Source organism: Erpetoichthys calabaricus, chromosome 8 (assembly GCF_900747795.2).
Source record: "Erpetoichthys calabaricus chromosome 8, fErpCal1.3, whole genome shotgun sequence".
Lineage (NCBI taxonomy): Eukaryota > Metazoa > Chordata > Cladistia > Polypteriformes > Polypteridae > Erpetoichthys > Erpetoichthys calabaricus.
Window position 1 is genome coordinate 69839260 of NC_041401.2, and position 70928 is coordinate 69910187.

Genomic DNA, 70928 nt, shown 5'->3' on the forward strand with positions numbered 1-70928 from the left:
AATATAATAATATTATTTAAACAGACACAATAATAGTCTAGAACTTACTTTTGTTACTTTCTTGTATACGAAGTACAGGGAAAGTATTGGAATCGTCCAAAAATTCAATTTCGAGATTTTGATGAATCTCAACGTTTTAGACCTCCCTGAGTCAGAAAATACAATTTTTGGAATTATGTCTGTGTTTCTGTGTGTGTGTATGTAAACAATAACTTGAGTACACTTTTACTTACGTCGACCAAAATTTTTATACGAGTATTAGGTACAAAACATAGATTTCTGTCAACTTTTGGGATATTTCCGCTAACTAGAAATGGTACTTTACTTTTTATTCATGCAGCTTTTGAGTCCAGTTTATTCAACTTTTATAATAATTGCTCAATATATTATTCATTGATTTGATTTGTTGTTGATGGTTCTTTAATGTACATAATATAAAAATATAATCATTGTCTTATGGTTTACTCCTCAAATATCCATCCCCATATATGAGTGTACGAGAAAGTCTAGGGAGAATACTCCTGATTTTTAATCTTAGATATAAAGAAGGACCTCAAGTTTATAAATGATGGTGATAACTGATTTAATGTTTTCTTTTTTTAATCTGATGGTCAGACAACACTATAAATTCTGGACAATGTGCTTTTAGGATTTGCCACTAAATCAGGGTGGTTTTTCAGCTGGTTTCATGTTAGTGCTTTAAGTGAGTTCAATTCCTAAATGCCAAATTTCGATTGTCATAACTTGTTAAATATATTACAGTTTGGGGTTATGGGTGGCTGGTCATATCTGGTACGAGGCAAAAGCAAACCCTGCATGGAACACTGATTCAAAAATGGAATGGTGTGGTGTGTCACGGTGGCACATTGTTTGGTGTTAGTCAGCCAGTTTCTGGGACTTAAATTCAAATGCCAGTCACAGCTTGTGTTGAGTTTGCACATTCTTATCATACCGGCTTATTAGTTGCCACACATCTTTGTGAGGTGTAAGGGTACCTGCTGGAAAGCCCACAAACCCTCAGGGACGACGTGCAAAATTCCATACAGACAATACTTTGAAGCTGTGGGTTAGGAGTAGGGAATCCCGGGAAACTGCTGTAATTCCCAGGAAAACGGGAACGGCCAAGCTCGCATATACTGTATAGCATGTAAAAGTGTAAAAATCGATCAAGAAATAACAGTTATAGTTGAAAATAATTAAGGTGGCGCCATTGCTGCAGCTTGCACTTCATCAGACAACAGCTTTGAAGAGCAACTTCAAATTACAATGCGTCAGTCTGTTGCATCCGCATTATCTGTGCCAAGAAACTTGCCATCACAGAATGATGACAAGAAACTGGATGTATCAGTAAAAGCTGAAATGGCGGTGTTTCAGAGCAACGGCAAGCGCGGGTGTTGTTTAGAACAAGTGTATCAGTATCTGATGATTGTGCCACCTACTTCAGTTGAGGCAGAGCGTGCCTTCTTAATGGCTGGCGTACTCTGCACAAAGGTGCGCTCTTGCCTGGATGACCGCACGCTGGACACGTTGTGCTTTCTACGCTTTTATTAACGCAACTAAAGATACATGTACTTCTATGACAGCATGAACTGCTTGTAGATAAGGTTAGTCTTTTATTTGTGTCAACATATTGCAGTGGTTTTATTAAAAATAAGTGTCGGTCATTCTAAAACCATTCACATGTGAGATGCCCGTGCACTGTGTCATCCCCGGGAGCCTGGGATTCCCGGGAATGAAATGCGGGATTCCCAAATTGCCGGGAATGGATAAATCCGTCCGGGAATGGATTCCCTAGTTAGGAGCGCTAACCACTGCAGCATATTTCACTGAGCCCACTCAATACAATCGCAGAGACTTTATCAGTCATTAAAACTTAGTGGTTATTGCATTCCTCTGCAATTACTCCATGGAATATTACATTTTATTTTACTTGTACAATGAACAGAAAATCTGTCTCTTACAGATAATATAATTAGGTAAAACTGAAACATTGGTTAATCCATATCTGTCAAAAACACATATTTTAATTCCTGTAGCATGAATAAATGAAAAATTATAATTACCAAGACAAATACAAAATAAAAATGGAATAATCCTTAACAGAAATGAATATAAATTACAGTTGAATATGGGCAGTTTTGGAAGGCTGTAATGGCAAAAGGCAGAGTCCAAGGGGATGATGTACGCAACGGGCCGATGAGCAGGAAAGACAGGAAAACAATCCCCCTCAAGGGTGGTGCGTATTGGAAACGTAAACCTTTTCTGAGTAAAAGGCTAAAGGATCGTGCTGTTCCACCTGGGCACTTGAGTGTTCTGTGCTTAATTATTATTTTCTGTACATGAAGAAAAGGCCGCGAGCAGCGCTTCACAAACTCGGTCCTCGGGACCCACTGTGGCTGCAGGTTTTTGTTCCAAGCAGTTTCTTTTTTTAATTGGACTCCTGGGCTGATTAAGTGAACTGTTATTTCCCAAGTTCTGTGTTTTGGGAACAACATAGAAATTAGAAAACTAAAGTTGGTTAAGAAATTAACTAAGCAGTTATATGGGAATAATGTATTTTTTTCACTTTAACAATATTTTCATTTTGATTTTCATTCTACTTTTCTAGGTGTTCTAATTGTTTAATTAATCCATTATTTACTAATTAGTGGGACTGACGTTAAAGTAGTTGCAGCCTTTGATTATTCAGTGTTGTTTGCCTGGGTGTCTGCTCTGCTCGTTTTTAATTGTCATTAATAAGATACAACTAAGGGGGAAACCAGCAGAGAGAAAATGCAACATATTATGAAAACAAAAAAGAATTTAAATCTTATGGCAAAAGCAGAAATATTTCTAAATGTCTTAGAAATGTAAAAATTGTACTGCTGTGCTTTTCTGAACGTAGGATAAGAGAAAAAAAAGACCAGCTAATTAAATGAGATCAGTTGTTATCGATTATTATCACCGATTGTGAATCTGGTTGGAACAAAAAAACCTGAAGCCACAGTGGGTCCCCAGGGCCGAGTTTGAGAACCATTGTTCTAGAAGTTTTGATACAGTGAGTATCATCATCATCATCATCATCAGATTGGAGAAAGATACCACTACCCCAGGAGTACAAAACATACTGTATGCAATGAGGCATCATTGTCCTGAGCTAATGGCTTCGAATACCTGCATCCATCAATTATTTAAAAGTGTGGAGTTTCTCAGTGGGCCTGAATTACACTTGGCGCGTTAGATTTCATGGCAGGATTGACATGGCAGGGTTTGTCACTAAACATTTTGCACAGCTTTCTATTGATATGTGAAACCCAATCATTTGTGTAGAGGTGCCATGTCTAATCGGAAGCCTTTGCAAAGAGCGGATGAGGTGACCATTATTCCAGGTTTGGTCTTCTTATTTAATCTAATCCATACCTGGATTTGAGGCCTATCACATCCATTTGCTGAACTGTCTAACTTTTAGGATTCTAAGTGACTGGAACTTATTGGGCAGGATTGGAAATGAAAGAGGATCCATCCCTGAATGAGATGTCATCCTACCGCGTGGTGTTTTCCTGCATGTGGTCACATTTGAAAGGTACCAGTTATCCTAGGACGCAATTCTTTGAGATAAATACGAAGAATGTGCAGACTCCACACAGATAATGATTAGGGTCAGATTCAAACCCAATGGAGCTGCAGCAAAAAAAAAAAAAAAACACATACACACGTTACAGTATTTCCATTTCTCAATCCCAGTAAAAGATAAATGTTAAGTTATAATTGACCTAGCAGTGCCTGTCTTACCAAAATTACATTAAATCTCTCCCAATTTTTGAAAGTGTCTTTTCCATTGCAGGGCTTTGGAGAGCTGATCCGCGACTGGAAGTGACCTTATAGAGCTAATTCTTTATCTTTATGAAATAGGCGTGAATGCGTTTTTGCCACATGGTTAACAGTAATGTCTTGGGACCAGAATGTCATCGTTAGAGTGTGATATGTCCTGTGCCTTCAACTTTAACCTCCTCTGCCCAATAACAGCTTTGCTTTCTTCATTGAAGTGTATGCCCAGATTTGTTTTAGAGTGTTTCTTATTGAAGACTCTGGCTTGCTGTTTTATTTTGGGCTGATTCGTGTCTAGCAGTTTTCACTATTGAACGCCATTCTACTAAAATTTCACTATTGAATGCCATTCTACTAAACCTCTTTTGCTCTCTTTCTTATACTAAACAACTTTTCATTAGAAAGATAACATTCTCAAACTCGCTAAGTCAGAGTCAGTGCTGTGGAGGGGCTGAAGCTTATTCTAGCAGTAAGAACCAACTGTGGTCAGGGCACCAGTCCATTTCAGTGCCCACTCACACCGGACCAATTTAGGAGAGACACCGGTTAACATCACCAGCACGTCTTTAGTTATGTGGAATTAAAAATAGAGTACCCAGAGAAAAATCGACACGGACACAGGATAAAAATGCAGACTCTCCATGGGCAATGACTGGGCGTCAGATTCAAACCCATGATGGGATCTGTGCAGCAGTTGTGCTACCTTGGTTAGAAATATAACACAGTAATGGTAAATCATCTTCTTCTCCATTCGGCTACTCCCGTTAGGGGTTGCCATAGCAGATTGAATTGTTGTCCACATATTGATTTGGCAAAATTTTACACCGGATGCCCTTCCTGACATAACCCTAATTGGGCCGAAATGTATAGTTGATAGGCCACATGGCTGCTCATCCCTTGGTCCATAATATTAATCTAATATAAAAAAGAAAAGGCCATAATTATAAAAACAAGCTTTTATTTTATTTAGCACCTTTCTAAAGCACACATTTATTATAGTATTTTACATTTATACATTCTTTAGAAATTTGAAACATCTAGTTAAATTACTTGGTTAGAATTATACAACAAGGAATTGAATCAGCAACTTTGTGCCTAAAGCCTTAGCCACCGGGCCACACTCACTAGTGCAAATGAGTCTACACCACAACTCTCGGCCCGATTCTTTTCTTGTGAGCCAGACAATCCATACTAGGCCAAAGCATACAAACAAAATGTCAGGAGGCTCCACTGCTCATGCAGATACATTCAACATACTGTACATACTACTTGTACAAGGAAGGAGAGATTCACATGTATCTTGAGACTAGCTGTCTTCAGATGGCTGATTTAACAATGTCCCACTTTGGTGATGCCTTCTTTGTTTTGCAGCTTTCTTTGGTTTGCTTCTACTTGTGTGTTCTCCTAGTTAGTAAGGCCAGGTCAAGAATCCAAGAGCAACAGTGACACTTAGAGTTGTAAAATCCGTGAACAAAGTGCGACTGTTTGATTGGTACACTGTTCGCCCATACAACTTCTGGACAGGCCGGAAGTTCCCCTGCATTACTTTTCCTGACTCAGACAACAGGTTCCCAGTGAATGCCGTAAGCTGCCCAAAAACAAAGGGTTAACGTGAATTAGTTTGATGCGTATGTAAATGTTAATAAAAGAGCAGTAGATCTGTGCCACGTTTGTGGTGGATATTCCCAGTAGCATGTGAGATGAGACAAGAACCTCCCAGTCCATCTTAGGCCATACTAACAATCCCTCACTTGCTCATACTGGGCCATGTCAGAGCCACCAATCAACCTACTTTATACATTTTTGTGATCATCCATGGTGGGGTGGGGGGGACAGGAAACTTAACACAGACAGCAACCAGATTGGGATTTGAACCCTGTCTGCTGGAGCTGTGAGGGAGACCATAGATAAACACTGCTGAACAGCAGACATTCTAACTGCATTTCAATTAGTGAAAATGTCTGCAAACAGGAGCAGACTTTGAAATTCATTCTTATCATCCCAGCACAGTTTCAGCAACGCTTTTCTTTATTTTACATTTAAAAGGAAAAGCTCATGAGAATTTAAGATTTACAGTTGAAGTGACATCCATACTTGTGTGCTGCTGAGACCAATTGGTTTGGTGAAGACAGTCCAGGTGACAGCCTCACTGCAGTCCGGGGTGGTCAGAGACCCATTGTAGCGGTAGTATGAAAGCATCTCGTCCGGGTTCAAAAGGAGGTGACTCAGTTGTACATTTCTAACTGTAGTATTTTGGCCTGAAATAAATAACACAAAGAAGAACCACTTAAGGAATAAAACATTCAGTGCAGCTGTGGAACAACTTGGTCACTTTTAGTGCCAAATGGCAGTAAGACTGAAAATAAAAAGGAAATTCAAGTACCGTATATACTCACGTATAAGTCTGGTCTTGAAAGCCAAAAAATCGATCATAAAATTAGACCCGACTTATATGCCCGTTGAAAAATACAACACTTAATTTTATTTATTTTTTTAAACATCTTCTTGCTTCCTCCAATCTCACACCAGTTTCTCAGACACATCAAATTTTGTTGCAGCAGCTCAGTTACCAATTTCTTTCGCCACTTCAACAACTTTTAATTTAAAACCAGCTTCATATTTTCTTCTGATCGAACGCTCCATCGTAGATAAGAGATGCTCTTACGGTAAAGGTGTATGATGGTGTGAGACACACAAAACGGTGCAAACGTTTCTTCAGAATAATTCAGGTATTACTGTGTGGTCATAAAGGCACAATACATAGAAAAAGAAGTCAGTGTGCTCTGTGGTTACTCTCTCAGGTGGGCGTTAGCATATCATAGTCCCTTACACCAATAGCGTGACTTTTCCGCATTCGACTTTTACAACCGACATTATAAAATACCAGAAATTATATGGTTAAATCAAGCCTCGACTTATCCGCCGGAGAACTTAAACGCGAGTATATATGGTATGTTGCTTGTTGCATTATTAAGGTATTGAGATAACTACTGTATCATTTCTTGTAAAAAAAAAAATCGTGAGTGGTCTCCCCTCGACTTTCTTTTATACTCAGATATGGGGATAGATATTTGAAGGAGTAAACTGCAAGACGATTATATTTTTATATTATCTACATTAAACCATCAACAACAAATCAAATCAAATTAATAATATATTGAACAATTATTATAAAAGTAAAGTTGAATAACTGGTTAATTGAAATAGCCCAACAGTTGACAGAAATCTACGTTTTGTACCTAATACTTGTATACAAAATTTGGTTGATCCAAGTGAAAGTGTACTCAGGTTATCGTGTTAACACACACACACACACACACAATTCCAAAAACGGTATTTTCGGACTCGGGGAGGTCTAAAACGTCGAGATTATTAAAATCTTGACATCGAATCATTGGACGATTACAATACTTTTCCTATACTTCGTACACAAGAAAGTAAAAAGCAAGGTCTCCTATTCAGTTATGTAACTGAGAAATGCGTTCGATCCTGTGATTTGAAATTGTCTTCATCCAAGACTCTTATTCCACCCCCCTTTGACCTTCATATTCAGCAGTGATTGCTCTCTACTCACCATACTTCTGGATGATGCCCAACGCTTTGACAAAGTCTTTATAGTTGGCATTCTCAATTTGTGATTCCTGAAATGAAAAGAAACGAAAGCTGACAGAGGAGTCACTTGTATCGTCTGTTGAGTTTATGTCCTCTTACTCACTGGCCTCTTATCTATGAAGACTGACTGAAAAGCCATAGAGCAATGGTGTCTTTGTGGTGGTGAGAAGTCATGGCCAAGGCCTTGTGACTGTGCATCACTGGTAGGACTAATTTTGGTTTATTCCTTGGGACATCTTTAGTTGATAGCATCAATGGTCTCCACTCTTGTTTAATACAGTATCTTTGGTACATGTAGTTCCTGCAGAAAATGGCTTAACCCCTATACTGAAATGGTGGCTGTAAGTAATGTTTCTTCCACTGTATAATAAAGGTGTACGATTAATTTTGGAATACATTTCAGAAAAAGTAATAGAGACTTTTGAAACATAGAAATAAGACAATAAGCAGGACAGTGGCATTCATCTGGTGGAAGCATTTCAAAAGTACAGTAGAAAAGAAGCAGATTTTCATTGTATGAAAAAACATGCAGGAACTCCAAGATGTGTTCAGAGTGAAAGTAAGCACTCTGAAGAAAAAGGTCCCTAACTCTGAGAAAGCTTCAGAGGCAGAATAACAGGTTTAGTCTCAAAATGTTTCAGTTAGTCCCCCTATCATCTAATGACTGTGATGGTAGAGAGTGCCCCAGAACCCAGTCCCCAAAACCCGGGAGAGGTCATAGCCGCCCAACGTCAGCCTCCACTTGGCACTACAGTGCTCTTTGTGAAGAGGGTTGAGACTGAATAGCTTTTTCTTTTCAATTTTGTTGACTTTTTGAACTGTATTATTGACTTTAAAGGTTTCATTGCAGTACATAAATTACAGATCAGCAATACAGACTTGTGTAAGTCACTTTGGATAAAAGCGTCTGCTAAGCAAATAAATGTAAATGTATAGACAGAATCACATCTTATTTGGCACCCTTGTTATTCTGAGGCTCTTACTAAGCAACGGCCCTGATCATTTAGTGCAGGTACGGCTCAGGCAGAATGGATGTCTATGGGATATCACAAGGCCAATTCCACAGGATTTTTATACCTACCTTGCACCAACATTTCTGTTACCTCATATAAAAATCCAAGCACAGCAAGGCCAGCCGAATCATTTTTTGCTTCATCTATGCTTTTGTATTTTTCCTTCATGTGGACAATATGGAGCTATGGAGGCAAGAAAAATGAAGATTTGCCATCAGGATATATTTCTTGCTTCTCTGAAAACCTAACTTTTTTTCCCCGTCCTTGGTGCGGATTGAAGCAAGCCGAGTAAGATCATTTTGCAAGATCAGACTCTGGGGGTATCTGATTTCACTGCATCAGGACAAATGTTACTTTATTGGTCAAACTTTAAACCCTGATCTCTGTAAACAGAAGGTTTTGGCCAGGTAAGCACAGCATGCTTTGCTACTTTTTAATGCTGCCAACTTAAAATAAAAACAAACAGCTCAATGTGTTTAATTTTTAATCCTTGCAACTATGTTTAGTTGAGTGAGCACATGCAGTACTCATGAGCAGAGGCAGCGCAGGGGCAAAGTACAATTTAAAAAAACAGGATGAGCTTACAAAAATGGGATCGTTACAAATGAGAAGAGCCCATTCACTCCAAGCTGGTTTGATAAACCAGTTAACTGGGATCTCATTCATTAAATTTTGCATGGATTCGAGTGTGAAAGTAGGCATGTGTCAAGAAATAGGAAAATGCATATTGAAGTATAACATCTGCCATTTGCACATTTCTACACAATTAACCTTTATAACTCACACTCGCCTTGTAAATGTTTGTATGGGAACACTGCCTCGTTGCCACCCTGAAACAACCATATATGGGCTATGCTAATCAACCTCATACATATGCAATCACAATGCTGTGGGACTTCATTGGCTGGTAGAGCAGCCGCCCACCTGATGCATTGAGGCAGGACCACCATATGCTGTGCTCCACGACTGAGAGTTCAAGATCATGGGTGGCATTCTAACACCTCTCTGTGTTCTGGGGGTCAGGGAAAGTTTTAAGGTGCCAACGTCTGAGCGGGTAGCTGCCATCACCTGGCACATGTATTGGCATGATTGCAGTTACCATGAATAATGCAGGCCACATAAAATGCTGAGAGCTCAGCCAATTGCCTTACCAACAAGCCAGCCATCACATACAAAGTTGTCTGCCAAAGCTACTTTGCCTCAAATTAAATGAATGAGGGGATGACCTATGCCAATAAGTCGAGACATTTGTCAGTCTCAGCTTGGCATTCCAGATGGCTTCTACATTAGTGGAACGGCACTGCTTACAGTTCACAAAAGCAACTTCATTATCACTTGGTTCCTTTATTGCAATATGAGGGTAGTCAATTGTGGTGAATGTGCAAATTGCATTTTTATGTTGGCCTGTACACCCATGTCATTTGAGAACTGTGCCTTATGGTTGGTTAATGGCTTCCAGCACAGCAGGCATGATGGAGCTGAAACTTGGCGGAGATATTACTGACCTGTTGACCAGTTCCCTGAGAAATCCCTCTTAAAAGGGACCTAAAATAGCGTTTGTACATCATATTCGTCCACTTTTGAGGTTTCATTTATTTGTCATGCCAACCCACATTATAATAACAGCTCGGTGACATACAGTTTATGAGAACACGATCAGTTCATTATCCACACACTTCAGTTCTCAAGAGTGCAAGAATTGTCCCTACATTTTCTGAACCTGTTTTTCCAATTCTAAGCTTACTTTGGGCTCAACGAAGGAATGAGCAATTAAAAAGGAAACCCGTTCATTACAGGGTAGTCTGGGCCAATTTGTATTCACAAAACTGTTCCATAAGAAAATTAAATAATGTAAATAATTTACATCCATCCATTATCCAACCCGCTATATCCTAACTACAGGGTCAGGGGGGTCTGCTGGAGCCAAACGCAGCCAACACAGGGCACAACAAACACACACTAGGGACAATTCAGAATTGCCAGTGCACCTAACCTGCATGTCTTTGGACTGTGGGAGGAAACCGGAGCACCCGGAGGAAACTCACGCAGACACGGGGAGAACATGCAAACTCCACGCAGGAAGGACCCAGGAAGCGAACCCAGGTCTCCCAACTGTGAGGCAACAGCGCTACCACTGTGCCATCGTGCCACCCTTAAATAATTTCCCTCAGGGTTAATACAGTTTTTTGATTCTGATTCTGAAAATTCAGTTGGTTTTTGTATAGTTCCCTTAACTGTGTACAGGCGCTGAGTGTTCACCGATGACAAAAATATTTAAACCATACATCACTTTCATCTGTGAAGACATAGACAGTGAAATCAATCAAATGTCAACCTGATTAGCCTGAAATTATGATGTAATGTGATTCCAATAACAACATAATTGAGGTGTTTCAGTTGGCAACATATAGGAAGAAAGGCCTGAAGCAGACTAAGGGAAAACATACAATTTCCACCCAGATCAATTCTTGGAATTGTGTGCCATCAGTACTAACCACTTCCCTGCCATGCTGTGCCACATTACAAAATGCTGTATATAAAAGAATAGTTTTATGACAGCTGGGATAGGCTGCTGATCCAGTGATAAATTACTCAGGCGTGATGATGGAGAGCTGAATGTGTAACAGTTATGATTTTTTTTTCAGTTGTACACCGCATTGGACGTTACATTTTCCTTTCATTTTTATTTCATATAAACCTAACTTAAATTAGGTGGAATGGTGGCGCAGAGGCTAGGGATCTACGCTGGCAATCGGAAGGTTGCTGGTTCAAATCCTGCAAGTGATTCCACTCCTTGAGCGAGGCCCTTAACCTGCTATTGATCCATCCTGGGTATGGCGTTAACCTGCACCCAGCCCTGCCAGCAGGTCCTCCAACTTACTGGGAAAACTTGGGAGTTGGTGGCAGGACTGGCACTGCAGCCACCGTAAAAAAACCTGACACTGTTCCACTCCATTCAAACTAGTGTGGCGCTGAGGTGTCACCCATTGCACGGCTCCCCTCGAGCCCTAATTTGGGATCCTGAGGTGGTTCGTCATGTGGTGGGTGCAGCAACACACAGTATCAGTGCATGCTCCCCACCTCTTTGTCTCTCTCTTACTTAAATACACAATCCTGGTAAATGCTTTAAAATGTCAGAAAGCAGACAACAAAAAAAAGCTTTTCCTAAATTGGATTTTTAATTCATTCTGAAAATACGTTTTTGCTTGCCAAATGCAAATCCTTTTGTCTTCATAAATTACAGAATGGTGAGTGGATGAAGAAACAGATTGTATTTTTTAACTGGAGTCTCGGCCCAATCAAAATTATCAAACGACTGCAAAACCAGCATTTTCAGTGGATAACAATTAAATCCAAAGGCTTTGTGAGACCAGACACCATAGGAGTTTAACAGTTAACCCCTGTTTTGCTTTACAAGCTCATCTCTTGTGATGCAGCCTCCTATGAATTTATGGCTTTTAAAAGTTTGAGCTAGACACACAGCTATAGTTTGTCCATCATTAGGTGTCATGTTTAAGATGATTGCTTCACAGTTTCTTGCACGAAGGTTTTGATTCTGCCCCAGTCACCATCTGTTTGGTGCTTACATGTCTTCTTGAATTTTTAGTGGAGGAGTGGCTGTGGTTGTGTGTGTCCGAGTTTGTCTTTAATCTCAGTAGCACCTGCCCAGGACTCTTTTTAACCAATGTAGGCCGCAACTCCCAATCCTACAGATCAAGCATAGTGTAGTTAATGAATGGATACAAGAAGAACTCAAGCAAAATGACACCTTGTATCAGCTAACTGAACAGATTACAATATGGAAACTTTCGAGGCAACTCAGGCCCCTTCTTCAGGCAAGACAGAAAGCCTTCTGAGACACAGTAACTGAATGTTATGTAGATATTTGGATCTGTTGCTCCTTACCTCAGGAACACTCAAGACTGAGTCTCATCTCACCGAGACATTGGCAAGATTTAAGCTCCAAACTTGGGGTGAGGTGAGAATGGACTTTCATTTGTGAATGGGCGAAAGGCACCCAGACATTTTTAGAACAAATGAGCGTGCACAAAAGAAGAATTGTTTTACAGTTTTATAAATGTGTGCACACAGGCTAAGTGGGAGACTGGTGGGCTCTGTGACAGACTGGTACCCTGTCCAGGCCTGGTTCTGGTCTTGTGCCCACTGGCATAGGCTCTGACCCTGCATGACCCTGAACTGCATTACGCGAGACTGAGAATGTTATGTTTGGTTATAAATAAATATTTCAATTGGCTAGTGACATCGTACACTTGCAACATCAGTAAAAAGAAAATCTATTTGAAAAGATGTGAGACACTGATATGCCCACACATACCAGTTAGCTTGCGAATAATAAAACTAATTGACGTGGCTGTCAACTGAAGTTGCACAAAGTGAGATACTCCATACAGATACGTTTATAGAAAGTGAACCTGTGATTTTAAATGTGGAAGTGAACGGGATCACAGCCTTGCATTTAAGCATTGCTTGTGGTGTCCACCATCAACTGCCTACTGTTGATATGTTTAGTGGATATGAGCAACTAACTAGCTGCACCTAATTTTCAGTTTTATTACTGGAAGGCAAACATACAAGCTATAAAAACCTGGACACTGACACAAATACATGAAAACAAATCTGCTTGTTCTGTAATAGAAATTAACTCCTGCAGTACCTCTTTGTATTCCTTGCTTTGTACCCTGATAAATACAAGTATCGTCAATATACTAACAGCCGAATTGTCTTTGAATTGCATTTGGTTTTGTTACATTTGACTTGATTGTATGGAATGTTACATGCTTTAAATAAATTCAATAAAAATTTTAAAGAGAGCAACTAACTAACAGACAGTGAAAGTGTAAAAACAAATTACATAAAAACCAAAAGGCCAACAGCTTCAGTGCATGGCACCTTCTCAGAGAGTCTGAGGTCTGTGGACTGAAAGGCAACTTCCGATGTGAACAGCAAACATTTTTTTTTTTCAAACAACCTATAATTACGTACACTTATTATAACGTACGACAGAAACTGCGAATGATGTGGACTGATATAAAAATAGGCGGTAGAGAAGAAAAAAAGGAGTGTTATAGAAATTTACAAGCAAGTAGGCTATGCAGTTAAAGATGGGAAAATTAAAAATAATCAGAAAATATGTTATATAAAGGTAAACAGCACATTTAAATGAATGTATAGAATACAAATTCAAGAAGACTGCCATTTAAAAAATTACATTTGTTTTGTCTTGTGTTAACTAAGAACTGTCTTTAATTTACAGTATCTTTTTATTTGGTGTTTCTGATATTAGCTTCTACTCACAGTTTTGACTGGACTTCTTTTTCTGTGTTTGTGTTATGAGTGTAAAATTCAAATTCTTTAATTTTAATATTAATAGTAAATTTCCCTTAGTTTTGAATTTGAATATAATGTAGCATAACACAGATAATGGAAGATTCAGTTTAATCCCGGTGTGATGGACGGCCTGCATTATTACCCAGTTGGGATGCCCTCGGGATAAAAGGACAGGGGGCACAGCTTACACAGGGCTTTGTATGGCAGTGAGCCCAGGCTCAGATCCATGCATAGTGCCCACAAGGCATGATGGATATTGTAGTCCTGGGGGGCAGCCTTATTAGGTCCTGTGGGAGCCACCAGGTGGAGATTGCAGGATTTGGGAGTCCTTACTCCAGAGGGCTCCAGCCTTACCTGGAAGTTCTTCGGAACTGCAGTGTCATGTCACTGGAAGCACACCCAGGGAGCTGCCTGCCTCACATGGACAAGTCAGAGTCGGGTGGAAGGTGAAGGAAGATTGTAAAGAGGAGAGGAGGAGGCAGAGGAAGAGTGACTGAGAGACAGAAAGCAAGACAAAGATTGGCTTTATTGTGCTTATTGCTTATACTTATGGCTGTGTTGGTGGTGGGAAACGCTTGATTCAAATAGTTTCCCGCAATGAAAGACTCTTTGTGCCTTTTAACTTGTGTCTGTGTCTGTTTGTGTTGGGTGTTTGGGGAGCTGGATGTCCCCTGGTGTCTACACTGTATAAGTTAAAGATAATGGAATCTTCATAATGTTAGCGCTGCGTGACAATAGAATTGGCCTTACACTGAAGTTAGACACCTGTTAGGCAGACACTGTAGGTATTAAGAACATTTAGTTTTCTGAATTAAAAGGAGGCAGCATTTTGAATTATCTGGAAATCCTTAACAAATGCAGCTACAATGAGGTTACAGTTTAATCATTTTTTTTCTTTTCTATTTATATGGAATTATGTTAATTGAAGCTTCTTTTAAGGAATTTTGGGTCAGAGATCTGTTTTATCAGTGTCTCCCTACAGCGTATAGTAATTTAGTAATTGTATTTTGAACGGTTTTGCCGCCATCTTTTTTTACTAGGGACATTGCCATTTCATGCTCTCTTTGTTCTGGACACTATCACGGTCGATGGTGATGGAGTTACTGAGGTCAAGACCCTTTCGCCGAACAGTTTAAAAGGTTACCCTTTGCCACATTCACATATCCAAATTTGCAGATAAATCCTGCCTGTACATGCATTTTTGCTTTTTTGAACTCCCATTTATGATTTTACCATTGATATTTTTGACGCTGATTTTTGCTTAATGTTTTGTTTTTTTGTTGTCTGAGCTCCCCGTCCCCTACTTTCTGACCCATCAATATGCCGTCACCCCATTTTATCTCCTGCTCCGTCTCCTTAAAACTTCCTCTAATTTGCAACAAGCAGAATATCTTTCATTTAATACGTGATTTTAAAATTCAGGGATCAGTAACACTAGCTCCTGTTCTGCTTATTAGTAATGAACAAGTTAACGCACACTTTATAGTGCATATTAGTTCAAATAGTTTAATGTATTATATCACAAAAATAGGTTTAAAAAATAAGAGGACAAAATATTTGCAGCTAAGTGGCAGTACAGTATATCAGGAGATTGGTCCTTTTTATTTTAATGGAAAATATTACATTCTGTTAGGTAACACTTGAGGCTGGCGCCAGGACACATTGAATGCAAAATTCCAGATAATTTGAATCGCATGTTACCTCAACTGGTTCACTGAGGATGACGCATTGCTTTTAGTTCACACCATCCTAGCACAGCTAGATAAAATAAAATTTAAAAAACCTGCTATACCAGAGTACAGTTTCTAGATTACAGGTTGGGATTTACTGTAACACTTTTTGCCATCAGTGCTGATCAAAAAGCTATTAGACATGGCACTTAATGCCAATCTTTTCAACTGCATTTTAAGTTTAGGTTTTATTTATTTATATAACACATTTAAAACAACCAGAAGTTAACCAATGTGCTTTAAATAGAATAAAAGGTAACAGTATGAAATAAAAGCCAGATAAGGAATTATTAACAAGAAAAACAAAAGCAAACATTATACATACATGAGCACACATGTACCACTTTTTTACACTTCCTAACTGGCACACCTTAGCATGTACAGATAATAATAATAATTCTTTCCATTTATATAGCACTTTTCTCACTACTCAAAGTGCTTCAGTGAGTGAGGTGCCACTTAAACCACCACATGATTTCCTCCTTGCTGATCCTCAAGACAAGCACCTTACTCCTGTTCAGCTACGATTCAAAGTCACTCAGATCACCTTTCATCGCCATTCTGATGCTGAGTTTGAACTTCAGCAGGTCATCTTGACAATGTCTACATACTTAAATGCATTGAGTTGCTGCCATGTGATTGGCTGATTAGATATTTGCGTTAACAAGCAGTTGAACAGGTGTACCTAATAAAGTGGCCGGTGAGTGTATATACACTGCATATACTGTGTGATGTTGTATTCATTGTGTTGTTGGTGTAGCATTACTGTCACTTGTTTGAGGAAAGCATGCAAATAATTTAACTGTGCTGTGTATACATGGCAATAAACGGGAACCTGAAGATGAGAAGTTCAAAAAACTGGTGGCATATTAGTAGAATCACTATGTATATTAAAATGAAGTACCATTAGTACAAAACAGAAAGAACAGATAAGTGCTCATAGTTCAGATAGAGATGTTGGGACTGTGCATTGATTTTACAGGGCATTGCCGTGCCCTTCACACAACAAACCCACTGGATTGTAACCCGTGTGCAGTGGGTGACACCTCAGCACCACCCTGGAACAGTGTGAGTTTTTTTATAGTGGCTGGAGTGCCAATCCTGCCACTAACCCCCAAGTTTTCCCTGTAAGTTTTAGGACCTGCTGGCAGGGCTAGATGCACAATAACGTCATACCCAGGACTGAGCAATTACAGGTGAAGGGCCCAACAGTGTGGATTCTCTTCTGGCGTTTATGGGATTTGAGCTGGCAACCTTCTGATCACTAGCCTTAGACCCACCACTCCACCCCCATAGTTCAGATAACCCATAATATTTTAGTTATTAAGACAACCCCCTAATGATTTCCACGAGAAAACAAAATTCTCAGTAATCTAAAATATATGCTTAATGGTTTTCACAAAATGGATACTCACTTTACTGAAAGTTATATTTTGTCTTCTAAAGGTCTTCTGCTGGTTAAAATTTGTTAAGAATTTTAAACTTGAAATGAGAACAAATTGATTAGTTATTCCTATTTTAATCAAATTTACACATTTCTCTCAAAGCAGCTACATTGGCACAGTAAATACACTTGGCAGGGAGGATATAATATTCTATAGGTGTGGGACCACTGTAGTTAGATCAGATCCAAATAACAATACATGTTCTGTTTTTAATCATTCACTTATTTATCACTTTCTTTTACCTCTTAAATCTATAAAAAAATGTAATTTAAGGTCGGAATCAAAAACTCCTTCTGGTAATTGTGACTTGTACAGAAAATTAGTTAAAACTCTTTTTTTCTGGACATTATAGTATACGTGAGTACAACTTTCCCTAAATGTTATCAATCTACAAATGTGCTGAACTGTATGAAAACAAAATATTAAATTACAGGCCAGAGTGACATTTCTCTTGTCTTTTAGCATATGAGACTTCAGTTGCAGCACCAGACCTGAGCTGCAAAATGTCCACCCCATCATTTATAATCCTCTAGGGTCATTTTTGAAGCTCTTGGATCTCTCTGCATAAGTTTAACCAGAGCTCATTTTCCTCTCCTCATAACAGACTCTGTATCATGGAGTGTGGTCCAGAACAAGTGGCTTGAGTGACCCTTATTCATCCAGTACAGAAATCTAGTGCTTGACCTCGGAGCTGAATGTCACCTTTAACGTGGTGCCACACACATGTGCTTGGGAGGCAGTCAATTTTGCAAGTCGGATTGAGGGTTGCCAGTGAGTACTGATGCCTCTTATTCTCTTCCCACAGACCCTCCAAGGAGAAAACCACCTGAACACATCACATCTGCCTCTGATCCTGACCTCACTTCTGGCACTCACTGATGACGTCACTCCACTTCCTGTTTTGCAAATGCACCCTTCCTGCCCTCCCACTATAAATTCAGGTAATAAACCCAGTCCTTCAGTCAATATACATGGTACTCGGGCTTTACATTACAATATACAGCGTTGATCCCCAACTATTTTTGACTTGTTTTGTGTCTTTCTGCAACAGCAGAGGGTACCCTTACTCCCATGCAGCTAGTTTAATGTCACCGATTAACCTAATACACACGTATCTGGGATATGGGAGAATGACAACTGGTTTACAGGAGCCCATTCCAACAGAATTATCCAAAAAATCAAGAAAAACCCATGGAAAGATAAAAATACTTTACAGAGGACATACACGCTCATGTAGGGTCAATTTAGATTTATCAAATAACCTAACATGCACATCTATGGTATGTGGAAGGAAAACTGGAGTAGCTGAAGGAGAAAACTCACAAAACGAGACTGCAAACTGCTCACAGACAGAAACCTGATCATTACTGAATCTCTGGAGCTGTAAGACAGCAACACTAGCAATGGTGACATCGTGACACTGGGATGCACTTCAGCTCACTCTAACCCTGTAGAGGTGCACAGGGGACTCAGGAATAGACAAGGAGTTTGTGTTCCTAATGTTTGAGTTACACAGCAATAGATTTGCATACATCAGCATTCACTTCATTTAAATTCCTCTAGCACAAAATTTAATATGAATCAAAGGATTATGAGCATCTACATTAGGCCCCACATAGCTTTAAAAAGGTTTAGTTCCTTAAGACCTTCACAGAAATATACTGTATAAAGATTCGTCAAATAAGATTTTTTTCATGAAAATGTAATTGAGTATTAAATTAGACAAAACATTATAATCTGAGCTTCCATGCACATTAAGTTCTATCTCAGCCTTAAGAGATTATGCACTCAGACTGAGAGAGGAACTGAAATAATGAATTACAAAGGGTATTAATTGGTGTTCTGATTTAGTGGCAGATATAAAATACAAAAGAGTCTTGGCACTTCTAATTCGATAGTTATTTCCCAGCAGGGTTGGAGTCAAGTTAGGAATGAACTCCACAATTCCAATTCAAATAAGGAAATTGAATTGGAATTAGAATTCAACAACAACTACAGGAAACTAAATTGGAATTGAATTGGAGTTTCAGGAAGTGGAATTTAATTCAGTGGAATTCCGCCAAATTCCATTTATTGCATTAATTCCATATTACATGTAGGGACACACATGTGAACTTTATTTATGGTGCTTTACAAATACCAAATAATGTATGAAAAACAGTTGATGAAATGTAAACTGATAAAATAGAACTGTACATCAACAGCTGATAACTGATGAGCGATACTGGCCATAAGTATCTGAATATACTGTTAATGCCAATATGATTACCAGTTCAAAGTGATAAATGCTGAAGATGTCGTTTAAAGTTTGGTTGGATCCATAAACAGTTGAACCACAATGTTTTGTGCTTAGCTGAAGTTGTAGGAGATGGTTCACCAAAATGATCCTTCATTAAGGTCCTTTCCAGAAATTTTAGATTTCTTAGCTATTATTAATAAGGATTCTAAATTTGTGTGTTAATATAACAATCCAGAGTTCACACACAAATCAGATCCTCAAAACAATCCAAGGTCGTCCATGAAAAGCAATCCAATGCCAATCAAACTCACAGGAAATCTCCAATCTCACACCTTCTACATGAGGCCTAATTGGCTTTCCTTTATACTTATCAGTCACGAGTCTTCATCTTGCATGGAATTCTGGGAAACATCATTTTAGTTTAATTTAAGAAAAGTTTGCATTTATGTGCAGAGTGACACAAACAAATGAGACAAATTTCATATTTTTTGATTTGTGAAATTAACAGCATAATGTATACCACATGCATTGCTCTTATATTTCTTTTATATGTTTGTGATTTCTGTGATTCATATTTAATGTACTATTGACTATTTAGCAAATCAAGTCAGATTATCTTATCTTATTTAAGGGAATTCAATTCTGTTTCCTGACATTCCAATTCAATTACAATTCCATTTCCCTTCAGCTACATGTAATTCCAAGTGAATAGACATTCCAGTGAATTTACCACGCATTCTCAATTCAGTTCATGAATGGCCCCAACTGTTTCCCAGTGCCTTTATTGTTTAAATTCCACCTTCCACTTGTAACCTGGTTTATGGTTATGATTTTCCAGAAAGATGTGATCCAAAAAAAGCAAACCAATCTATAAAGAATCTGTACTAACCTCCATGGAGTACTGCTCGCCATCCAGCAGATGTTCTGATCCGGGCTCTTTCTCTGACCCCCAGTGCAGGTGGAGTTGTACAGCTTTGTAGGTGGTTGAGAAGTCCGAGCCTTTAATCTTCAGGGTAGAGGGCAAGTTGACTTGAACTAAAAGGTTTGGAGAGTACATGTAAAGAGGCTGTGGGTGGTGAGGATGTCACCACTTCACCTGCAGTTGCCGAAAAGGCTCAAATACTTCCGTTTTTGCATAGCTCATATGTATTGATTTCATTTTTAAATGATGAAAGTACTGGAAACCAGGGCTGGCACGTTAAAAAATAGTGCCACCCAAGGGCAGGTACATTTTTACCTCTTGTACCCACCCCTCCAGCACCACCCCACCATTTATCCTTACTAGGCATGAGACAATACACCTGATTGACATACAATATGTATTGCTATATAGGCTTAAAAGCCTTTAAAGAGACATTGTGGCTAAAAATTTAAAGAGATTCCAGAAATCAGTATACTGTAAATGTACACATAATGCGACCTGCTTCAGTGCTGACCTGTCAAACACAGGGGCCAGGGGGCAAAAAATTAGACTACAACACAGATAATAATAATCCAGCAACAACGACAATGACATCAATAATAATAAACGAATACTACTCAAACTGGTGAAGAATAGGAAACACAGAGGAAAATAAAACAAAATATTAAACACAACAGCAGGGCTGCAGAATTAATTTGAATGCATTGCTAAAGATTGATTTAATTCACATTATAAACTTATGTTAAAACTCTGCAAACACTGTCACAGTTCATGACTTGATGATTATACACTTCATGTTTGCCTCTGGTGTGATAAAAAAAGTTCTCCATAGCTGCAGTCAAGATAAGAAAACTAAACTATGACTACTGCAATTTGGGCACAGGAGCGCACTTGCTCTTAATGTTACATCACATCAGTGACCTAACAAATACCTAAAAAGATGCTAGCCATACTTCAGCCACACCATGCAAATGGCCTTAAAACACAAACAAGAACAATTAATAATTTATGGGTTTTAACTATAAGGGGCTGTGAATGAATACTTGTGTTTTGTTTGAAAGCCTGTTTATTACAACCCATGATTCCGTACTGAAGTCTGATGAACACAAGCCTTTCATTAGAAATTTTAAATGGCATGTTTTCCAACTACTGTGTCTGAGGAAGATCTACTACATGCAGTACTGTTACAGTGGATTTGATGGTTTCATACTGTAATGGGCCAGCCACACAAGGATATTTATGCAGTGCCCATGGTTGATGTCTGTGAATGAATAAAACTGACAGTTGGACGAGCAAAATGTTTAGCTCTGCAGGAGGAGTGACAGGAGAGTGAAAAGACACAGAAACTAACTGAGAAAGAAAGAAAGAAAGAAAGAAAGAAAGAAAGAAAGAAAGAAAGAAAGAAAGAAAGAAAGAAAGAAAGAAAGAAAGAAAGAACGAAAGAAAGAAAGAACAGTAGGAGAAGGCAAAGATAGCCAATGAGGCTACGATTTTCCTGCAGGCTTCTTGTTTTGGTAATGTCTTCTGTTGCCCTAATAACAGGAGCAGGATAGATCTCAATAAGATCTTCAAGCGAAGAAAATTCCAGTATGTCATGTCCTTCATTTCAGCATTTGTCATAATATGTTTTATTTAGAGGTGTAAAATTGAGAAAGGAATTGAAATTAGCCGCTAATGATGGTAAACCTGATATGAAAGCAATTCTAGAGTGTGGAGGCAGTTAGCAAAGTCAAACTTCTTAGTCCTATTGCCACAATTTATAAACCACCAAACCTAATGAATGGGGTGCTGCCTCAAAGTGTGAGTATTCTTCTGTGAAAAAAAGCAAATATTTAATACATGATTTAGTATTTTGTAATAATCAAGATAGAACTGAGGGTGTAGAGATGATTGAACCACTAGGGTTAAGTGACCATAATGTAATACAATTCTCAGTATTTTGTAAGAGTGCGGATGCAAAGACTAAAATTGTTAAGTTGAACTTTGGTAGGGTTAATTTTGAGCAGATGCGACAAAGTCTAAGTAGGATACACTGGGATAAGCTTTTAAGTGTGGTACAGTCGAGGAGCAGTGGAACAGGTTTAAAAATGTTTTACATGTAATGCAGGACAGATACATACGTAAATTTGGAATTAATAGGAAATTTAAAAAACTCCACAGTGGATTAATAAAGATTTAAAAAAGAAATTGCAAAGGAAAAAAACTGCTTTATAAGGCATATAAGACCAATGACTGCAAAGTGAATCATAGAGTGTATGAGAACATGAGGGCAACCATTAAGAAGGATATCAGGGAGGCTAAAAGACAGTTGGAGAGGAATATAGCAGATAAGGTGAAAGACGACCCAAAGAGATTCTTTCAGTATTTTAGTAGTAAAAGAATAGTCAAGGAGGAGGTCAAGTGCATCAGAAATAGTAAAGGGGAATTAAAAGATACAGACAGTGAAATAGCGGATGCCCTAAACTTACATTTTTCTGAGGTGTTTACAAGTGAGCAAGTGGATAACCTCCCAGAGGTAACAGGGACTACTAAGGAGGTACTAAGGGATTTGGAAATTGTAGAGGGAGAAGTGCTGCTCAGATTAAATAAGCTGAAATCAAACAAATCACCAGGACCAAATAATATTTACCCTCAAGTTCTTAAGGAGGCTAGTGAGTACATATATAAACCCTTGACACATATTTTAGGATGTCACTGCGCACTGGAAAGATTCCGAAGGACTGGAAAATGGCAAATATCATCCCATTATATAAAAAGGGTGACAGGGCAGATCCAAGAAACTATAGGTCAGTAAGCTTAACGTGCATCACAGGACAATTAATGGAAGGAATTATTAAGGATAAGATTGAGTAACACCTGGCAAGGACAGGAGTTTTACTGAACAGTCAGCATGGGTTCAGAAGAGGAAGGTCGTGTTTTACTAACATGCTGGAATTCTATGAGGAGGCAACAAAAGGATACGATCAAAGTGGAGCATATGATATTATTTATCTGGACTTTCAGAAAGCATTTGATAAGGTGCCACATGAGAGATTGGACATCAAATTAAAAGAAGTGGGAGTTCAGGGTGATGTTTTTAGATGGGTGCAGAATTGGCTCAGACACAGGAAGCAGAGGGTGATGGTGCGAGGAACCTCATCAGAACTGGGTGATGTTAAGAGTGGTGTTCCACATGGGTCAGTGCTAGGGCCGCTGCTATTTTTAATATCTATAAATGATTTAGACAGGAATATAAGTAACAAACTGGTTAAGTTTGCAGATGATACCAAGATAGGTGGATTAGCAGATAATTTTGGAATCTGTTATATCATTACAGAAGGACTTGGATAGCATACAGGCTTGGGCAGATTTGTGACAGATGAAATTTAATGTCAGTAAATGTAAAGTATTACACATAGGAAGTAAAAATGTGAGGTTTGAATACACACTGGGCGGTCGGAAAATCGAGAATACACCTTATGAGACAGTTGGAAACTTGTTAAGGGTAAATTTCGCACAAACATTAGGAAGTTTTTCTTTACACAAAGAACGATAGACACTTGGAATAAGCTACCAAGTAGTGTGGTAGACAGTAAGACGTTAGGGACTTTCAAAACTCGACTTGATGTTTTTTCTGAAGAAATAAGTGGATAGGACTGGCAAACTTTGTTGGGCTGAATGGCTTGTTCTTGTCTAGAGTGTTCTAATGTTCTAATGTTTAATATGCCAAAGTTATGGCAAATGTTCATTATAAATGGCAAATGTCAGGCAATATAAATATGCATCTGAAATGGCAAACATCCGTCTTAAATAGCAAATACTTCACTTCTGTAACAGAGGGTGAGGGACATCAGAAGTGTGTTTGTGACAAGCCATAACAAGAGATTTCGTCTAACATAAATCATCCATGATTAGTTTTAAGAAATATTTGTAAATTTATTTCAATTATGGTTTTGTGTTGTTGACTAAATTAAGGTAAAGTAACAATAAAAATCTATCCGCTGCAAACTAAATGAAATTTAAAGTCAAGCATCCTAATATCTTCAAATAAACCACATAAAAGGACATTTTCCAGTGCTGCTCCTGATACTCATGTCCAAGTACAAACCTATATTTAAGTTCCTTTGGCTCAAAGTGGGAGTGCGTAGCACTGTTTCTAATACTCGTTATTTAAATAGATGTATACTAAACTCTGCATGGTTTTCTACTTTACTGTCATTTTTGCAAGCGTGTTCAGCATGTTCTTCAGTAAGGCGTACTGCACAAGAATTACATTAATTGTCATTTTACACCGCACACGTCTCGTATACATACACAAGAGCTAAATTTGGCATTCTAAATTGGGTTGCTGTGCTTGAAATGCACTGGCACAACATTCATGAGTGGCTCCCATTTTGTACTTATTGTTGCTGGAGACAGAAAGAGTGGTCTTGGGAATGGATAGACGTAGCTAACTGAACCAAAAATGAACACACTACAACATTAAACATGAAGTACAAGTTTGTTTTTACAAAAGGATCATATTAATTTATTTAACCATAGATTGAATAAAAAGATAGCATTTACAGTTATGACCCACCTGAATAGCCAGTGTTTTGCAGAAGAAGATCCAAAGTGTGATCATAACCTTCGAATATAAAAGGCTTTAGGCCGGGGCTGTACACTGTTTTATGAGTAACTATATTCACCGGAGACTGCTTCTTTCCGGCACACCCTGAATTCACCAGGCTCCATTTTCCAGGCCCTGTTTCAATGGAGAAAATTCATTTTCAAAAAAGTAAAACCTGAAAACAGAGAGAACTAAGCAAAGATTGGGGACTCACCATAGCACGTATCATTGCAGCTATACTGAGACTGGTAACACCAATTTCCTGCTGGAGAAAGCACAAATGTTCGAATGATGCTAGTCTTCATCTGTTCCATTAGTGATTTAGTAATTATCACCTAACACCTGACTGCTGTTTTGAACACAAGATGATATTGCATGGGTGCTCTCAAATCCTTAGAAATACAGCAGATGTCACCTGCAGTGCCATGTGCGACTCAACTCTCGGATTATGTTAATGTATGAAAATGAGAAGAGGGGGCGGCTCAAAGCCAAAACTTTTATCAAATGTTATTCAATTGCACAAGAAGCAAGTGGTGCCCTGACATCATTTTCTTAATGTTGAATGACTACACTACATGGCAATGTCAACCAATCAATTTTTATTTTATATACAGTAGCACATTTTGGAGAACATTACAAAACATACACGGTGATTTCAGTAAAGCATAAGGATTTTGAATGTTGGAAAATCCACAAAAAATAAACAGGAATAGATTGAAAACAAGAGCTGATACACAGCATGGCATAGCAGGCATATGTGCCAATTTGAAAAGCGAAAACAGAGATTTTTTTTTAAGTGTATTTTAGCCTCAACACCGAGAATACGTCACTGACAAATGTAAGGAGGGAGTTCAACAAAGTAGGAGCCATAAAACGACCTGCATGATGGGATCTGAAATGCCTGGCAGTTAGGAAGAGTAAGGAAAGGTCACCTTTGAAAATAAAGCTTCCAAGAGCTACGTCATAGTACAGGGGTGGGCAGCGTCGGTCCTGGAGGGCCGCAGAGGCTGCAGGTTTTCATTAGAAGCCAATCTTTGCCAATCTCAGACTTAATTCCATTTTGTGGCTTGTTAGTCTGCAATGTTAAGTTCTTACATCGTAGATTTTTTTTTCCTTTCCAAAGATATCATCAAAATGATATCATTAAATGATTTCAGTTTGTCACATTCTTCTCTTAAGTGCTTTATTAAACCAAATAGTGCATGATGAATCCACACAGCACTAAATGGGAACAAGTCAGATGGAGAACTGCTGGTTCCTTTGTCATCCGCATCTTATTGCAAATAAGGAGCCATTAAAAATAGTGAATGCAGCCGTTTAAAACTAAAATAAGCAATTAAGGTTGGGGAACCTTAACAAGCAAGGCCACTAAAATGAAGCATAAAAATGTCACTTGGACAATAAGTGTTTCATCAGCAATAATTGATTTCTCACTAAGAAACTGGGCTGGACCAGAAACCTGCAGCCACTGCGGCCCTCCATTGCCCACCCCTGTCGTAGAAGGGGTTCCCAAAACAGCAATCCCCATGAAGGATCCAGAAAGAAAGATCATTAGATCTGTGTCACATTCCATAAACAACCATGAACAGATGATAGCAAATTTGTGAAATACCAATGAGTTTCTGATTTTAAATTTCTCTTACGGCATATGATAGCACAGACTAAGGCCAGGTTTTCAGTATCCTCTCAGGTAGCCTGCTATACGTTAAAGCTTTCTGTTTTGTCCACATATTAGGAACTGTTTCAAAGCCCAAAGAACTCTTTCCAGGATCAAATGGTTCTGTGTCAAGCAATGGTTCTACGAGGAACCACACAGCCCAGGACAGTGCCATTACATTTTTAAGAGGGCATGACAGAGTATTGGAGCAAGAATTGCATTTGTTTTGACTGAAGTTGAGTTGTGACTTACAGCGAAGCGTTTTTGGCGGTGGTCCCAAGGTTGATGATCAAGGACAACAGGCTGACTTGGCAGGATGAAGAATCTGTGCTTTGTGAGCTGCCTTGCTAGTAGCCTCTGCCTCTTCTTTGAGTTTTCTATAAATCTATATTTCAATCTTCCTAAGTGTCCTATACATATTTCTCTGAGACTGCCATGTCATTTTTAATCCCCTTAGCTGTTACTCTCATCCATTACATTGTTCCCCTGCTAATATATAATCAGAGCATCACAATCACCAAGGCTGTAACGGTTTATCGAAAAGTTGCCCCTCACATTTCACCCCCAGCACATTTCACCTTCCACAATTTCCCCCCTGTAGATAATGAGTAGGTTACAGAAATGTAAATAATGCACCTAATTTTTGATCTCTTTTTGGTTTAATAAATGCATGTTAAAATTGCCAAAAAATTGAACACGCCCTTTGCAGGTGGAACGTTTTTTACAAACCCAGATTCCATGTTGTTCTTCTACCATTCTCTTTAAAAACACGTTAATGTGGTTGTCATCATCTACGAATTTCCTTTTGCCTCTTATTGACGAAACTCTCTTTGTCATTGTTAATTTTTATAATATTATACGTCGTGGGGCGTGGTGTTGGCAGCGTATATATTGATATTGCACTGTTTGGCACACCATGGATAGTTAGGCGGCAAAAACAGCAAACGCACGCTGCGTAACGGTTGTGGTGGGTTCGGACGCATTAAATGGAGTAACAGTGCTGACGAAAAAAACTTGGCGAAATCCAGTAACTAGTTCTATGGAATGCTATTTCGATATTTAAAATAAAATCAAAATAAAAAAAATAAAATACAGATAATAATAATAAAAAAAAATTTAAGTGATCCAGGTAGGTAATAAGAATAATACAGTATCTGGAGTGAAATGTGGGGGGGCAACTTTTCCAGAGCCCAGCTGTAACATCATCATCCATCCATCCATCCTCTTCCGCTTATCCGAGGTCGGTTCGCGGGGGCAGCAGCTTGAGCAGAGATGCCCAGACTTCCCTCTCCCCGGCCACTTCTTCTAGCTCTTCTGGGGGAATCCCAAGGCGTTCCCAGGCCAGCCGGGAGATATAGTCCCTCCAGCGTGTCCTGGGTCTTCCCCGGGGCCTCCTCCCGGTTGGACATGCCCGGAACACCTCACCAGGGAGGCGTCCAGGAGACATCCTGATCAGATGCCCGAGCCACCTCATCTGACTCCTCTCGATGCGGAGGAGCAGCGGCTCTACTCTGAGCCCCTCCCGGATGACTGAGCTTCTCACCCTATCTTTAAGGGAGAGCCCAGACACCCTGAGGAGAAAACTCATTTCAGCCGCTTGTAATCGCGATCTTGTTCTTTCGGTCACTACCCATAGCTCATGACCATAGGTGAGGGTAGGAACATAGATCGACTGGAAAATTGAGAGCTTTGCCTTACGGCTCAGCTCCTTTTTCACCACGACAGACCGATACAGAGCCCGCATCACTGCGGACGCCGCACCGATCTGCCTGTCGATCTCACGCTCCATTCTTCCCTCACTCGTGAACAAGACCCCGAGATACTTGAACTCCTCCACTTGGGGCAGGATCTCGCTCCCAACCCTGAGAGGGCACTCCACCCTTTTCCGGCTGAGGACCATGGTCTCAGATTTGGAGGTGCTGATTCCCATCCCAGTCGCTTCACACTCAGCTGCGAACCGATCCAGAGAGAGCTGAAGATCACGGCCTGATGAAGCAAACAGGACAACATCATCAGCAAAAAGCAGTGACCCAATCCTGAGTCCACCAAGCCGGACCCCCTCAACGCCCTGGCTGCGCCTAGAAATTCTGTTTCATAAAAGTTATGAACAGAATCGGTGACAAAGGGCAGCCCTGGCAGAGTCCAACTCTCACTGGAAACGGGTTCGACTTACTGCTGGCAATGCGAACCAAGCATACAGTATGCGTTTATTCTCCAGCACTGCCCCAAGTCTACCATTCTTTTTTTTTTTTAATTCACTAAGCCTATAAACTTATAAAACTTTTCGTGTTCTTCTTCTTCACGCCTATGACATCACCAAGCCTGCCTCCATACATTTTACCTGTCATTATAATATCTTCAGGTCATCTCTTGCCCTTGTTACTCAACACTATGACCTCCCCAAACCCGCTACCTGTTCTCACTCCCAAATGCTGTGCTTTATTTGCTAAACGTTATGACCTTCCCAAAGCTGTGCCTTCATCATCAGTTTTTAAGTTTGCTTCTTCTGTTACACAGGGCATGACCTAATCTTGGACAAGGCTTCGGCTCCTTCGGCACTCACTCACACTCATCCATATTGGACCAACTTAGACACATCAGTTATCCTAACTTGCTGGATAAAGGAGGAAAGTAAGGGTGGGAAAGGGGCCTGCAGTAAATACTCAAAGGCAAAGGGAGAACATTCAGACTCCATCTGAGCAGCACCCAGACTCCTCGAGTTATGTGACAGCGGTATTAACTACTGTATCACCATGCCACCCAGACGTGATCTTTTTCAGAGCGTTATTAAAAATTAACAGTATGGATGTCCTCTGTAGGTTTGCAGGCAGTCTTGAGGGTATGAATGTGATGGCAGCCTGTATGTACAGAGACGTAGACTTAAAAGCCAGTGATAGTTTTCCATGCTTCTCAGTGATGCTCAGCTAATGTATCTGGCTGGTAAAGTATGTGTCAGGTCTGTCGAGGCTTCTTTGAGCACACTGAATGGCAAGACACAACTTGGTTCAGCTCTCGTCTTAGTTGCTTTCTTTGTGGGCATTTCACACTCACTGTGTGTCTGCATAGGTTTTCCTCCCACGTACGAAAGATTAATTTATTTATCAGGCGTTTTTTAAATTCCAACTTAGCTCTGAGTAAACATATGTATTTTTAAGCTCTGCGATGGCACTTAGTCTAGGATTGCTTGTGTCCAGTATTGTTGCCTTGATTAAGCAGGATGGAGAATGTTATCTTGTTTATGTTTTGCTGGATTTAAACCATTTAGTGCTACTGTTTCCAGGCAGCATCTTTTAAACTGAAAGCTTGCATACAGTATCTGTTGTTGGCTAGCAGCATTAGGAAAAAGGACAAATATCGAAAGCTGCAAGGGTTTTGTACACTTCGTGATATGATAAAGTTTTCACATCACAATTGTGCCAGTTAATCAGTTCCTTAATCAATGAGAACACACAAAGACAATCCCTCTGTTTCTCAGAAATCCTTACCTAACACGTTCCTTCAGGTCCAACACAGAAGAATCCAGTTGAAATGTAAACTGATTCTACTCCATATCCGAATGCTTTTAACTGACTCTTGCTTAGATTGAATTTTAACTTTTCAGTTCAGATTAGTTTATATTTAATTTTTATGTCTTTTGACCCCACATATGACAGCGGGCTCTTTTTGACTTGTGCTTCTCTGAGTGAATGGCTAAGATTATTAAGCAAGAGAATGTCTGCCTTACTTGTGAAAGATTAACCACCGGGATGTGCCTCTGTCAGATTACAAAGACTGGATCATTTGACACGAGACGCACGCCGTGCGGTTCTGCTGAGCTGGGATGTTTTGCATAAGCAGAATGAGCTGGCAGAATGGAACTTTTGCAAAAGATGGTCTGAGGAAGGGCAAGCTTATGTCAAAGGTAATACTAAAAACGGAGGCACTTGTTACTCTTTAGCTTCTACGAACAATGCACATCTCCGTCAGAGTTAGGACATCTACAGCAATGTCAGACAGCCACCCGCTTGCTCAACTTGCATCACATTTGCAATGCAGCCCTGCTGAGACAAAAATTATGAGTGGTCTTTATTTAAAGCTGAGACACTCCACATAATATAATACTGAGAGCGATTATATTTTGGGACACAGCATTTTGCAATTGTAAGATATTAGGGGCTGGAGCATATACTAGCAGCATGGGACACAAGGCAGGGCAGGAAACAAGTTCATCACAGAATGAATATAAAAAAAATAATACACGATGATTCTGATCATATTTGTTTCTTTGATCATCATTAAACTTGTAATGATATACACACGTAGGGCCAATTTAGCATCACCAACAAATCTACCACACACATCTTTGCATCGTGGCAGAAAACAACTTCCAGTAGTCAATGGCAGTGCCTCACCAACGGCACAATGAGACTCTGCCTGACTTAGACTGCAGTAACAAATGGCTGTCCAAGAGGCCCACATGAAAATATTCAATAAAGCTACAGAAAATGATACACTTGCCATCCATTTATTAATTTATTATCAGTGCTTGCTCTGAATTAGGAACCAACCATGTACAGGGTGGTGATCTCGTGCCATACGCATTTACACACACAGGGGCGGTGCCACCATTAAGGTCAATTAGGCATTCGTCACGGGTGCGGATCATCTGGGGGTGCCCAGCCACACAGGTTAGCTACCGAACAGTCGGTTGGCGCACTAATAAGCTTGGCCTAGGGTGAAAAATAACCTAGCACTGGCACTGCATACCCACAAGCACGCCGACTCATAAAACAACAGCCTGGAGTCGCTAAGTAATCAAGGCCATCTTTAGTAATATGGGAGGAAACTGGAGTGCTTACCGAAAATTCACACAGACACAGTATGGAGAGTATGTGCCCGCAGTGACAGGGTGGCATTCTAATCTATCCTGCTGATGCTTCTTCAAAAGCTGCTATTAACATCCATCCATTCATGTTCCAACCCACTGAATCCGAACAGAGGGTCACGGGGATCTGCTGGAGCCAATCCCAGCCAACACAGGGCGCAAGGCAGGAAACAATCCCGGGCAGGGCACCAACCCACCGCAGGACACACACACCACACACCAAGTACACACAAAGGGGCAATTTAGAATCGCCAATCGAACTAACCTGCATGTCTTTGGACTGTGGGAGGAAACCAGAGCACCGGAGGAAACCCACACAGACACGGGGAGAACATGCAAACTCCACGCAGGGAGGACCTGGGAAGTGAACCCAGGTCTCCTTACTGCGAGGCAGCAGCGCTACCCACTGCGCCACTGTGCCGCCCACTGCTATTAACAAATTATAATATTAATTTATTATTTTGAATTATGATTGTTTTAGGGCCGCCTACTGCTATAAACAAATTATAATACTAATTTATTATTTTGAATTATGATTGTTTTAGGGCGGCAAGTGGCACAGTGGGTAGCGCTGCTGCCTCGCAGTAAGGAGACCTGGGTTCACTTCCCAGGTCCCAGTAGCGTAGCGTGGGTGTCAGCCGCCCGGGGCGGAGGAAAATTCCGCCACCCCCTTATTTAGGTATGGTTCAAATTTTTACAAGATATTATTATTATTTATTGTGAAATTTTGCTGCCCCCTAAAAGTGCCACCCGGGGCGGGCCGCCCCTGCCGCCCCCACTACGCTACGCCACTGCCAGGTCCTCCCTGCGTGGAGTTTGCATGATCTCCCCGTGTCTGCGTGGGTTTCCTCCGGGTGCTCCGGTTTCCTTCCACAGTCCAAAGACATGCAGGTTAGGTCGATTGGCGATTCTAAATTGCCCCTTGTGTGTACTTGGTGTGTGGTGTGTGTGTCCCTGCGGTGGGTTGGCGCCCTCCCGGGGTTTGTTTCCTGTCTTGCGCCCTGTGTTGGCTGGAATTGCTCCAGCAGACCCCGTGACCCTGCGTTAGGATATAGCGGTTGGAATAATGGATGGATGGATTGTTTTATTGGATATTATGAAAAACAAAATCAACTTTCTTAAAAAAAAATAAATCTTTGGAATAGCAATTTATGTTTAAAAGATTAGTGTTTACGCTGAAAACCTTCAGGTAAAATACATTTTTTAATATTAACAAACTATTATTAAGTTATTTTTCTAAAAAGAATCCAAAAGGCAACAGTGGTCAGGTAGTACATTACATACTGTACATATGAACTCATTTCAGGCCAGGAATTTAATAAATGATTAAGTAAGAAGATGAAACTGCGTGAACTCACAGGAGTCTGTCGATTTGTTTCTCTTTCCATTACAGAGCACCTTATTTTATTATTCCGCAGGTCGGTGATGTGGCTTTCTATCCATCCATACATCCTCTGAACCACTTTTTTGCATTACGTGGTCAAGGGAGCAAAAGCAACACTCGCAGCACTGGCCGTAATGCACCATGAAGCTACTGGTGAAGGACGCCGACATGTTGGCCAATACAGAGTCAGAGATTAACACAATGTTTAGGGAGAAATCGGAGGATTTGGAATAAAAACACACGCAGTGACAACATGCAAGTTGAACACAGAATGGAACCCAGGTCCCTGGAAGTGTCGGAGAGCAGCGCTAACCACTAGACCTCGGTGCTGTCCTTCACTGACGTTCACTGTCTACTTTTTATTTCATGTTTTTTTTTGTTTTATTTTGATATACTTTGTTAATCCCTGAGGGGAAATCATCTTTTCGCCTGACCTTTGAGGGGGGTCAGAGTGCAGGGTCAGCCATTGTACAGCACCCCGGAGCAAGTTTAAGGTTGAGGGTCATGTTCAAGAGCCCAACAGAGTAGGATCCCTTCTGGCAGTAATGGGATTTGAACCCTCAACCTTCCAGAGATCCTTAGCCTCCAAGCAGTGGAGGATTGGGGCTGAAGCCCCAAGGGTGGGTGGGGGTGGCAGCGGTGGGGATTAATTGGTTACTCAAAATATTTTTAATGTCTATATTACCAGTTTTTGTTTTTTTTTTGTTAATAACAATTTTAATGTTTACACCAAAACCATTCATTCAATTTTACTTTTCAAATCAGAATTCCAGTTTTACTACTTATTATTGATAAATGTAAATGTTTATGTGTCCTATCCTGTGATCACATCCTCCCTGAAGAAGGGGCCTGAGTTGCCTCGAAAGTTTTCATATTGTAATCTTACTAGTTAGCCAATAAAAGGTGTCATTTTGCTTGACTTCTCACTACATTCATAATGGCTGACACGGTACAACACCCTAGTACTATGTATCCTATTGAAATTCTTGCAATTTAATTTTTCTTTTTTGTATTGATTTGAACTATTCTAAGTGAATGCTGATTTTTATAGATTGTTACGTTACACGTCAGTATCTATTTTAAGTAGTTTGAAAGCATCTGATATTCACTTACAGAAAGGTGTACATTTCAAGCTACATTAATGACACAGCTTTTCACTTATTTTAAAATGAAATTTTGCAGTGAATTATGTTCTGAACATGTTTTAATAGCAAAAAAAAACATTTTTGAGTGGATTAACTCTTTTTTTTCTTGTTTATTTACTAGGTTAATCATAGATATCAAATTTATTTTAATTAGAAAATACTTTTACCCCACATATTAGGAACAAATTGCGAGTACAGTGACAACATGAATTCATTAACTCATTTGTATGTTTCTTATACTTATTACTAAAATCTATATTAAAAACTACAACACAGAGTTTTAATGTTCAGGACTTATTTTTATCAAACATACACAATGGCAGTTAATAAAATGTATCGTAGTTACCTGCAAATCAGCAAATGTTCAGGTAGCTCCGGATTCGGATGAAAATGTTCTTTAAAGGAAGCTGAAGAATCTTGAGTGGCCCTGCGACTGATGTCATTTTTGAGCATAATGAAAAGAAAATATAACCCTTACCTCCTGCAGATGGCTTGCAACATGACAAGAACACAAGGACAAGAGCAACGGCGAGCCAAGTCATTGTGCTTCTTCAGGGAGGCTTGCTTGAAATAAGACCAGACGGATTGATTTCAGAGACATACCTTCTACTTTTTTTTTCTTACTATCTGTGACGAATGCAAGCCTCACTTTCTAGCTGAAGCTCCTCCTCTGGGTGAGTGTGAAAATGAAAGGCTGCTTTTAGTTTCTGTATCACAGCTTTGGAAGTGCTGCTGTACAGGCTGATCCTTCTATACAGTAACTAATGCTGTAGCCTGAATTATTTCCGATAATCACAGCTTTAGCTATAATTTGATGTTGTCGGTCTAGGGTTGTGGCTGGTGGGCCCTTTGGATTTTTATGGTCCACAACAAGCTCAGGGCAGACTTTCTGACCACATTCTCAGTTTGTGCATCCATCCCATCCTGAGATAAATCATAACAATGCATGAGGCCCATTTTCAATCCCTCAAGTGGCTGGTGTGAATATCCAGGAAATCTTTATTCTAACCAAGGCAGAAATAAAGAGTGTCTGACATCTGATGAAGGTGCTCTTTAATCTTTGAAAACAGTTTTTGGTGATTCACACATTTTGCTTTCCTGAGAGGGCACCTTCTCCATACATTTATTTTCTAATCTCCTTATTCAGTTCAGGCCTGTGCAGCTCCAGTACCCTTTGCAGAAGTGCTGAGTTCAAGGCACACCCTACATTTACATTGTGAAATAATGGAGGAAGCAGAAGACCCGTCCATCTCAGGGCACATCTTTGCCTGCTGTGTATGTGCATTGTTATGCCTTACCTAAGGCGACTGTCTTGGTCAAATAGCTTCTCAAACAGGTACGTTGTCACCTGCTCCTGAGATCGTACTTGTCTAGATTGGCACCACTGCCAATGGTTTGAATATTGTGGGCTCAAAAGGCTTATTGTTGCTGTGCACAATAAATAAGATCAATAAACAGAAAAATAAAACTGAACAGGAAAGGTTTATTATCCAGCTTATAGTGCCAATGATCTTACAATAGACCTGGTGCTTGTATAATAAGACTTTTTTTTTTCATTGTCTGAAGTCTTTACTGTGTGGAGCATTAAACATTTTCATAGCAGTTGTAGGAGATGTTTACCGTATACGTTAGTTGAAAGACCTGACAAACAGTTTGCTAAGCCCTGCACTGTTTTGAATTTTCTTTTATTGTTGGTGGCTCACTGCTTCCAGATGTCTTTGCACGAATAGCAAGAATAAGTATAAATAACTTTAGTGGCATTGGTGGTGGTCCGTTTTGAAGTTCTTTTTTAAAACGATATGTGGCCTATCATGCTTGTGCTTGGTCTTTCCTCGCACCACAACGTCATCGAGTTTACCTTAGTGTGGTCTTGACATTACGTCAATGAAATGAATGTGTTCAGTTACTCAGTGAACTTGATTCCTCGTCATGATTTGGGATGCCATCAGGGCCGGATTTTCCTATAGGCTAACTAGGCTTCAGCCTAGGGCCTCAAGATCAAGAGGGGCCTACATTCAAATTGTTAGCAAAATTTTATTATCTCTCATGTAATTTACAAACTTAAAAATGGAAGGTGAAAGGGCCTCATAAGTGGAATAGACTAGGGCCTCTTTTCATATAAATCCGGCCCTGGATACATGGCATGACAGTAGTGTGCTCTACCTACTATAACTAAGGTGGGATGTCCTCAAGTAGTGGTAAAGTGTAACGCAGGCCCCTGAGAGCGTAGTGTAAGTGTGCCAGGTAAACACACGCTACGAGTCTACAGATGTGGCTTCTCCACTGTGGCCAATACGTTAGACTTGGTCATCTCTGTGACTCCTGGTAATGGTGCTTCACTAATCTCTCCACTATGGTTCAATGAGATTTTGCAGCTTGAAAGCTATAAACCAATGAACAGGTCGCCGTCTTTATTTTGTGGTCAGTGGTGCATTTATCAAGAACGAGTCGGCTTCCTGGATTTCTTTCGGTTGTTTGGGCTCACACAGTTGAGGCGTCTGACTAAACCGTTTTTCAGCTTTGTAGCTGTAGAAATATCTAGTGTAACCCTGTTTCCTTGTTTATTTGCAATTACTTTTATTATCTGTATGAACTGCATTTACCAACCGTAATTCACTCTGTGTGCTTCTCTGTTTTGACTGGGGACACACACACAATATATTCAGTATATATGAACATGTCATTTTTCTGACTGTGTTATGCCTCAGCAGACGTTGCATTTTGCGAGCTGCTCTCTACTTTTTAAATTGTTATTGTAATTAATTACAGCTGTTATTTCCATTGCTTAGTTTGACCCTGACTAGTTTCCACCTAAATCTCTCTATTATATTAAAAAAGTTTCCCTTTGTGTCTGCGTTGATCAGCTTTGACCACGCCCCTCCACACGGCTCGCCCAATCACTACTCGTACTGCGCACATTCTCTCTCCGTACCACCCCGTGACTCTCTCAGTGCTGCTAACCTGCCCTTCAACGCAGTCGGTTATAATGGTAACGCAGAAAAGCAAATGATCTATTCATGAACGTCGAATTTTAAAACGCGATAGAAAAACAAGAGCTGATAATTAACGTCGAAAAAAACAAAATGAACAAAAAAAGGCTGCATATAATAAAAATCAAGAACAGACATAATCATTCAATAAACAAGAAAGAGAAAAAACATCCCGAACAATATGCGAAAATAAATACTAAAAACCAACGTTTATAGAATGTAAGTGAGATGATAAAGTAATTCATAATATTGTTTTTGATGAGGCGTTAATGTAATTTAATTAATTTATTTTTTATTACGTCTTATTATGTTTTACTTGTACTTTTTACTATGCTTTATTATTCATTGGTATTTAAAATAGACAGTTATAGTGAAATACTCAGGTAACTGATTTTCTGTCTATAATAACTAAGGACCAAACTGTCTTCCTCCCGTACCCCACATACTCTTCTATATACCAACTGTTTAAATACAATCGCTTTCTCTAACGGAGGTTCGCCCCAACGTCCTTCGAGCGGCTCAGTCGTGAGATAGCGGGCGCACACTCCCGGGGGCTGGCGAGTGAAGCGAGCAGGTGGAGAAGCCCCCTATATTTATTTTTTACCAGTGACAATATCTAGCAGCATTTGAACACTGTGGGCGGCACAGCGGTAGCGCTGCAGCCTCGCAGTTCGGAGACCCAGGTTCGCTTCCCGGGTCCTCCATGCGTGGAGTTTGCATGTTCTCCCCTTGTCGTCGTGGGTGTCCTCCGGGCGCTCCGGTTTCCGTCCAAAGACATGCAGGTTAGGTTGATTGGCGATTCTAAATTGGCCCTAGTGTGTGCTTGGTGTGTGGGTGTGTGTCCTGCGGTGGGGTTGGCACCCTGCCCAGGGTTTGTTTCCTCCTTGTGCCCTGTGTTGGCTGGGATTGGCTCCAGCAGGACCCCCGTGACCCTGTGTTCGGATTCAGCGGGTTTGGAAAATGGATGGATTTGAACACTGTTTCAAGATGTTTTCAATACTTGTGTGCTTTCATGATTTTTTTTTTAACACGAAGAAGCACTTTTGGTGTGAGATAATTATAACACTATTTGCACACACTTTGAGATGATGTCACTAGGACTACTAGACTTTGATGTTATGCTACAAGCATTCTTACTTTGCATGTGTGTGCAGCACATTCTCCTTGGTTGTGATGTGATGGCCATTTTAAAAAAATGTTAATAGCATTGGGCCGAAGTAGCAGTTGTACTTTGTTAATGTGCATAGAAGATAGAAGGGAAAAAACGACAACAACACATGCAAACAAAGGGATACCTTCATTGGTCCACCTAATAAAACTGACAGCACACATTTTACCTACAGTCCCCAAATATTTAAACAATCCGTCTATGGAAGGTCCTTTCAGTATCTACAGTGTTGTAATGTGTCTTGTGACAGTCGATAGTTTGACTGATCCTGTATGTACTCTGATGTGAAGTTCACTTCCTTACAGCCTTTTTAACATCGTACTTTCAGGGCCTGCTCCCACATTCTTGGTTATGTCAGTTGCACTTGCTTTTCATTTTTTATGTCCAATGTTTGTATTTTTTAGGCTTGCCCTACTGAAGCTTCTTTTTTTTTTCAGCTGCTCCTGTTAAGGGTCACCACAGCGGATCATTTTTTTCCATATCTTCCTGTCCTCTGCCTTTTGCTCCGTTACACCCACCACCTGCATGTCCTCTCTCACTACATTCATAAACCTTCTCTTAGGCCTTCCACTTTTTCTCTTACCTGGCATTCAAAGTTCCTACCCTCAGTTCCACTCTCTTTACCTTCCTCCTCTCCACCTGCCTCCGGACATGTCCCCCCCCCCCCCCCCCCCCCCCCCCTTCTTCTTAAGCCAATTTCCGCCAGCACCCTGTTGGCTAACAGTACTGGTGGAGGTCGTTGTTAACTGATCCAATATGGAAATCTGCATTGTTGTCTGCATATTGATCTGTCAAAACTTTACACTGGATGCCCTTTCTGACATAACACTCCCCATTCTTCCAGGTTTGGGACTGGTATGAAGAAACACCGTGGTTTCTACATCCCCTGTGGTTGGGTTAGGCATACCCAACTGTACCCATGAAAGTGAGCAGTCCTCAGGATGTACAGTATTATCTTATACATAAACTGAGTAGGCTCACTGGGCCTTGTGGTAGACGGCCAGGCCCTTACCTGACTGGGATGCCTCTACAGTGGAAGGAACGGGACTGAGAGTGTGCTCAGGGCATTAATTCTCCTGGAGCACTAGATGGCAGCCCCCCCTGGGTTGCAGTGGTGCCTCGGATTTCCACAGGGCTCCATGGGAGTTGGAGTTCGGTGCAGCCCTGTTGAGTTCTGTAGGTGCCACCAGGGGGTGCTGCAGGACCCTCCTATGTCGGGCTTCTGCCTCACATGGAAGTATTTCCAGATCAGGCGAATGGGTCTCTGGAAGTGCAGCACAAAAGGAGCCCACTGACACAGCTTCAGGAGCCAGAGTCAGGAGGGAGCGCACAAAGCTTACTGGAGGTGGAAAACAGAGACCCTCCGAGAGAGAGAAAGAAGAAAGGAAAAGTGCTGCTTATTGTATTCTGAACTGTGCTGAGCAGGTGGGAACGATTTGGAAAGCATTTACCACAGAAAAAAAAAAGATAAAACTTATGTCCACGTCTGTGTGTGTCGGGTTGGGCCCCCTGGTGGCCACAGCCTGATGTTTGGGGCTGATTTTTATTCTATGTTAATTAGTGTTGTCTAATTCTAATTCTTACTTTGTTTTTTAGTTCTCTTTTCTTCATTATGTAAAGCACTTTGAGCTACATTATTTGTATGAAAATGTGCTATATAAATAAATGTTGTTGTTGTTGATGTCTCTGTAGATGGAAAAACTTGTAGCTATGAATGCATGTTTTTATATTTTATTTTTCCTAGATACATCCATCCATCCATTGTCCAACCCGCTGATTCTGAACACAGGGTCATGGGGGTCTGCTGGAGCCAATCCCAGCCAACACAGGGCGCAAGGCAGGAAACAAACCCCAGGCAGGACGCCAACCCACCACAGGACACCCACCCACCCACACACACACCAGGGACAATTTAGAATTACCAATCCATCTAACCTGCAGGTCTTTGGACTGTAGGAAGAAACTGGAGCACCCGGAGGAAACCCATGCAGACATGGGGAGAACATGCAAACTCCATGCAGGGAGGACCTGGGAAGCGAGCCACCGTGCCGCACTTCCTAGAGACAATCACTCTGAAATACTCCACCAATCTAATAATGAAAGAGTAAGTGAAGGGAAAGATTGTTTAGAAGGTGCTAAGTATAAGCTCTCATATTTGACTGGACATGCACAGTAACACCTCCTAATAATCTCTTCACTGGCATGTGCCCTTGGCTGCTTTCTTCTTTTTCATTGTCAGCTGTTACTACAGCTTGATATGAAAATATAATCCTTGAAATTCCAGACAGTCTGCCATCACAAAAAAACAGAGAAGTGACGCAGTCCCCTTGCCTCTGTCCTTCTTCAGCTCTTGCAGAGATTCAGGGCTGAGCTGTCAGGCTGATTTTGTCTAACACATAAGCCTCTCCAGGTTAACTCTATCCAAAATCAAACTTCAATTAAAATGGTGACTCTGGACTACTTGACAGAGAATGGACAGATACAACTGAAATGGCAAACATTATTTATTTCTATTCGTCTTTAAAATACACACAGGTGTTAGTCTTAACATTCTCTCTTTGAGAAGAGTCTGCGTTAAATGATTTCTCACTATTTGCAGCAGTGTGCAGTGAGCTCTGTAATGTGGCTTTTCCATTAACACCAAGAACCAAGACACTGCTGATGCGCAGCTTTCGGACGCATTTCCAGCAGAAATGTAAAGATGCACTCTTGCCTCTGAGTGAAAAAGTTGTAAGCAGTAGGACTATTCAGGCAAAATGAATGCTGTTTTTTAGCTTAAGAAAAAATAATTGGTGAGATTGGACAGATTGGCGAAACAATCAAAACATTCTAAAGATGGCATTAATTGTTCTTTGTTGTTGTGATCTACTGGACTGTGTGAAACAAAAAAAAAAAAAAAAAAAAAAACCGAGGCCTAACTGACACAACCTGGCCTCCAGACTCCAGTGACCCCCAACTCGAGAAGTAGGCTTGTAACATCAATAAAAGGGTCAGGGCTGTTACACTTAAAACTCTGAAAGAACCACAAAGTGTGAGTAGGAAACTGTGTAAAAGCCATGGCCCAAAAATAATAAACAATGTTTCCTAATAGCTAACGATGCTGTAGTGTCATGGATTTTAAATTTAATATTTTATTTTATCACACAAAGATGATCTTAATTTTACAAAGACAGTTAACATCAAAAGCATTCCTGTTTTCCTAAATTGTATCACCTTAAAACATCTCTTTCCACGGTTTTTAGTTTTATCACTTGGAAAGAGAACTTTGACAGCCAGCCAATCAAAGATGTCAAATCATGAAGAAGCACCATACCACATGTCACGAAGACGTGGAACTTTATTATAAATATAACTTGTCCAATGGACAGAGCGAGAGAGAAAAGAAGGGGAGAAGGACAGAAGGAGTGACATCAGGACAGGGTGAGAGGCATATGACCATTTCATCTACTCGTTGGCACTTTTTTATAAGCTTTTTCTATATGCTCTGTGGCGGACGGCGGGGGCTCATGCCCAGCTGGAACGCCCAGAGAGTGGAAGGACCGGGAGAGGAGCAGTATCTCCCCTGGAACATGAGGGCAGCCGACATTTGCTAAGCCCTAGATGGCTTAGAAAGGAAGGTCATCAGGGAGCACCTGGAACACATCCGGGTGAACTATAAAAGGGGCTGCCTCACTCCATTCGAGGAGCTGGAGTCGGGAGACAGAGGACAGAGCTTGCAAGTGGAGGAGTGAGGGCGGCAGAGAAGAAGAAGAAGAAGAAGAAGAAAGAAAGAAAGAAAGAAAGACTGAGCTGTATTGTGGCTGTTGGGGCACTGTGTCAGGTGCTGTAAAGAAGAAGACAAATGAAAAGCGTGTGTTTGGACTTCTGTGTGTCCTGGTGTCTGTCTGTAGTCGGGCTGAACTTCCACAACTCATAGATCCAGACTTTTCTTTTATGCTGTATTACAGTATTATTCTTTAATAAATACCAAGTTGCTTTTAACTTTCTACACTTTGTCTTTATATCTAGAGTGATTGAAATAATAAGGTAATATTAAGAGCACCTAGAGCAGTAAGGAAGTGCCATATGATCTGAACTGCGAGGTTATTTGGCTAAAGACGAAGCGCTCTGGCCAATAGTGAGCAGTGCATTAAAGTAAGACATCAGTAGTTGATAAATGGCCTATAACCAAGGATGTGGAGTCTTTGTGTGTTTAAATATACTCTTGGAGGCCAAAAATAATATCTAGGTCTGACATATATTTAAGACATTGTATGTTGTTTAAGACAAAGATATGGAAGTTTCTGGCAGTACCAGGGAATAGATGGACTGTACTTGTGTCATTCATACGGCACTTTAGTGGTTAGGGTCTGTGTGTGTTAATCTTAAGGTGCGAGAGCAGACCAACACACGTGCACATGTGGAGGCAGCTAAAGGGTCTAAACGATAGTAATTCCATGCTAGACCAGGGGGTGGTGGAGTGCACTGACCTTTTTTGTCACTTTACTGCAGACAGCCACAGGAAATTCCGCCTGGCCCTAATGACATCACTTCTGGTTCTGGACCCTTGGATGACGTCACTTCTGGTGAAGAACCTATGATTGAAGAGACTTCCTGTTCTGGCCCTTCTGATGACGTCATGTCCGGGTCTGAACCTATGGAAGAAGACCCTTCCGCCCTCGATGACTTCACTTCCTTTTCTTGCCCGTAAAGCTGCCATATTTGACTAACCTAATCAGTTCTGTTTTGGATTCCGTTCTGAGCACATCAGTGCTAGCAATTTACCCATTTGCAGCCAGGGAATATTATACGGGCGGCTGCCCCAAGCCTTTTTATGATTCTTGTGTCTGCTTTTTGTGACACCCTCAATAAAATAAGTAAAGGGTAAGTAGTGGGGAATACGACAATAATACAGATGTATTTAAAAAATATTAAAAAACACAAACAGGAACAAAAGTACATATAAAGGCAAAAGTCAAGAAATCAGAAGCCAAAAGCGAAAACAAAAGGTTCAAAACCAGGAACTCAAAAGGGAAGTTACAAAAGACGAGATCCAATTGTCAAGAACTTGGAGTTCCTAAGCACAGAAAATCCCAAAAATGACTCAAAATGCCCACTAGAGAGGGACAACTATCAAACCCCAGCTGATAATAAAAAGGCAAACATAGGATCTTTATAAATAACAAACTTATTTAACGCAAAAAGCGCAAGAGCACAAGAGGCAACGTAGTAGTTGCCTGAAATAATGAGGTAATCCAAGGCAAACAAGACCCAAAAACATAAATCCAGGAGAGGTTGAAAAAACAGAGCAAGGGTTCAAAATTCTGTTAATCCACAAAAAAAAATAAGCACAATAACAATAATCACTAGAACTCACCACACCACCAAGTGTATTTAATGTACAGCAAAGGACTGTGGGTTTTCCTGAGCCTATATAGGGCTGAGGCCAGTCCATTCACAGTGATGGGCAGGCAGTCCATCCAAAAAACACATGGAACTTAAGTAAAAAAACACAGAATCTCATAGAAACTAAATGATCAACACGATTAACATAAACAAAGGAATCAAAAAATGAACAAAACAGACATAAAACAGGAATTTGAACAGGGGACACTGCCAGAAGCATAACACCAGTAATTCAAGAAAGAGTTAAACAACAGAAGTGTACACTAAAGTTGCAGTGCGGGCCTTAATCCTCCGAGCTCAGGGTGGGTGGTCCTTCAGCAGGTGGCCCCCTCCTTTGGTTCCAATATACTATTAGAAGAGAGAGAGGGGGGTTGGGACCATGCGCTGATAACGCGTTGCTGCACCCACCACACGACAAACCACCTGGATTGGGACCCGAGTGCAGCGGGTGACACCTCAGCACCACACTTTTGAGTTTTTTGTTTTTACAGGGGCTGGAGTGCCAATCCTGCCACCAACCCCCAGGTTTTCTCTGTAAGTTGGGGGACCTGCTGGATGCACATTAACGTCATACCAGGATGAAGCAATTGTAGGTTAAGGGCCTTCGGAGTAGAGTCACTTCTGGTGTTTACGGGATTCGTACCGGCAACCTTCCGATTGACAGTGCAGATTCCTAGCCTCACAGCCATTATTGCTATTAGAATAAATAAAATAAGATTAATACAAAAATAATACTGACTAAGAAATGTAAAAAAGAAGAACATATTCAATAACAAAACTAACTAACAATATATTTAAGAGTAAACACACAATTAAATAAACAGATCCTACATCTTAGCCTGGGATGAAACCCTGGCTATTCCATAATAGTCGTTTTCTTTAAACACAAGCCATGGATATTTCTGTACACACCTACATACTGTAGTACATTATAGAATAGAGAACTGCGGTGCGATTTTTTTCTCTTTGATACTTACCTAGGTTTAGCACTTTGTTACAGATTGGGGTTACAACATACATTGAACACTGTCAAGCTTTTCATGCAAATTCATCTTCTGTTCACAAAGATTATTTCCCCTTTTTTCTATAAAAGGCAAATTCACTGGGTGGATAAAATAAAGAAAATGACACATAAAAAAGGAGTTTAGCTCTGAGTAATTAAATTTACAATTACATATGCAGCTGCAAAGTGAGTCATATTAGGTTGATTGTCACTTAGCAGTTTAGTGTCAGCTATAAATGGGTCTGACATTTAGCACTCTGATGTAAGTTTTCAATGCATCATGAGGCAACTAACAGAGCTACAAAAGGCCAAATAGTTGTTGCCAGAATTGCAGGAGCACCTGCCTCCGCTGGGACTTCAAGTCTGCAGTTAGAAGTATTTTATATTGAAGAGGGGGTAGAGTTTTCTCCCAGTACACAACCACATACAGCATGTTCTCCACCGCCGATGAAGAAAAATGCCGTTATGGCTTATGCCGCACCCACGTCAAGCCCCATATACGCACCTGCTCAGTATACACACGTGAATTATCAGTCCAGCAGCAGCAGCAGGCACTATATTTACGAAGTCAAGAGAAAAGCTTTGGTATTGTTGAGGATCATAAGCGATCGTATGACTTTGTTATTATTGTCTAGTCGTTCACAGAACTGAGATAGCAATTCACACCTGGGTATCAACATTCAATGTCAATAACTGTGCCTGGCAGAATGCCCCTGGGGCTGGAGGCTGCCACGTGGAAGACAAACTTGACAAAGTGAGGTGCGCAGCGAGTCTCCATTTAAATAGCTGAGCCTAACAACGATGGTTTGTCTTTTTTTTTTTTTTTTCCTTCGTAAATGACATGGATATGCTGTTTTGAAATATGTATTTAAACTCAAGATGAGGTTCAATACTGCAACAATGTAGGTCGGCTCCACACTACCGGGTCCTTCCGGAGAGCCCCTTGAACCCGCTACCACCATAACATACCTGAGGGATGAGCCTAGCAAATGAGGACACTCGCACATAGCATGGGGTACGTGCAAAGTCAGCAGTGCTTTTATTAAAACAAAGTCAATCAAAATAAACAAGTTTTCAAAAGTGCAGTACAAAACAATCCATAAAAACAGTGACGGTCCATGAGTTTAAAATCCAGATTAAAAACAGATTAGAACCAACAGCCATTGGGTCCTTCATATTGTGTCAGACGAGCTCAGCACCTCTCCAGTTCTGCCTCCTCAGCCAGCGGAGACTCAAGCAGCCATGGCCCTCACTACCCAACCTCACTTTTAGCTGCCTCCAAATGGCACCAATCAGACTGCTCGGGGTCGCTTGTCCTCCTGTCTTCCTTCTTGCACCCCTGGCATACTACGGATCCCTGTGGTAGGACGCCACCTCGATCATTCCCACTCCCAAACAATTAATCAATGGGGACAATCAGACACTAGCGCCAATCCTTCACTCCCTTGTGGGCCTACGACTGCTCTGCCTGGTTCTATGGCAAGCCGTTTTAACATCTAAATCCTTTAATTTGATACCTGCTTTCAAAACATTGATATCAGCACTTTGATATTAGGCTTATAAAATATATCTCGCTTTTAAAATTTGATATATATTTTTTGAAAATTGATTATCCACTTTTTAAAAATAGATATCAGCATTGTAATGTTTGATATAAAGCTTTTAAATTTGATAGAGCTTTTCAAACTTTTTATCAATATCCATCCATCCATCCATTTTCCAACCCGCTGAATCCGAACACAGGGACATATCAAATTTCAAAAACTTGATACCAAATTTCAAAAGTTCGATATCAATATTTAAAAACTTGACATAAAATTTCAAAAGCTTGATATCAAATGTTAAAAACTAGATATTAAATTTCAAAACCTCAATATCAAATTTAAAACCGACGATATTAACATGGCAACTACTGATATCAAGGAAAATGGATTAAATGTTAAAACGGCCTGCCATATGGCTTGTCCCGCTCCCCACGATGCTGTTCTCGTGGCTGTTTCTCTTTCTCTTATTTTTCCTTCCTCTCGCATGTCAGGCAGACATCGCCCATCCATCCCTGGAGTGAAAGCGTGTTCATGCATCCATCCGCGCCTGATTAGAACCTGCACTTTGCAGGGAGTGATTACTTATTTAAAATTAGCACAGCCCTACAGACCACTTATCACAAATAGTAGATAACATTTTTGGTTTAGAAATTTATTCGGTAAGTTTTAAGGTTTTTCCTTGCATTAGGACTCAGGTACGCTTTCACAGAGTCAATGGAGGCTCTGACTGGGGTGCTCAAGAGACTGAGCAAGGAGTCTGAGTGTCTGGGCTTGTGAGTGTCCAGGATAAAAAACCAAGATCCAGGCCTTTAAAGACCTGATGGGCAGAGCCATCAGCAGTGTGTCTGTTTGCGGAGAGAATGTCGACCTTGTTGAGAGGTTTACTTACCTTGGCAGTGACATTCACTCTGGTGACTCTTCCTATGAAGTCAGTAGACAAATTGGGAGAGCATGGGGGGTCATGAGGTCCCTGGAAAGGGGTGAGTGGCGCTCCCGATATATATGCAAAAGGACGAAGGTCCAAGTCTTTACAGTCCTGGTGCTTCCCATTTTGCTATATGGTTTGTGAGACATGGACGCTATCTAGTGACCTGAGACAAAGACTGGACTCCTTTAGTACTGTGTCTCTTTGGAGAAACCTTGGGTACTGTTGGTTTGACTTTGTGTCGAATGAGTGGTTGCTCATGGAGTCCTGAACGAGGCACATTACCTGCACTGTGAGGGAGCATCAGTTATGGCACTACGGCCATGTGGAGCGATTCTCCAAGGGTGATCCAGCTTGCAGGATCCTTATTGTTGGGTATCTGAGTGGCTGGACCAGGCCAAGGGGACTCCCATGTAACACCTGGCTGCGGCACATAGAGGGTCATTTCTGGAGGGTGGGACTGGACCGCATGTCTTCCTGGGGGGTTGCCAACCGGGGTCCCAAGTTGTTTCGTTGTATGGTGGGTGCAGCAACATGCTGTACCAGTGCATGACCCTAACCTGACCTTACCCTTTAGCTCTAAAAGTGGGCTAGTTATTTTTAAAAATGTATCAAATATGCTTCACTTTAGAGTGCAATTACATGTAGCAGGGTAATATACTCCATGATTGTGAAGAAATTACTTTTAACTTAAAAAATACCAATCCTTTAACCATAATGGTATGTGTAGCCATGTAATGGGAGTCAATAGGTCTGACAGAAGTCTGACATTGCTTTATAATGGCCAAAGAATAGGTTTCTTCATGCATCTTCCCTTATTCTAGGATCATACACAACCTACTACAAAAATCTTAAGAGCGGTTTCAGGAACTCAAACTCCTTCCATGGCTTTCCCAATCACCAGATCTAAAAATCATCTTTCTGGAGTGCAGAGTGTGCAGTTAATTTCAACCTGCTTTGTCCCACAAGGAGTTGGAGGCATTTCTTTTTAAGGAGTGGTGCACACAACACACTCAGGGCTTGTACTGTAATATTTCAAGAAAGACTGAAGCTTTTTTATGGGCAAATAGTGGCATTACTCCCTTTACTTGGTCCTTAATATTAACATTTTGATATGCATTTCCATTTTGTTCACCATCACTATTTCAGAAAAACAGTGCACAGATCATTACTTACTGCCATCTGCATGAGTGTACATAGGTCTTGTTTATAAAACTTTGTGTGGATTCAAGCGTGAAAACATGCCAACTCCAAAAAACAGAAAAATTCGCACATCAAAACAAAATTAAATTCATAAAACCGAGAGCACACATATTTCTACGCAATTTACCTTTATAAATCACACAAAGAGAACGACCAAACTTCAAGTGCACAAAGACTGAATGTGTGAGTCAAACACTGGACATCAGCCCTATCCCTGTGTGAAAATCACTCACAAATTGTTCTAGGATTTTTGGAAGGAGAAGTGGTTTAAATAAAGAAAAGCATTTCAAATTATTATTAAAAGGTATTATTAAGAAGGAATTAAAACACTCAACTGTAGGTTTCATTAAAGATCTTTCTGAATAAGCAAAAATCACTTGTCTAGGGAAACAGGAAAACATTTATTGATAATCATGTGAGGCTGGCTTAAGAGTAAAGATGATGTTAAAAAGGTAAAACTCTACAGTGTGTATGAACATACAAAGTATTTGAAATCATAGCTAAAACTTTAGAGATACAAAAATAAATCTGGCAGATATTAAGGTTGGAAAAAAAGAAGAAGGGTATGAAATATGCAATTAATACATTCATCTATTTGTGGATGATGGGAGGTGAAAGTTAAAACATCAGGAATATTACATGAGAAGACTACGTGAACCTTCAGCCATACTAGAAAATCTGATTAAGTAAATACAATCCGTGATGAAGAGTGTTTTTTTATGTCAGCCGCCGTCTTTTTCTTGGCTTCGGACATTGAAGAAAAAAAAAAGTCTCGTCTTAGCACTGCCCAGAACTGCAGGTCGATGGTTTTCCAATTCTGCTACACATCTGTGCTTTGCCATTCTGAAAGAAAATCTTAGCCACACTGGCATACAAGACATTAATGGGAATCTCAAAGATATGTTTGTTTCACATGGTGGTGTATGGAAAACTGCCTCTTTTTCATATTGTATTAAGCAATTTAAACATTAATATATTTGACCTAAATATAACAGTTACAGAGGAGTACAAAACAGAGAGCCAAAAGGCAAAACAGCTTTGTGATGCTGGAGCAGGACATGCCGCCATGACAGATGCTGAGAGTCCTCCTCCGGCTGTGGTCATTGGGACACTGTTACTTGTTAGCTTATTTAGAAAACCTATTCTATATCAGCGTCATGTTTAATATGATACGAGTCACTGATTCACCCCTAGATTAATTTTTCCTCAGACAGTTACCCATCTTTAGTAAATAACTTACACTGCCCTGCTTAATAGAATAGTTACACCACTGGGTATTACCTTGTGCAGAGTGCACACAGGGATATACAGTTAGGTCCATAAGTATTTGGACAGTGACACAATTTTCATAATTTTGGCTCTTTACACCTCTACAATGGACTTGAAATAAAGCAATCATTATGTGACTGAAGTGAAGACTTTCAGCCATAATTTAAGGGGTTTACCAAAAATATCGCATGCGCCATTTAGGAATGACACCCATTTTTTCCAAAGAGCTGTCCAAGCAAGTAAAACCAGTCCATCATTAGGCTGAGAAAACAAAACAGACCCTTTAGAGAGAGAGAGCAGAAACACGAGAAGTGGCCAAATCAACCATTTGGTACGTTCTTAAAAAGAAGGAATGCACTGATAAGCTCAGCAACTCCAAAAGGTCTAGAAAACCACCTGCTTGAAGTAAAGCTGAAGAAAGTCTACACTTTATTCACACAATTGCTTTGTTTCAAATCCATTGAAAATTGTGTCACTGTGCAAATACTTATGGACCTGACTGTACACTCAAAGGCCACTATGTTAGGTTAACACAAAGAGACTACTCCTCAAAACCCCAATTATGTGACTGCAACTCAATATACATCTTGTCTAGAAGTGGCCGTAAGATTTGTTGTTTGGCAGAACTTCACAATGGGCAGGGCATGTACTCAACAGTAAGTGACGATGACCATGGTATAAAATTGTTTGTGCCAAATGTAGTGGTCCAGCAACTCAGAAACAGCTACCCTCCTAGGATTTTCACACATTACGGCATTAGAGCCTCTACAGTTTACAGAAGAAAGTGCAATAAGCAAAAAAATTTAGTGAGCAGCAGTTCTTTAGGTGAAAACACTTATTTTATTAGGAAAGTGTAAAAATACTCAAAAGCTTTTTATAATAGTGGTGTGCAGAAGGACAACTCTAGTGCAGAACACATTGGACCTTGAAGCACCAAGAAGAAACAAATTAGCACAGAGCTAGATAACATGGTAGTAACATGGCTTCAAAACATTTCTCTCTATATAAACAAAGACATATCACTAATAGGAATGTAATGATTACAATACTACATGAGTACTATTGTAACATAAAACAAAATAAAGTTAAATCACAAATATCAACACACATGTAGAACACACACACACACAAATAACAGGCAACCAGTTAACAATCTAAAGGAACAGCAGCAGAAAGTCATACTGCTAGCGGAGAAGAGACATGAGATCATCAAAATCTGATGATCGGAAGACTGAAACAATGTCACTTGGTCTGAATGACGTGGTGTGCATTGTGCAGGTTAACATAATCAAAGATGAAGATTTAAAGAGAATGCGGAGTTCATCAGCAGTTACTAGTTGCTGCTGCTTTTTGAGGAATGCTGTTATTGACAGACAGACATAAATTAAAAGCTGTGTCATTCTTAATGAAATCTACAGTTTCAACTTAAATTATCTAAAGTTTGTATTCAGTTTTACTTCTGCACCACAAACACTGCTCTACTCGCAGGATTTTCTACTTCTCTTTATGTGAACTCATGTCTCTGATTGCTGAGGCATGAAGGTAACACTGGCTGACAGAATGAATTTTAGTGTGCAGGTCAATGTGTGACTTGTGTGTCCAGCATACAATTGTGAACTGCAGTCTGACACTCCTATATTTTTATGTGTATTTCAGTTCTTACCCTGGCCACTGATTGGCTACTGAATGTATTCCCATAGTAACACCTCTCAGCCCATAAGCCATCTTCTACTTTAAACAGACGAGAGTTTGCACAGGGTGCTGAAGCGATTGGTCTGATGCCCCACAGCCTCAGTGCTTCAGTTTCAAAAGGCACAGTCAGTATGGAGTGTGGCTCATTCTCTCGGTAATATTTTGTTTTGTTTGGAAACTGCGGTTTCCTCAAACATCCCACAGACTTGCATTTAAAGTTAATTGTCAACTCTCAACTGTCCAGAAGGATTCTTGTGCCTTGCACAGGACTTGTGCCCCCTGCAAGATTAGCTCCCACCTTACACTCAGACTGAGTCAACAATGACACTGAGTGGATGAATTATTGATTATTAATCACTTGTTAGTTAAATTGATCCACTCCTTTAGGTGTTGTCCATAGAAGTGTTCGCCAATATTGACCAGGCAGAGGTGTAGACCTGGGACTCAAGTAATATAACTAGAGAAGAGCAGAAACCGCAGTGAGGGATTTAGAAGAAACATCCAGTATATTAATGCAATGAAGTGGATTACGAATTACAAATTAAATGCACTTAATAATTAAGCTTTTTGACTTTTAATGTAAAAGAGCAGCCCTTTATATTCATGACAATTATGACAATTATCAAAATCCTGGTTTTAGCAGAGACTTAAAAATGCAGAAGAGTGGGCAACCCACGCCAAATCACAAATGTATATTCCATTGTTTACATGATACAAATGCTGTTTAAAAAACACAAGTCTTACTTTGCGCAGTTTCAACACTAAGTCGTTATGTAAGAATGATCTCACACCGTGACGCATGTTTACTCTGCACATCATCCTTGAAATTCTGAAATGTTCAAATCATTCAATGGTGTCTCAAATTTGAAAGCTCTTGTTTTTAAAAACATCTTTGCAAAACCCTTTGTTTTTATTTAAACAGTTCTAATGTGTATATATTTGAGAAAAATTACCAAATGCTTTTCCTCTTACTTCTTCAAAAGAATTGCATTGTTCATACATGGTGGCTTGTTTGGCGACTTCACCTGTCCACGTACTCAGTGACAAACTGGATGATCATTACTGACAGAAAATTGTTCCTGTGGAACGACTGGGGGCAACAAGGAAAATAATTGTAAAGTAAGTAAATACTTCCAATCTAAGAAGATGCCAAACAAGAATTTAAAAATTCAGAGGAAGCAATTTAAAAACATAATAAAACAGATGACGTTGAGTGGAACACGAAGCAGACTACATTTCAGAGATGAGTAGTAGGGTTCACAGACATGAAACACTGATAACGTCTGTCAATTTAATTTGAAGTACATATTTATATTTGGTGCTAAAACTAAATAAATGTATTCCTGTAATGTTACTTAATACTTGTACTCTTATGAACCTCACCAGCACAGCTATACATTGATAGCCTGACATGGTAACTTCACCTTTCATCGAGGGGGAGAGCTGCTAACTGCTGGCCATAGTAGCAAATGTCCTGAGACAGGCTCCATTGTATCCTACTTTTATTTTAGCAGGGTCATTTTTACCACAGATTTTTGTTTTGTTTAAACTATTTAAACATTTTGTGAAAATGTTTTATGTATTTAAAAAAGAAGCATTAGGCTGGGTTTATACTTCACGCGACACGACGGGTGTGCCTGTAGATGCTACTGCTACTCAAGCGGTGTACTGTTTATGCTTGCACATGTACTTTATGTAAATCTGGAGGATTCTACCAGGTGGCAGTGCGAGATATCATCATGGTGAGAAAACAACATTAAGGCTTCGCTGTGTTGTGAATTGCCATTAAATTCCCAGGACACCTTGCCACAATATTTCTGAATAGGATGGATGTTTAATGATTACATCCATCAATCCAGGGACGTGCCCATTCCAGCTAGCATTGGGCACGAGGCAGAAACAATTCCTAGATGGGGCATATGCTCAATACATTAAACACTCATTGTTTTAAATGAAGAAAATGCACTACAAGTGTTAACTGCACAGCATCATTAACATCAAAGTTGGCCAGCAACGCTAAAAAGTACGACAGAGAAGCAGAACTGCAGGGTTAAAAATAAAAGGTGTTGACATCACTTTGCTACCAGATTCACTTTTCTGGGTCTACTGTGGCACCATGACGTCTACTGGCACTTCTCAGGCCCTCTTGAGATTATCCCTTGTTAATTACTATTACTCATAAACAACCCAAATGTAAGAATCATTCCATCATAAATCATTGGTTTTAATAAAACCTTTGAAAAGAAACAGAAACAAAAATAAACAAAGAAAGGAGAATTAGTAATCTATTCTGATCCACAAAAAATGCATTAAAAGAATGGCCTGATGTGGGAGAAACTGAAGCCACTAACAAACCATCAAATTAAGAAAGTTCTGTTATCAAAAGTGATTGGCTTCTAATTAAGCAATTAGTTTGGAGTAATATGGATATACAAATGAATGGAGTGATCTCACAAAAAAGGCTCTAAATTTAACCTAGTAATGTGAACAGCAAAATGAAGGCTGAGCTCTCGGAGCAACAATTAAAAAAAGTAAAATCTGTCAAACCTTTGTCGTCTTTTGATTATATGTTTTCATCCAAGAAGTTGAAGTTGATATTCTGAGAAGGCGGCAGATACACTGACCTTCCAGTTACCATACTGTTTCTCCCACTGCCCATTTCTATTAGCTTTGAAGGCTACGACTGCAGTTGTAAAAAGCAAGTAGCAATTTTTTCTTCATTTCATATGAATATCCATCTCATGGTACAAGCCAGGACTAAAGGTAAGTGTCTAACAGTCGTTCCTTAATATTTCCCTGAACCTTTTGTAAGTTGTATAATTTGGCAGTGTGTTTGATATTTCAGACAAATAACAGTGGAAATTTTTCTACTGTAAATTGCTGGAAATTAAAGGATCTCACTGTACCACACAATAGAAGATGGCAGATGAAAAATATCTGCAGTCTTCCAGTTATATTTCATCAAGATATACAGTTTTTTTTTTCTTTCTGTAAAATTAATGCTTCTTCTTTGGGCAAAGATCCTCAAATAATTATTGAGTAACAGAAAGAGTGGTTGGGAATCTTCAGCAATTGAACAAAACCTAGCTGATCTTCTTTTTCTTGAAATGAGACATCATGGATGACTGGAGCGTTATCATTTGAGACCCTAGGAGCGTTATCATTTGAGACCCTAGAAATATAGACAACATTTAATATCATGTAATAAACAGATATGCAAAAATAAAAAGCTAGAGTATAGAACCACAAATTATACTATTTGTAACAACAATATCAGACCCACATAAACTAATTTAGGGTCACAGGAGGCCTAATCCTATCCCAGCAGAATGGAGGCATAATATGAGCCAACCCAGGTTGTGACTTCCACATTTCCCCTGACACGAACAACAGTTAATGACAGTTATGGGACAAACGTCTTTCTTGTCCTTCTACTTGCCTTTTTGCCATGCACCCACTGGCACCATAGTGACCCTTCAGTTGACCAAATTCACAAGGCATCATCACAGCGGTCTGCTCAAACAGTGTCATATGCATCAATTTTACAATTTTGTCTGATGATCACTTCACACTATCATCACTATTGCTTAATTCATCTAATGGTTCAATTTCATTTTGTTCCAAAGCTGTTTTTACAGCTTTTCGTTTACATGCCATTGTGCATTTGTTTTTAAGATTCCACCTAGCTCATTAATATTGATGAGCTACCTTAGAGTGACAAAATGCATAGACATACAGTATTCAGGATTTATTTTTAAGCAAAATGTTATTTTATCCACTAGATGGCAGCAGAACACTGTCCCAAGGGTTATTTGGGTTTAATGCTGTGCACTGAATTATAAGAGCTAAATCCTGAGAGACATTTGAGCTAACTGTATTTATATAGAATTTGGAGCCCAACAGACACTTAGGATTAACGTTAAGGAGGTTAATGGCTTCTATTTAATAAAAATTTTTGGCATTTAAAAACATCAGAAAATATCAATAAAAAAACAAACAGTAACACACAAAAACAGAGAATAGATCAGTAGTTTTAGCCAAAGATTTTGGCAGCTTCACAGTGTGCAGTATATTTATGAAAATACGAAAGAGTTGTGAATTTACACCTAAAAAATGTGTGTGGGTGTGTAATGAAAGTTGTATGGTGCAGATTTTAAAAGTAGGGCAGCATGGTGGTGCAGTGGTAGCGCTGCTGCCTTGCAGTAAGGAGACCCGGGATTGCTTCCCAGGTCCTCCCTGCGTGGAGTTTGCATGTTCTCCCCATGTCTGTGTAGGTTTCCTCCCACAGTCCTAGGTGCATTAGTGATCCTAAATTGTCCCTAGTGTGTGCCCTGCGGTGGGCTGGTGCCCTGCCCAGGATTTGTTCCTGCCTTGCGTTCTGTGCTGGCTGGGATTAGCTTCAGCAGACTCCTGTGACCCTGTGTTAGGATATAGCAGGTTGGACGATGACTGAGATTTTAAAAGTAATGCTTTGCATTCTTATAGAAGGCACAGAGATGTTCAACATAAAAACACTGCACTAGGAATATTGTGTATTCAGTGTCATTGAATCACCACATGGTAACATCCTAAACCCTTAATAAAAACACAAAGTAGGAATAATGTAGTGCATTCTAATTAATACAAAAGGGGAATACAAAAGGGAGAAATGTAAAATAAAAATTATAAAAACTTCTCAAGCTCAGTTGTAACCCGTTAAACTTTTTGTATAATTTATCAAGTTAGAATCTCCTAGTCTTTTTCCGAGTCCTCACTTTTTTGCATTCGTCTCTCCTTTTCAACAGGGTTCTTATTCTGCAATCAAAGGACTGTTACATTTGTCTTTTTTCAGAGTCTGTCTGTCCCTTACATGAAGCAGTCATTTATACTCCACCTTGTGGTCACCAAGGTACAGTATATTTTCTCCTTGTGGCTTCTGAAGCATGGCGAAACGTTGAGTAGACATTGTGCATCAGTACACAATGGAGCTTATTAGCCTCAAACGTGACTCCACTCATATAAGAAAGCAGAGGCAGCTCCTGTCTCATCCGAAGCACACTTCAATATGGTGGAACGTCTCTTCCCAATTAATTTATTGCTTTTGTTGGCTTAAAATGTTCCCCTGCTAAGTCAAATGTTTTCCTCGTCCTGGTTTTGAAGGAAAATTGCTTATTTATCATATACAGTTGTTTTGTATTTACAATCATTCCTAATTCCCTATTGCTTTCATGATGGAAGTATCTTGCTCAACTGGAAGAATCCTAATCCATCCTATATAATTTGGTGGGAAAGTGATGTCTTATACACAAAAAAAAATGTAAAAAAAAAAAAAAAAAAAACATCACATTTTCATTTAGTTCTAAAATTGTCAGCTTGGCCACTCCTTCTGTTCGTTCTTGGTTTGCGCCCTCCCCTACCCTAACCTATGATCTATGGAGGAAAAGCGAAAGCTTTAAATTCATCAAAAATATCGATCTCCGGTTTTTGATTTATCTTGACATTTTCAGGTCCCCGATACCAGAAATATCTGTCTGTGTGTGTTTGTGTGTCAGTTTCTTGAGGACAGTCTAGAACTAAAACGGCTGGAAGGAAAAATATGAAACTCAAAACTTAAGCATATTATGAGATGACAATGTGCTGATTAGTTTTTCAGCCAAAACGTGCAAGAGAAAGAGGCACTCTAGAGGAACCCTCAAATACCTTAATTCTGAAATTATGAATTGTTCTCGTCAATTGCTATAATAATGACCTATTTTATGATCAGAAAGATCAGCATAGGAGCGGTAAATAATTATTGAAATCTTACATATTTTAGGTAACTTTGTTCCTAAGCCGCAAAGCCTACTTGACACTCATGTCTGAATTTTTTCTTCTGATTTTATTTTTTTTTTTGTATGAGAAAGTGTCTCATAGTAGGCATTTTGCATATATAAATCTCTAAAACTGTAGAGGTGGGGAACTGGTTATGATTTTGTAATGTTTAACAATGTTTGCAATGACCACTTTCATAGGTGTAGTTGTATTTTGTACTATAGTGGCAGACATGTCTCCACAATTACTTCAATACATTTTAATGGGATGTGGATGATTCATACTTTTCATTTAACCAGATAATTTGAACTAGTATTTTAGCGGTCTGTGAAGATCCTCAGTCATCCAGATTAAATTATCTGGTAGTTGAGTTATGGCAACTGGACTTCTTTCTTGTTAGGTAGGCCTAACAAGAACGAAGTCCAGTTGCCATGACTCAACTACCAGATAGTATCTTAGCTCTTTTCTTTTTTCTTTTTGATAAATCAACAAAAAAACAATCTCTTGGCAAGAACAGCCTTCTGTGCTTATGATATTGCACAATAAATTAGAAGGATTTCTTCTGTATGTATCCAATTCATGATCTTGCATTGTTGCACTAAGGTAGAATATTCCTAAATACAAGCAACAAGCAATGATCTCACAAATGTATTTTCTTTAGGCTTCTGCCTGAAATATCCATCTGACCACATGTCGATATGTGAAAATGATAATACTCTAGATCAGGGGTGTCCAGCTCCAATCTTGGTGGGCCGCAGTGGCTGCAGGTTTTCATTCCAACCCTTTTCCTAATCAGTTTCCTAATCAGTTGCTAGTTTTCACTGCTAATTAACTCATTTTTCCCTTATTTTAATAGCCTTGTTTTTACGGATTCAGTTCTCTGAATTGATTCTTTAATTAAATGGCAGCCAAACAGAAATGAGATGTGAAGTGAGCCAACAAATGACCAGCTAAGTTGGGGCTTCAAACTTCAACCAAGTTCTTAATTAGAAGTTCATTCTTGTTGTTAATTAAACCAGTTATTTAATTCCATGGCTTATTGCTGCTTTCATTCTGCCACAGCAGATATTTCCAAAACTATTGATTTTCTTTTTTTCTAAAAAGACTGTCAAAATGTTTTAGTGACCAGAGCAGATCAGCCTTACTAAGACCTTTACCTTTCTTTATTTTCAGATATTGTGTGATGGGCACCGGTTAGACCAGGGGTGTTGAACTCCGGGCCTGGTGGGCCGCAGTGGATACAGGTTTTCATTCTAACCCTTTTACTAATCAGTGAGCAGTTTTCACTGCCTTTATTTTAATAGCCTTGTTTTTAAGGATTCAATGCTCTGAATTTATTCCTTTCTTCATTAAATGACAGCCAAACAGAAACAAGATGTGAAACGAGCCAACAGATGACCAGCTAAACCGGGATTTCAAACTCCAATCAATTTCACTCCAACCAATCCCTTAATGAGAAGCTGATTCTTGCTGTTAATTAAACCCGTTATTTAATTCCGTGGCTTGCTGCTACTCTCATTCTGCCACAGCAGACATTTACAAAACTGTTGATTTTTCTGTTTTTATAAGAATACAGTCAAAAATGTTTTGGTGACCTGAGAGATCAAACTTACCGAGACCATCACCTTTCTTTATTTTCAGATATTGTGTGATGGGCACAGGTGAGCTGGTCATGTGGCGGCTGGTTTTGTGTCTCATTATTGTTTGGCCGGTAATTAAGAAAAAAAGAGACAACTAAGGGGTCTGAGTCAAGTTAATTAAAATTAAAGCAAAAGAAGTTAATTAACAGCAAAAACTGAAGAAGATAGTTAGAATGAAAACCTGCAGCCACTGCGGTCCTCCAGGACCAGAGTTTGACACCCGTGGGTTAGACGGTCATCTGTTGGCTCATTTTCTCTCTCTGTGAGGAAAAAAGAGACAATTCAGGGGTCTGAGTCAAGTCAATTAAAATGAAGGCTTAAGAATTTAAATAGCAGTGACTCGTCACTAATTAAGAAGATGGTTAGATTGACAACCTGCAGCCGCTGCGGCCCACCAGGACTGGAGTTAGACACTCCAGTCTAAATTGCTTTGTATGGCTAGAAAGTAAGGTATCACTTCTTCACACAAAAAGTAATGCAAGTCTTGACTACTTCGGTAAGAATTTGAATCACAGACTCTGGTGTGGCAAAGCAAATATGGGGTTCATGGCAGTGTAGTTTTATGTTTAATGTGTGACAAGAGTGAAAACTTTCTTTACTAGTCTGTACAGCATCTGCTGAGGCAGCGCTCCATCAATGGAGATTGAATTTCTTTGGGTTGTCTTTATATACATTTTCTTCATGTTCATAAAGATGTTTTGAAAGGCAATATTAAAGTCCAGTTATGCTTGCTTGTTTTTGTTCAGTTAGGAACCAAAGGAATCGGAAAGAATGTTTTTGAAATTTGATTTTATTTATTATCAACGTTGTTTCTTTTCCTGTATAGTCAATACGCATTCTGCGTCTTTTTAAATGTATGTGCAACATATTTATTTACTTCCTCTTTAATTCTTACTTTATATTGCACAATAAAGATTTTTGATTACAATTAAATTTGATCAGCTAAAATCAATTTATTATTTTAAAAAAGCAACTTAAAGTTAATTTTTTTCAGAAAGACATTTAAAATTACCCTGACATTCAAATTTTAAATATTAGTATCCACCATCTGTTGCCACTCACCTTGTTAAGAGCTTGAAAGATTTTGCTAAAATGGTGGGAAAATTTTCCACTTACAGTATTTACAGCTATAAACCAAATACTGATGTACTCTGAGTGTAACTGCTACAAAAAGGTTTCTACCATGCTCTTATTCTTTTGTCTACTCAAAAACTGGGGCAAATTAAATAAATGAATGTAAAGAAGTTCAATTCAAATGCATCATCCTAATCGGTAATGTAACTGGAAAGCAGTACATGGGTTTTGATGTTTGCAAGGAGGTCATGAAGCACAAACCAGCTTGCACACATCAAAAGGAAAGATCTGGGGGTCAGAAAATCCAAATCAATGAGCACTGCATATAGCCCATTTGAAGTATGCGGACACCTCTGCACCGTCATTGTGAATATCAATAGGAAACTAAAGATCTAAAGATACAGTGTATGCAATCTGTAAAATTATTTGTGAGTGCTGTAAGAGATACAGAGAAATGGAAAGAATGCTTAACAGCTCCCAAACACACCAGCTCAATAAAAGAAAGTGTGTACCTTTAGAATAACGACCACCAAGGCAATGAGCAGTGCTAGGGCCAACAGACTAACGAGAAGTATAAGTAAGGTCCATCCCAAGTTCTTTGTCCTCACTCGCTTCTGCATAAAGAATCTGGCCTTGTGAAGCTTGTCTGCATTCATTGGTGGGTAACGCACATTGTTCATTCCTTCCATCGTGAGAGACTTGACAAGGCAGCCACGGCGGTGACTGAATTGATCAAAGCTGTGTTTCCCATGATAGCTGCCCATGCCACTTTGGCCTAAAAGAAAATACATTGGACACAAAGGGTAAATTTATTTAATATGGCAGCTGCTAGTCAAACTTTCAACACAAGCTGCCTTCACTTCCATTGCTAATTCATTCATACTTTGGTTAATTACCATAAGTGTAAATTACTGCTTTCTTTACGAAAAAAAAACCCACTCAAGTTAATAAAGATAATAGATGTGCTAATGGCCACATTGTGCTGTTGTGTGTCAATTAAATTTGAATTTAATTAGCTTTAACTCAGATTGGAACTTGATATATCTAAGGGACACAGTACCATTTGTGTAGGCACTACTGATTTACAACACTAAGGGTCTCGGTTCAATTTTCTGGTCTGGCCACTGTCTATGTGATGTTTGCATTGACTCCTTGTATCCATGTAGGTTTTCTCCTGGGACCCCCAAATTCTTCTGACATCCCAGAACATGCATGCCAATTAAATTGACAACTACAAATTGATCCATGCGAGGATCTGGTATCTACCTCAGAAGCATAAAGGTCAAATGCCAGAGTACACACTGGCACAAACCTGTGCTCAGCTGTTTTGAAGTTGCCAATTCACCTATTGTATAATGTACATGTTTGGGATAACGCAATAGGAAGTTAAACTGTTTATCTACTAAAATAACCCCTGACCTCTCCCACTTCTTCCAACTTACCCACACCCCCAAAGGGAAGTGACTCAATAGTAAAATGAAGAAGTACATCATTGACTGTCACTCCTCCACTGGACGTTTCTCTGATCATGCGGTTTATCACCTGTAAGGAAAAGAGAGGATGTGACAGAAGTAGATTACACTCAAAGTATGCATTGTGCCACCTCAGAAAGTGAAAATGAAAATTGCCAGAACACATTTAAACTTTACACAGAAGTGAAATTCAGCTGGTATAGATGAAGCCAAATGTTGCATTCGCATCTGAATTCATTGTCGGTCAGTCATTTCCTAACCCACTTAGTCCTGAATAGGGTCTGCCCCAGCTAGCACAGGGTACAAGACAGGAACAAACCCAGGAAAGGTCGCCAGCCCATCATAAGACAAACCCACATACACACACACACACACACACACACATCCCAACCACACACTATGGCCAATTTAATATCATCAATCCACCTAATCTGCATGTCTTTGGACTATGAGAAGACATGCAGACACGGGGAGAACATGCAAACTCCACACAAGGAGCAGCAGGGATAGGAAACCCGATCTCCTTACTGTGAGGCAGCAGCTCTACCACTACGCCACCATGCTGCCCTGGAATTTATTGTGATTTAACCAAATACAATGTGCCTTAATCTAAACTCAGGTTACGTTCACCCCTTATTTTGTGAGTTACACTACAGTATTAAAGAAGAGAAATATAACAACTCAGATCAAGGCTGGAGACATACAGTATATGACACATTGTTTGGTCTCATATTTTGTGAATGTACTGTATTATCTTTAAAGTTTAGTGGCACAGTGCTTTGAATTGCTGCCTCAGCAACGGGGGCATCAGTTCAAATTCCCTCCTGCATGACGTTTTCATATTCCTTCCATTTCTGGGTAGACTTTACTTGGATATGCCAATTTCTTGTCACATTCTAAAGATATAAATATTAAATCAGTTAATAATTTCAAGGACATTTTTTAGGACCTGATAATTATTGAAAAGTTTCAAAATATTTGAGCCAATGCACCTGAACGTGTAGGCTTAATTCTTTTTGAAGCCTTCTAAATCTTTATGGATTATCTGAAAATGAAGAATGAAAGCTGTGTAACGAATAAAAAAATGTTACAGTAGAAAATAATCAAGCATAACTTGGGGGAGAGGCAGCGGGTTGAACACAGAGAAACTACATCATAATCTATGTATTGTAATAAAACTGCACAGCTGTGAACCACTGGCGGCAAGTGTTCACAGTGTATAAGTTAATGGAGGAGGAGTATGAATGCTATAGTCCTATTGGTGGTGCCGAGCACCATACACAGAGAAATCGGGCACATGTCTTAGCAAAGCCCCACTAACCATTATAGCAAGAACGGTTATATACATTTATATATTCAAATTGCGAAACATGCAAATATTCACAGTGCCCCAGTTTATAGAAATGAGACAGGCAGTGACATTCTTGTACGTGTGCCGGCATCTGGTAGCACACAGAGAAATGTAACTATAGGCTATAAAAAGTTTAAAGATTGTGTGTAAAACTGTTGACCAATAATGAAGAATGTTTCTGGAGTCCATTTGCTTTGTAGTATTTAACCAATCACAACTGATGGCTAGTGAGAGTGTAGGACTACACAGTATGGTGATCAGTGGCCTGAAAGTCATGGTGCTGGCAGCGATCAACAGATTACTCAGGGCATAGCACAGCATGGCTGCTGGAAGGGACCAGCATCTTACAGTGAGTGAATGCTTCGCAGAGCAGAACAGCAGCTTGAGGCAGTCATTCATGTGAGCCAATCACTGAGGTGATCACTTGGATAGCTTCAGACAATACAGGATGCCTAAGTTAAGTGCCAGATCTGCCAATGTGAAAGGGATTTTCAATTCAGTGTTTCTGTGCATATAAACAGGAAAATGCTGAATCTGTTAAATTTTAATACAGACATTCTGATTTTACAGTGTTTGTCAGTTATACTACTATTCATTTATTTTTAAAATACAGAGAGAGGAAAAGCAAAGAGCTGGATTTTCCTTTCATGTCTCTTTTCGGAAATTAAAAAGAAAAATTACCTGCACTGTGTAAGGTTTTTCTGTGGCTTACAGTTTTCCTCCCACATATGCCTGAAAGGTTAACTGGCAATTCTAACCTGACCCTGTGTGACTGGTTTTGTGTCGGTGTGCCTTGTGATGGAATGGTGTGGGGTAGGCTCTGGACCCTGTGACATTGAAACAAGTTCAACAACAGATGAATGTTGCAGTGTGTGTAATTTGTGCTTTAGTTGTATTCTGTCTCCCCTTTGGTTTGTCACAAATATATGTAACATATCTGCTCCATTAAAAAAAAAACAAAAAAAAAACACAAACAAAAGTAAAACTAGTCAAGGCAATCCACCCATGCTCTGCTCCAAAGTAGAAAAAGGCTAACAGTGGCAGACTTTCCAAACTGAGGGGCCATCATCATTGTTGTCAATGTTAACTGAGCTGAAACACCAGTATGTAAACATTTTTCCCATGCATTATCAATGGATACAAGAAAGTATAGAAAGGTGAAGGCAGACATAGTAACACAGAGAGGGGAGAACCATCTGAAACTGAACAACACCAAATGAAAAGAGTTTGTGGTGGACTTTGGGTATGACAAGGAAGCCTTTGAATCAATCAGCAAAATGGGGGAAGAAGATGGAGGTTTTATAGACTTGCAAACATCTGGGGGCTTGTTCTGAACAGTACACTAAAATGGAAGAATAACACAGACCTGCTGCGCAAAAGAAGCAACCTGACAATCTGTTCTTTATGAGATGGTTCATGTCCTTAAAATGCGTGAGGCAAGCTGCCTGAGTTGTTCTTCCAGTTCATAGTGCCTCATGCAGTGTTCTATGCTCCTGTTCCTGTACTAAAGAAGTGGTGCACCAGAAGACATATTTAATGATGTTGTCAATTCAAAGCTTGCTGTGATCTGCACAATGTTAGATGTGCACTACTTGTAATTTTGCAGTGGCATTACAGAACTGACCCTAGACTCACTAGAGACAGCGACAGAAAAGGGATGATGTAGTGACCTCTGGAGTTTTAGCCACTAGTTCATTCTACCACTGTGTACTAAGAGGAAGTACTTTTCTTTTTTGCCTGTAGCTGTTAAACTGTATAATGCCTCCTTCCAATATGCCTGTCTTCATACGAACAAGTAATAACAGACACTTTGACACAAGGTCAGTATTTGTTTAGGTTCTCTTGATATCTATCAGTTAGTATAGTACTATGTATGAATTTCTGTTTACATTTCAGGGTCTTGACCTTGTGTATTGGTTTGCACTTTTTACTTTCCATTCCAAGTCCATGTGCATTATTTCTCCTGGTGCCATGCATGTTTCCTCTTGGGGATCAATAAAGTAATATCCCTCTGTCCCTTGGTTTGTGGAGCTTTTATGGAGTACAGAGGGCCAGCAGTGCAGTTCAGTAAAGTGGTTGTCTGTGTACAATTAGTTAGACTAGCTTTATGATTCTTCATCATCATCCTTTGTGGTTTGTGGATTGGATAAGCTTTAAATATGTTAACGGTGTAGATGTATTCAACACAAAACTATTCTCTGCCACTATGAAAAAATAAAGGATATTATATAAAAAAATATATAAATAAGTTAGAAAAAAGTATATTATATATAAGTAGTGTACTATATCTATATCTATCTACCTAGCCTTAAATGAAAACACACAAACCAATATTTTTCCAGCTTTACGTACTCAATGCAACCTATAAAATCCAAGTGGAAGATATCATAGCTACAGTTCAGAAAAATTATAAAAAAAATCAAAAACAAGAAATACTGGTTTGTGTGTTTTCATTTAAGACTGTAAAGCAAAAAAAAATGGGAATATGTTGAAGGGGGTGATTCTTTTCTACACCCACTGTATATCTATATACAGTATCTCACAAAAGTGAGTTCACCCCTCATATTTTTGTAAATATTTTATTATATCTTTTCATGGGACAATACTGAAGTTATGACACTTTGATACAATGTAAAGTAGTCAGTGTACAGCTTGTATAACAGTGTAAATTTGCTGTCCCCTCAAAATAACTCCACACACAGCCGTTAATGTCTAAACCGCTGGCAACAAAAGTGAGTACACCCCTAAGTGAAAAATGTCCAAATTGTGCCCAAAGTGTCAATATTTTGTGTGGCCACCATTATTTTCCAGCACTGCCTTAATTCTCTTGGGCATGGAGTTCACTAGAGCTTCACAGGTTGCCACTGGAATCCTCTTCCACTCCTCCATGACGACATCACGGAGCTGGTGGATGTTAGAGACCTTGTGCTCCTCCACCTTCTGTTTGAGGATGCTCAATAGTGTTTAGGTCTGGAGATACAGTATGCTTGGCCAGTCCAGCACCTTTACCCTTTACCCTCTTTAGCAAGGCAGTGGTCGTCTTGGAGATGTGTCTGGGGTCCATATGTTGGAGTACTGCCCTGCAGCCCAGCTTCTGAAGGGAGCGTGCTTGGCATTCATGGTTCCCTCAATGAACTGTAGCTCCCCAGTGTCAGCAGCACTCATGCAGCCCCAAACCATGACACTCCCACCACCATGCTTGACTGTTGGCAAGACACACTTGTCTTTGTACTCCTCACCTGGTTGCCGCCACACACGCTTGACACCATCTGAACCAAATAAGTTTATCTTGGTCTCATCAGACCACAGGACATGGTTCCAGTAATCCAGGTCCTTAGTCTGCTTGTCTTCAGAAAACTGTTTGCGGGCTTTCTTGTGCATCATCTTTAGAAGAGGCTTCCTTCTGGGATGACAGCCATGCCGATCAATTTGATGCAGTGTGCAGCGTATGGTCTGAGTACTGACAGGCTGACCCCCCCACCCCTTCAACCTCTGCAGCAATGTTGGCAGCACTCATTTTTCACTTAGTGGTGTACTCACTTTTGTTGCCAGCGGTTTAGACATTAATGGCTGTGTGTCAAGTTATTTTGAGGGGACAGCAAATTTACACTGCTATACAAGCTGTACACTGACTACTTTACATTGTATCACAGTGTCAAATCTTCAGTGTTGTCCCATGAAAAGATATAATGAAATATTTACAAAAATGTGAGGGGTATACTCACTTTTGTGAGATACTATATGTGTGTATATATATATATATATATATATATATATATATATATATAAACACACACTGTAGATAACAAAGAAAAGGGGGTCAGAATAAAATTGTCATAATAATCAAGATGATTCAATTGATTCTTTATGTCACCATCTGTCCCTTTACCACTTTAATGAATTAGGCCCAAAAATTAAAGTAATAAAATATAAATTGTGTAAACTAAATAGGGAAAATGAAAATCATAATAATCATAAATTTGTAACATTTGTAAACTGGTTTTGTGAATGCACTCAGATCATTAAGAGAAGGTTTCTTAGTGACTCTACCGTGCTATTCCAGATTGCTGTCAGTTCAGTGTCCCATCTACTATTTAAGTGCACCAAAACACTACCTTCTGTTTTTCAGAGAAGATATATAGCGCCAGTGGCTTCTCCCTCTGGTTAATGAAATCAATAGCTTCATCCAAACTTTGGACGCACACCAATGGGAGGACAGGCCCAAAGATTTCCTCCTGCATCACCCTGGAGTGGGGGGCTACATTCACCAGCACTGTGGGAGCTAGAAAACAGAAAGGACGTTATAAACTTAGAAGTTCTACATATGTGACCAGGTAAAATGCCTTAGAGTTAACTCACCAATGTAACGGCTCTCCTCATCACTCTCCCCTCCCACAGCCACAGTTGTCCCCTCCATCAAGGCCATCACTCTGTGGAAGTGGCGCTTGTTGATCATGCGTCCATAATCTGGAGAGAGCTTAGGGTCTTCACCATAGAATTCCTGAAAGTACAAAAGACAGTAGCAAACTCAGAAGTGGGCAGCACTAAGCAAGCAGTTACAAAGCTTTATCATTCAGTCACGAGTAGTGATTTTAGAATGTAAATTCTTATGGTGCCACACAATATTCACACACAATAAAATTTGATTATACAACTATACTATGAAGGTACTACACTGAACAGAACCACAATCACACATTTCATGTAAATCTCATGTAAGGAAGTAAAGGAGAGACACTGCATGCCTACGTTAACAATTCCTTAGGACACCAGCATCAGTGACATTAAAATGTTAGCTAAATAAAGCTATCAAAAAAAATCACACAAATGAAAGTACAATCACATCAAAAGCATAAAGTCTCACAATCAATTACTCAAGGCCAAAACCAGCATCAGGACACCAGAAGTGCAAATCAGTATTCATGCACTAAATGGCACACTGCCAGTCCAAACTAGTCAACAAGCCAGTCAGTCCACGAAAAAGGTAAGAAGAAACTCACCAGGTGTTTGCCGGATGCTTTCCATGGCTCATTTCTGATTTGCACTGCATTGCCTTGCCTAGGAAAAGCTTAAAATGGAAGTGCAAACACACAATTTAAAAACTATATTGGGCAAAAGAAAGTCTTGGCCTCCATGCCTCACTGGGTAACAGAACATTCAGGTTGTGCACACACATGTAAGGGAACATCTAGAACTCTGCTGGGTCAGTAGGGTCAGCCATACTAGCCCTAAACAAGCTAGCAGGACCCAGTTAAAAAAAAAAAAACACACAAAAAAAAACACACAATTTCACATACTTCAAATTGTGATATTTTCTACAGAAAACCCTACTGTGAAATTATGATGGAAAATTGGAAAAACTGATTTTTTTTCCATAAACACCGTAATAATAAGTTTAATTACTAAGTAACTTTGCATAATGACACAATCGTATGGAGGCAGGGCAACTATTTGCAGTCCCTTAGCAGAGATCAACAGTTTTCTAAGCTCAAGGGTCTGCAAACACTCCACCTGACGCCTGGAACCCCACCATTGGAACTATGTCACTAAGTTTGGTGATATGAGCTATTTTTTGAGCCTAATGAAACCTAGCAGTCTGGGCTTACCTGCAGAGTTAATCGGATCTCCTCCACCACTTGATGCTGGATGCTTGACTCACAGAGCACATAATCGGGGGCGATGCAAGTCTGCCCACAGTTCACAAACTTTCCCCAAGTGATGCGGCTGTAGGAGAGGGCATTGATAAGAGAAGCTGATTAGGTGGTATCTCTTGTAACAATGAATGAATGTTCCTTTTGTAAAAGTGTCCATGACAGCAATGCTTTTGTATTGAATCCAGGAAGCCAAGCCATAGGGAAAGTGATTAATGCATTTAACAAATGATTACTAGATGTGTGGTATAATTAATAAATAAAAGTTCACACATGGAGAGGCTTGAATGTCACCAGAACTAGTGAGCTCATACATATCAATTGCAAGTCAGGATTAAAGGTTTAAATGTAAGACACTATAAAAATACCAATGGGTGTTACACATGCATTGACACACAGAATCCACAGGACCAAAACTCCCCTCCATCCCCCACCTCAGAGTTACAGTCTGCAGTCCTAAGAGCCACATTAAAGGAGTCATTCATATGTCAACAGCCTCACAATTATGCTCTCTCACCGGCAAGCTACATGAATGTCACAGTTTTTGTCAATGTAGCAAGGACTCTTCCCACCAAGTTCCAGAGTGATGGGGGTCAGGTACCGAGAGGCTGCTTCCATCACCAGTCTACCAACGGTGCAATTACCAGTATAGAAAATGTGATCAAAACGCTGCTTCAACAACTCCTGGGTCTCAGGAACACCACCGTTCACCACTGGATACAGCTCCTGGATAAAGCGAAGATAGAATTAGTTACTATTAGAAAGAGAGCTATCTCAGCACTTATACAACACATTCAATTTGTTAATGGTGTGGGCTTCAGGAGATGAATTCAGTCAGTCAGTCATTGTCCAACCTGCTATATCCTAACACAGGGTCACAGGGGTCTGCTGGATTGATTTATGTTCAGATCTTGTTACAGCAGAAAGTTTGGCACAAAAATATACTAATTGGCCGTGTAATACTGGACGACACAGGCAGGCAAGTAGACAGAATTTTATTGATTACCAAAACTGACGTGCCACGGCAGCAACATAAAGTCACAATGCACAAAAGCACACAAGTGCAAGATTATGCAATAATATACACATTATGCATTTATTATATAGTACACATAAAGAAGGGGCAAAAAGAAAAGTAGTCAATTTAAATTTTGAGTAAACAAACCTCTACGAATTCAAAGCCAACTGCACCATCCACAAGCTGTCAGCACCTCAGCTGCAGAAATCTGGTAAGACTATACCATGAATAAATGGACATGCAATTAAGAATTTCAGGGTAACTATGTACACATGACAATATTACTACTACGACAATGACATTACTGCTTAACCTTTAAACCAATTACTGAATGCAACTTTTAGTGTACAGTCCCATTAATATTTGAGATGAACCCAATACATGAAACATTTAAAAGGTGCACCGGAATCAAAATGAGAATACAGATGTGCACAGAATAGGTCAAGTAAAGAAACCACAGGTGTCTGCTGTTTGAAGGGGATGCATAAGCGTAATGTAATTGAAGGGAGAATCAACAATAGTTTTCCAACAAAATCTACTATATAATAAAACAAAGTCTGTGTGTCCAGTCCTTCAGAGCAATACGATTGGTCAGTTTGTTTTTGGTGTGATTGGTTCAGTTCAGCTTTGGTGATGTGACGAAAGAGGAAGCATGAGGAGGAGTAAAGACATATAGCCAATCGGTGGCTGGTAAATTAGTGACCAATTTTAAATAAATAATTGCACCCCAAGAAGGTTCAAGCTCCAGTTGGGTGTGGGTGTGTGTGAGTGTGTTTCACTCTGTGGTTAATTAGGGAAATGGCAGACTGCACCGCATACACAAGCGGAGTCGGGCACATCAATGATGCCATGGAAGGAGTGGTTCCTCACACCCATACTCAATTTTGCGGCATAAAATAAAGGAGCCTGCACAGGATGGAAAGAGTGAGAGAAAAACGAAAGAAAGAAAGAATGGAGGTTAAAGATGGCTGATGCTCAGGGGCTGCTGAAGTGAATCTCTCTGGCTAAGCTGTTTAGGGAGCTGTAGTGATGCAGTGCTGGATGGTGTGACTCACTGTGTAAGTCCAGGGAGGCAGTGAAAGTTGGTGAGGCTCAGATTATTAGCCCTATTGGAGCCATGGGCAGTAGGGACCTGAGCCTGGGTTCAGACTAGTTCAGTTCCTTGAAGCCATGAGCCAGGACCTGTGGAAGAAGGTTGGCTGCGCCTGTTGGTTTGACTTCTCTCCAGGCTGGTTAAGCCAGGGGAGACATCCATTTTAAAAGGGAAGCACCGGGGACATGTTTTCAAAGGCTAGACTCCTGTGTAGGATTTTAACCTCTTTCAATGGCTTATTTATTTGTTTTTATCCTTCAGTTTTGCACTGTTTTTTAAGGATTATTTATTTATAATGGATGGAGAACTGCACTTTGGGACACTGCTTTGTTTTTGACTTTGTTTTTAATAAAGGCACTATTTCACTCTATGCACCTCCCCCTTGCTGCTGCATGTGTGTCCTCATTTGTCTGGCTCATCCCTTGGGTTCATTATCAGCAGTAGTGGGTTCAAGAGGCTCCCGGAAGGACCCAGTAGCATGGTGTCAACCCGCACTGTCACAAGCATATGAAGTATGCTGAGAGAGACACCTTCAAAGATGGCAAGAATAAAAACAGACAGGAGGAAGAAGTAGGCTTTACAGGGATGCACTTAAGAGAGGAGTGCCAGTGAAGAGACATTCACACATGCAACTACAGAGAAAAGGCGCTGAAGATAAACGTAGGGCAAGAGATAGTAATTTTTAAAAATTATTCTATTACTTGTCTACAACAGGTATCATGGCTAGAATAATAATAAATATTTTTTACTCATCCCCTTCTCCCACTTTCTAGATGAATTGTTTGTGGGTCAGACTCACAGGTTCCCAATGCCAGTTCCAACAAGAGGGGGAACAAAATAGGATCAAACTTTGAGGTTCCAAAACATCCTAAGGTACACTCGGGCATTGCCATATATATTTAGTT

General features: G+C 39.8%; 2 protein-coding genes across 4 annotated transcripts in view; both read right to left on the reverse strand.

Annotated features, from left to right (window-relative positions):
- Window positions 1-4748: 4748 nt before the first annotated feature.
- Window positions 4749-34357, reverse strand: LOC114655622 (carbonic anhydrase 4-like). The gene is made up of 8 exons (XM_028806746.2): window positions 34234-34357; window positions 24920-24970; window positions 24676-24840; window positions 20085-20230; window positions 8523-8615; window positions 7382-7448; window positions 5902-6065; window positions 4749-5395 (listed from the first exon to the last, which is right to left on the reverse strand). The coding sequence occupies exons 1-8, from the start codon at window positions 34295-34297 to the stop codon at window positions 5216-5218; spliced, it is 930 nt and encodes a 309-aa protein (XP_028662579.1). The 5' UTR covers window positions 34298-34357; the 3' UTR covers window positions 4749-5215.
- A 15749-nt stretch (window positions 34358-50106) lies between these two features.
- The window catches only part of LOC114655623 (aldehyde dehydrogenase, dimeric NADP-preferring-like), a 42205-nt gene continuing 21383 nt past the window's right edge, over window positions 50107-70928 (reverse strand). Inside the window, exons 3-9 of one of the 3 annotated variants that reach the window (XM_051931342.1) lie at window positions 68430-68638; window positions 67868-67985; window positions 66621-66762; window positions 66377-66543; window positions 60881-60980; window positions 59951-60213; window positions 50107-54082 (exon numbers count right to left, since the gene is read on the reverse strand). In XM_051931342.1, the coding sequence (XP_051787302.1) occupies window positions 54071-54082; window positions 59951-60213; window positions 60881-60980; window positions 66377-66543; window positions 66621-66762; window positions 67868-67985; window positions 68430-68530 (903 nt within the window). In that variant the 5' untranslated portion in view covers window positions 68531-68638 and the 3' untranslated portion in view covers window positions 50107-54070. Of the gene's footprint in view, window positions 54107-59950; window positions 60214-60880; window positions 60981-66376; window positions 66544-66620; window positions 66763-67867; window positions 67986-68429; window positions 68639-70928 lie in introns of all 3 variants that reach the window. The other 2 variants (XM_028806747.2, XM_028806748.2) reach the window with 2 other exon arrangements.

Excerpts from the sequence above, each read along its gene's own strand:
- LOC114655622 (XM_028806746.2), bottom strand. The coding sequence starts at position 34,297 with ATGACTTGGCTCGCCGTTGCTCTTGTCCTTGTGTTCTTGTCATGTTGC. Across the intron at positions 24,971-34,233 it reads TTGCAAGCCATCTGCAGGAG|CAGGAAATTGGTGTTACCAG; the intron begins GTAAGGGTTATA and ends TGCTTTCTCCAG. Across the intron at positions 8,616-20,084 it reads GCGAGCAGTACTCCATGGAG|CTCCATATTGTCCACATGAA; the intron begins GTTAGTACAGAT and ends TTGCCTCCATAG.